At 42.0% G+C, this 69663-nt stretch overlaps 8 protein-coding genes across 8 annotated transcripts in view; 5 read left to right on the forward strand and 3 right to left on the reverse strand.

Moving 5' to 3' along the window:
* Positions 1 to 16195: 16195 nt before the first annotated feature.
* LOC139203908 (arrestin domain-containing protein 3-like) lies at positions 16196 to 20124 on the forward strand. The gene is made up of 6 exons (XM_070833816.1): positions 16196 to 16533; positions 16964 to 17021; positions 17179 to 17326; positions 17953 to 18049; positions 18446 to 18702; positions 18874 to 20124. The coding sequence occupies exons 1-6, from the start codon at positions 16278 to 16280 to the stop codon at positions 19552 to 19554; spliced, it is 1497 nt and encodes a 498-aa protein (XP_070689917.1). The 5' UTR covers positions 16196 to 16277; the 3' UTR covers positions 19555 to 20124.
* Positions 20125 to 20485: 361 nt separating this feature from the next.
* On the forward strand, positions 20486 to 23524 carry LOC139203969 (arrestin domain-containing protein 3-like). Its single transcript, XM_070833893.1, has 6 exons — positions 20486 to 20767; positions 21040 to 21100; positions 21192 to 21339; positions 21884 to 21980; positions 22210 to 22466; positions 22764 to 23524. Exons 1-6 carry the CDS (start codon positions 20512 to 20514, stop codon positions 23196 to 23198), a joined length of 1254 nt encoding a protein of 417 aa, XP_070689994.1. The 5' UTR covers positions 20486 to 20511; the 3' UTR covers positions 23199 to 23524.
* An 880-nt stretch (positions 23525 to 24404) lies between these two features.
* LOC139204148 (uncharacterized) lies at positions 24405 to 30736 on the forward strand. Its single transcript, XM_070834120.1, has 6 exons — positions 24405 to 24456; positions 25253 to 25620; positions 25799 to 25952; positions 28467 to 28577; positions 28961 to 29051; positions 29607 to 30736. Exons 1-6 carry the CDS (start codon positions 24405 to 24407, stop codon positions 29803 to 29805), a joined length of 975 nt encoding a protein of 324 aa, XP_070690221.1. The 3' UTR covers positions 29806 to 30736.
* Positions 30737 to 38598: 7862 nt separating this feature from the next.
* Positions 38599 to 44432, reverse strand: aqp3a (aquaporin 3a). Its single transcript, XM_070833670.1, has 6 exons — positions 44274 to 44432; positions 40856 to 40982; positions 40596 to 40733; positions 40365 to 40480; positions 40037 to 40254; positions 38599 to 39890 (listed from the first exon to the last, which is right to left on the reverse strand). Exons 1-6 carry the CDS (start codon positions 44379 to 44381, stop codon positions 39695 to 39697), a joined length of 903 nt encoding a protein of 300 aa, XP_070689771.1. The 5' UTR covers positions 44382 to 44432; the 3' UTR covers positions 38599 to 39694.
* A 6146-nt stretch (positions 44433 to 50578) lies between these two features.
* nol6 (nucleolar protein 6 (RNA-associated)) lies at positions 50579 to 64517 on the reverse strand. The gene is made up of 26 exons (XM_070833414.1): positions 64408 to 64517; positions 63882 to 64085; positions 63652 to 63768; positions 63375 to 63554; positions 63052 to 63220; positions 62819 to 62953; positions 62478 to 62641; positions 62215 to 62335; positions 62032 to 62090; positions 61811 to 61912; positions 61593 to 61708; positions 61275 to 61452; positions 60896 to 61018; positions 60522 to 60670; positions 57273 to 57348; positions 56783 to 56923; positions 56087 to 56204; positions 55626 to 55780; positions 55362 to 55525; positions 54975 to 55127; positions 54752 to 54849; positions 54459 to 54583; positions 52168 to 52257; positions 51833 to 52033; positions 51065 to 51166; positions 50579 to 50928 (listed from the first exon to the last, which is right to left on the reverse strand). The coding sequence occupies exons 1-26, from the start codon at positions 64444 to 64446 to the stop codon at positions 50779 to 50781; spliced, it is 3429 nt and encodes a 1142-aa protein (XP_070689515.1). The 5' UTR covers positions 64447 to 64517; the 3' UTR covers positions 50579 to 50778.
* LOC139203343 (E3 SUMO-protein ligase ZBED1-like) lies at positions 57630 to 59858 on the forward strand. The gene is made up of 2 exons (XM_070833026.1): positions 57630 to 59144; positions 59310 to 59858. Exons 1-2 carry the CDS (start codon positions 57630 to 57632, stop codon positions 59856 to 59858), a joined length of 2064 nt encoding a protein of 687 aa, XP_070689127.1.
* Positions 64518 to 65412: 895 nt separating the features above from the next.
* LOC139203617 (uncharacterized protein C2orf81 homolog) lies at positions 65413 to 67170 on the reverse strand. The gene is given in 5 exon segments (XM_070833437.1): positions 65413 to 65458; positions 65460 to 65982; positions 66319 to 66463; positions 66566 to 66769; positions 66931 to 67170. Coding segments are annotated over 5 exon segments (1158 nt in total).
* A 707-nt stretch (positions 67171 to 67877) lies between these two features.
* Positions 67878 to 69663, forward strand: part of wdr54 (WD repeat domain 54) — a 3405-nt gene continuing 1619 nt past the window's right edge. Inside the window, exons 1-5 of the mRNA XM_070834187.1 lie at positions 67878 to 67907; positions 68231 to 68508; positions 68823 to 68885; positions 69122 to 69188; position 69663. The exon at position 69663 is cut by the window's right edge and continues 56 nt beyond it. Coding sequence (XP_070690288.1) covers positions 68284 to 68508; positions 68823 to 68885; positions 69122 to 69188; position 69663 — 356 coding nt within the window. The 5' untranslated portion in view covers positions 67878 to 67907; positions 68231 to 68283. The remainder of the gene's footprint in view (positions 67908 to 68230; positions 68509 to 68822; positions 68886 to 69121; positions 69189 to 69662) is intronic.

Consider the following 69663-nt stretch of genomic DNA (forward strand, 5'->3'; position numbering starts at 1 on the left):
GGCTAATGGTATTTTAACCTGGCCAAATTATGGCTTTTGTGAAGTAGCCGCAACACAATTGGTTCAATATGTTTCACGGTTAAGAATTTAACAAAGCAACTTTCCCAGAAACTCTAAATTTCTCTACAAGGATTCATCATCAAGGATATGGAAATGAAGATATATTCTCGCTCTTCTCTTTCTTACTCTTGCCTTAAATTATCCATTTTTGACAGCTGACTAACAATCATCATTACAACTCAAAGTTACCTGTGAGAATGGCCATAAATCTTGTTAAAATAACCAAAACCGTCTCTCGTGCTTTTTTCCCCACAAGAAGCAACCTGTCTGTAAGCACACACCATCTGTACATAGTTAGAGCCTTATGCACACAGATGGCAGCCAAACACTCCCAAAGTTGCTCCGTCCGCACGTCTAACCTTACAAAGCAAACTAATTAACAGTAAAACGCAGAGAGAAGGAAGGAGCAGTTTGAAAGAGTTTGCAATGACTCTAATGAGGAGAGGGGGAGGAGGGGAGAGCGAGAAGGGTCATCTATATAGTAATGCCAGAGGGTTGGGGGGACTTCTACTGAGGCACTAGGTTTACTGCCCTCTTTAAGATCCATATTAAATGAGGGCTACTTATCGCCAAGCCTCTGTCCCAGCACACAAGCCTTTAACAGCATGGTGCGGGGCATAGGGCAAGAATTTGAAAGGAGCAAGATGAGTAGTTGTGGAGCTGGGAAGGGAGGGAGGAACCCTGATTTGCCAAATAAGACATCGCTGGGAGCTCTTCCTGTTTCACACTTAATTGTAGAAGGCAAGCCCATAACACGTTGTCCTGGGGTTCAGTGGTCGGTAATGTGAATGTTAGGTACACATTATTTTGCTACAGGCCAAAGGGTTAGTGAAATCTGTTGGCTAAGAGAATGGGTACACATTACCAGTGCTAGATCTGAATCCACCTGTTGTGAGAAAACAACAATATAACTGTGTGCCAACTGTGTAAAAACTTACTTTAAAAAATATATATATTTTTAAAAAACATTTCATTTACTTCCTTTAAATGACGAGCAACCAGTGAAGGACTTGCATATTGTTCTGGTTGTTGTCTTTTCACGAGACTGTGTACCCACACTTTCAGTGGCCTACCATACTGATGAAATTAATTTTGTGAAAAGGAGGACAACTCCTTGGAAAGTTAATTAGTAGGAAACAAGCGGAGGAAAAGGCAGGAAACGAGAAATGACCCAGCTGCCAAAAGTAATAACGTTTTCATTATTTATTTCATTATTCATTTGTGGATGTGTTCAGACAGAATTAATAATAGAAATCCCTGAGAGAAAATGTTTGCGCTGGAACCCTATTACGAGCAGGCCAAGTCCAGTGGCACAGTTAGTTAACATGCACAAATGTACTGCCCCCGACAAATAACATATCAAGTGGAGCCCTGCATTATTTTGTGCTCCCAAACCTCTCTCTTTCAATTCTCTGCTTTTCACTTAATTGTTTCAGTCAGGGTTAAGGTTGTATTCAAACTGCTACACCCTGCTACCTTCACGGAAAAATAATACAATTTAAGAAAGAGCTACAGCTATAAAACAATCTTGTGCTGCCAAATGCTCTGAGAACTGTATCGCAATAATCACCATGGCATCCACTTAAATGTCTATTGCTCTGTTTTCATAATAAAGTGAGCTGTCCATTTCTCCTTGAGAAAACTAGTAATGAAGCACAGAATCAATTAGAAGTCCCTTTGGAGGGTGGAATTTGTGCTGTTCCATTACACAGTTCTTCTTTTTAGTCCAAACATTACTCTGCATGATATTCCCTGATCTGGCCTGTGTTTGCTTTTTCTCACTGTTTACTGCAACACTTCCAGGCCAACTCACATTTGATTTTCCCCACTGAGATTCCAAACACACTCCCAATACACGCTCTGGAGAAAATGAGGCCGGAACGGAGTAGTGGCAAATCATTCAAGGCTGTCCAAAGATCTCTATTACAAAAGCAGATTTTATTTTCACTTCCAACACAGACATCTCTGATAAAACGCATGTCAAAGGCAACTGGGATGACTGTTTTTTCTCTTGGCATATTATTTTTCACTTATCAAATGTGTTTCCCTTACCAACCTCCCAACCACAACCTACCCACCCAATTCCTGGCTTTACTATTTTCAGGAAAATTGAGAACGGATGGCGAGGGACAGAGTGCCTCTTTGGATGAATCTGTATATCTCTAGAAGATGGGGCAGAGTTGGTGTGTTTTTTTTTTTTTTGGGGGGGTAAAGAAGACAAGTGAAATTAGAAAAATAAGAAGAGAGCCTTGGCCATGTGTCAGTAGAGCATTGTTACATTAGCCATACATAAAGCATTTCTTTCTTCCTCTCCTATTTGCCGCTCAAAGCACCACGGCCACAGCCATGTGTGAATAATCACACAGAGGGCCTCAGAGGTGCCCTCGCCGCCTTACAAGAGGCTGGGTGCAAGGGCAGATGGGGGAGGCGCAGGTTGAAGGAGTCGAGAGATTGGGGGGGGGGGGGGGGGGGGGGTCGTAAAACGTTAACATGTTGAGGATTTAGACATCCTCACAAGCTTGTCTCATTAACTGCTAATTGGCAATTGGCAACTTTTCCCCATCTTTTGTTCTGCATAATGTTGGTCTTGTTTTTTGGATGGAGGCAGAAGACGGTGAACTACATATTTCAAGAGCTCCATGCTTCACTGAGAAAGAGAGTTTAGCCCATATTACAGTAACATAAACACTTCTGTCCTGCGATTAACCTTAAAAAGCAACTGAGTGCAAAACTAAACACTCAACCTGCTCAACCAAATTAGCACGGAAATCAAGGGGGAGAGTGCGGTAGAAAGAAGGAGAGAATGGAACAGAGACAGCAAGAAGCAAAGACAGAGGTTATTTTTCCCCTTTCCCTCTTTTTCCACTTATTCACCTTTCCCAACTGGGAAATTGTAGAAAAACATCAACACAGCTAAACGGCACATTATTACCAAATCTCCCCTCAGTGCTGGGTCCAAAGCAGACATATTGAAGTTGTCATGCAGGCGGATAGCCAATACTTTCCTAGAATTATTCTGAGTATTGCACTCTTTGACAAACATTAGACAAGACAATAAAATGCATAGGTAAAGGTGTATTTGCCTACAGGCATAGATGGCCTGAAAGAAAGACAGGAAGAAAGAGAAAATGAGAAAATAGGTCTCCATATTAACAACCGTTTCCTGACAGTCCAAGCGAATTATACATTTACAGAAGTAGCCACTTGAGTCTGCATGAGCCCTATCCTCAAGGCAGAACCTGGCTATGACCGGCGATTTGAAAGACAGAGTCATGTGTGCACCTTTTTTTTTCTGCCATTGTGACTTTCTGTCTGTGTCTCCATCTGTCTCTCTATGTCTGTATCTCTCTCTCACTTTTTCTATCCCTTTGATTCTACAGAGATGTAATTGTGCCCTGAATGCCAATAAGGATCAGGTAGACGGCAGGTCAATTGTCCATTCCTGTTACTTTAGAGAATTTTATTTTTTTCTAAAACGGTATCGGATTTCAGGAGCAAGTAATTCAGAGCAGAGTATGCCTGCTGTAATCCATTTTAATAGACATCACTAAACTGAATAGACAAAGCTATCTCTCGCTCAATGTTTGCAAAGGGATTTTTATGAGTGGACGAATAGAGGATGTATCAATACTTGCTTTTACTGATGAGTGCTATAATATTGTGCTCTTTTAAAATTCCAGACTGTTTTCTTTATTACTAACAGGTGCATGATGTCATTTCACTCCTACAATTTATTTTTTAAAATTTTTTTGGTCTGAGCAAGGAACTATGTGCTCACAGCTGAAGAATGAAGGGAGCATCTGAGGAATGCTTAACTCATAAATGGTACAATGCTTACCAACAGCATGCAGAGGTAGACACTGGAGAACAGTAACATGATGGTTACAATTACGGTGAGAGTGAGGGCTCTGTTTAATGTTAAGAGAGATGTCAGAGAGGAAGAGAGGGTTAGGAAGCTGGGTCATAGTCTTCATATGCTGTTTAACACCTGACACCAAGGCCTAACCAAGGTTCACAGCTCATATGGAAAGAGGTGAAGAGAAAACAAGGAGGGGGGGATAAAAAAAAAAAAATTAAAAAAAAGATTTAACCCCCCTGCTCTGTCCTTTTTCGGGATAGCATACTAACTTTCAGTCAAGTATTTCCCATCACAAGTCCTGTCAAAACAATCTAAGAAATAAAAGCTTTAAGAAATTGTTCTATCATTTAGTCTTTACACACAGCATTCAAAGACCCACATCAAAGTAACCATTTCTGACCAACTACATCTGACTTCTAACACAGTCCATTGGACTCACAAGTACAAGGCCTCCTGTAGAATATCAGGGTAGGTCACAAACAGCCAGCACATGAGTACTTGGCTTCAGCCAACATCCAGCAGATCAAGGGCCTCGAACTAAAGCAGTACTGACATTGACCTCACTGAGACCCAGCAACTGAAACAGCCCTAACAAGGTATTAGCAGCCACCTCTGCATACCCTCCAACTCTCAGCCCGGGTCTAAAGAAACACAGCTGCACGGGGTGTTTTCCAGGGCGGAGGGCAAACTTGCAAGCAACGTGGTGCCCCTGTCTAAGCTCAAGGGTGCAGCTGGAAGTTCAAGAATTCAAAGCAATGGGGGGGGGCAAAGTTTACTGAGATTAATTGATTCAGTGGCATTTTTCTCTCTCCAACACGGCACTTAATTTCTGGATAACAATTTTTTGGTGATAATCATGCCTGTTTATTTCTTCTCTTTCATGACACCTATTTAATGTCTATACTATGTATGAATTTCCTCTTGTAACAGGTATGAGTTTAGTTTGCCCTCTAAGAATGTGGTATAGCTGCAAGTGTGTTTTTGTGTGTGTATGCATGCACAAGCACGTATGGCGGTCGTCTCTGTGTGACTGTGGGCGTCTGGAGGAGAGAGAAGCCTCATCTGTTACCAGCCCAGCCCGACCGGCCCGCTGCGTGAAGTAGAACGACAGGGTGTCACCGCCGACGACAGTGATGGATGCCCTAAATTCTGTAGGCAACTTGGGCAATTGGACACATTAACAACAGGCACCTGCTTTCCCCCATACAAATCTATTAAAAGATAACAGCAATGGCGGCTCCCACACTATTAGTAAATTATAGCTCTGTCTGAGTGTGAGGTAAGTGTGGGCCTCCCTTCTCCCATCTACCCCCACCCACCTTCTTCTACTACACTTGCTTATTGGCAGTCTCATAGTGCCACCCAGTGGTAGAAATTCATAATGCCTTTCTAAAATGTGGAGCAATATTTGCACATGGACAAAAAAGTGAACAGGGGTGACTAAGTGTACTCAAAGGTAATCACTCCACCCTTATCTGAGGACATGATCTGTGTACTACAAAACAAACAACAATTACTGGCAGTTATCTATAACTGCATGAAAATTTATATTTATGAAAATAAGTTCCATAATCATATTTTCATCATAAAAAAGCGTCAAATGATACTAACAATTAGCACAAGCATGTTGTATGTGTGATAGTGTGTCTGTGTGTCGGTGGGTTACACAAATATAGTTGTTTGTGCACCTTATGGATTTCTCTGACAAGCTGTTTTTCCATAAACAAGCCTTTCCTTGGGCTGGTTATGCCAAATGGCCACAGATCTGAGACCATGTGACTGACATGAAACCATTATGACATACTCAAGACCTCCTCTATTAAAACATTAAGAGGAGACCAGTGCTCTCAACATGACACCATTATGACATATTTCGGGGGAGAGCTCAGGTACGCCACATAAACACGTGTCACATAAATTTGATATGGGTAAATATTTCTGTGTCTGTGAGGGTGGTACGTATTTGCGAGCTGGTCAAGAATAAAGGGAGGACAAGACCAGTAAATACTTTTACAGCAGGCAATTTGTCAGGATGTGTAAATGTCTCCAATTCCCAACAGCACTGGAGTAAAATTTACAGTCACTCTGGAAGTGACAATGCACAAAAAAGGACCACTTTTTACTCTCTCTCATCTCCCTCAGACCACTAAAACCTTCCCATAAATCTCCACCAGTCCCCCCAGATGTCTGCTGTTGTCAGATATCATGCCTTGACAATGCCTTCCACCATCATTGTCTTGACAGAAATATGATATGTGAAACTGCGATGTCACATCACTTAACATGATTTAGCCTAAGCTAGCCTGCACCATTTTAATCAATCAAAAATGTCACCTTTTCCCTGTAATGATAGTAGAGCTATAGGATCCTTGTGTTGGGGTGATCTATAAGACTTATCTAGGCTACTGATTTATGACTACGGCTAGCTAATGTACTAAAGGAGCCTCCTCCCTTCCTGTCATCAGGGTTTCTATCAAATTGGCAAATAAGTAGGCCAGTATTACCTCATGGGCAAGGAGGGTGACACTTTGTGTCATGTGTAAACCCTACATATGTAAGATTATGTGTGTGAGAATATCCCTTTACTGCACCACCAGATAATCTGTTTTCTGGGTCCTGTTTTGACAACAAATGTCAAACAGGTGTGGTTGGTGGTTGCTAATAAAGAAGGCTTTGTCGCTTACACATCTTTGATCAAATGTCTTCCCAAGTCTGTAAATATTCTAAAGCCTCATTGAGCAACTGTGGCTTTCAGCAAATCAACATCAGAGCATTAACAGTGCATCAGTTTGGTTATTGTGGCTCGTCACAAAAACTTCCAAATACTGCCAGACATTATCATTTAATTACCAGAACAATCAACTCAGCGTTTGGAGGTACACTATTGATTTAAATGATAAACATAGAAAAAATCTAATGCACGAGTCAATCTGCTCTTATATTGGAGGAATTTCAAAATTCATGCATTTTCCTCATTTAGCTTGCAGCAAACCATAGCATATGCACAAAAAGAAATCATTGTTAGTACCCAAATTAAAAATCAAATGCATTTACTCATACAAACATAGTGAATGGCATTTTTCTATCTAGAGTGTGCAATAAAAGACAATAGAGAACTGGGACGTGTACCTGTAATCACAATGGTGTGACTGGATCCACATGCCAGCCGCTTCACCCTGCCTAGGTTCACCACTGTGAACTTTCTCAGACGGGCCTCCTCTGGACCAGCGTCCCCCTTCCTGCCATGCCCACTCTGGCCAAACGTCCCACTATCCCAGCAAAGCAGACTCATATCTTGCTCACACAGTTTGCCCTGGGAACACAGACAGAGAAGAGGGTTGATTTAGCGACATAGGAAAAGTAAGCAAACATTGCGTGGTACTTTTTCCAACTTCATTTTATTCATAATAGAGAACTGTATACATGCATGAAAACAATTTTTCTCTAAGGTTAGAAGTTAGCAACTGGAGTTCATGGTCTGAACTAGTCACCTACATTTTACACGGCACACACAAATAAATGTGATGTTCCCTCACTATTTGTACACAAAAGACAAGGTCCCACATACAATGTGCGGAAAAATACGTGAAAATGTTTTATTTTGAAATAGCAATTCACAAATACTGGTCTTCTAGTCAGCAGTAGGCTTGCATAAAACCTATCTGCAGTTCCCAGCCTTATTTGTAATGAATTGTGGATCTGATGCAGATCACCAATATTCTTCTCAAGATGTTTATTTACAATCTGCCCTCTGTGCTAATTAGAGTGTGACCCCGCAAACACAGGGAAGCTGGGTGTATGTGCATGCATACCCAGACATGCACACACCCCACAGCAATATTACCAGCACAATTCCATCCGACTGATATTGGAATTTTCCGAAAGAGCAAACCAATAGATAACCTATTACAAAACTATAAGAGATCAATAGCTAATTTCTTTGCATTGATTACCACTTGGACATTTAACATGCACCCTGTGGCCACAATGTGTGTTCCACAAGCTTAGATCCCCAGTGGCCCTCATGAGTATTAAAATTATCGATTCAGACAGAGGACTAAAAATGTCAAGCTGTTCATTAATCTTAATAAAGACTGGACTTGACCAAGGCACCCTTTTTCCCCAATGCAGGGATACAACCTATCCAACTAGGAGCACATACACGGCATAGATTAATGAGCTTCTACTGAGCGATGTGATTTAAGTCTTTGCCATTAATAGATCAATTACAAAAGAACAAGTCTTTTATAATACTGCTTACCTAGTGCGCAGCTCAACACAGCATTTTAAAATGCATATCAACTGCTCAATAATTTGTTGATAAATTTCAAAGAAACTTCACAAAACAAGCAGCGCTGCACTAATGAGGTCTTTGTGTGATACGAGGCTGCATCTGCTGTTATGTTGCAGATGGCCCTCTGCAGTCCATAATGGACAAATGTTATCAGGCACTGCCTAACAGCGCAGCTTCATCTCTGTTTTATGTAGATGAGTTCCAAAGCATGCAGGGCTGTCCTTAGCTTAATGAGGGCCCTAAGCAGGATTTGATTTGCTCACTTTTCTTACTTTTAATTACTTTCATATTTCCTCCACACTTACTCATATGTTTCCAGCTCACAACTGATTGGCACTTGAGCTGCTGGCATAATTTGATACCTGCATGCCCACTAGTCAGGGAGACGGGTACCAGATCATTCAGAAAATGCTTCTTTCACATGAATACATTCTTCAAAAAAAAAAAACATTATTCAAGACAGGTCAAGACAGCAACCCCTACACCAAATACTGTACATCAAGAAAAAGGTCAAAGCTTTACAATGTATGCCACCCCTGGCAGAGTTAAGGAATTGTATATTCTCTTCAGGATTCTATTACTGTATATATATCCAGAAAACTTCATAGCCTCATCTGGAGTAAGCAAACACACCACAGATCTAGTCGTGCCACTCCGAGATGCTGTTTCTTGTTGCCCATCTGCTGAAACAAAGGATCTTCCTGATTTTACAAAAGCATTTTGTACACATTTTTCTCTATGACATCTCTGTGTGTGTTAACGCTGTTTTGTTTACTGCAGAACTTTCTTAGCTTGAGGTTTGGTTTCTGTAATGTTATTCCAGGTAGATGAATGGCCTTGGGCATATATGTATATATGTTTTGAATAAACAGTTGGCTTAAGTTCATTGCATATTGTGTCCTTTCAATCGGGCCTTACCAACACAAAACATGACACATAAAAATGAAAAGTTGGTAACAACATCTCAGGGAAATTTATAACACAAAGACATCTAGATATATTCAACTAACAGAGAGCACTCTTGGACTTGAAGCAACTTGTGTATAAAAGGCTTTCTATCTGAAGCTGCACTTATAATAGCAATGAGAAATCCACGCCGGACAAACATCTCTGATCTCTTTGGGTAAGAATACTTTCATAACTTTTAGCGCCATAACACATTTTATGGCCCAAACTTATTTGTTTGCCTACTAAGGAATAAGGCAAGGGGTGGTAAAGATTACTTGCCGCAGTTATACAAAAGTAAAACCGCCAAATAAAAGCCTGAATGCAGATCAGATGGTAAAACCAATTCAGGTTTGTAACTCTATGTGTCAAGCATACAACAAAGAAAAGGCAACACACTTAGCAGCACACAGCTACCAGCGACTAACCTGCACCAATGTCCAAGGACAAGGCCTTTTCTTTCACTCTCCTCTTATATCTCACAAACTTTTCTCCCTTCAGACTTCTGTCGTTGGTCCCTTTGTTTTCTCACATTGGTCGCAACTGGTCGTCTTGTGGCCTTGGCTTCATTTCCCCCTCCTCCCCTCATTGCACACGCTACGTTGGCAAGGTGACAGTCTCCATAGCACCTTCTGTTGACAGCACACCAGCTGATAGAGATTTGTTTATCGTTATCAAAACTGGGGCAAACTTTAAAAGGCAACAAGAAGCTTTTTAGAGAGGCACTAAGACACACAACAACAATTTGATGGTAATTTAAAGATCACTGAACCACAGACAGTGAACAGAGACCGAGTTTGTGGATTCCTTCTAAGAGTCTGCATACTAACTTTCCACTGTCCAACAAAGTGATGAAGTCAATGTAGCAGATTAAAATTGTGTCCCAAATACAAAATAATTCTACACGGTAAGTAATCATCCTAGTACACTGTTTTAGGAGCCTGTATACAAAAATAAAATCAAAATAATATAAACATAAAATACCTGTGCCACATTCTTGTCATTTTAAAGTTATTGTGAGTTTCCAACTTCTAAATACCATTAATTTCCACTTCCAAGTCAAATTAATGACGACTACTGACCAGCCAAATACCACTGGTCAATGTAGTTAAACCCAAATTTCAGGGATATAGTTTTATAGTTGATGCACAGTACTCTAATCCCCACACTCAAGTCGTTATCATGGGAACCTTTAGCATCCCATTCCCGTCCAGCCCCATATGATGTGAAGACAAATTTAAGCATACTTTCCCAGAAAGAGATTCACAAGACAGAGTTCACCTTTGACCAAATGAATGTGCTGGTCAATAAAAACAGCGATGTGCCATGTGTGGAAATGGAGAAGATGTTATTCTGGCATGTTCCATTACTATATTTAGTAAATTATCACAGTACAAGACTACAAATTATAGTGCCACACTCATACATCACAGGCTGTGATCACTCTGATCAGTGCTTAGTTACTGCATTTAGTTGTCTCAATACTCAAAGGATTTTTATTGTCAATTTTCCTGTAAGTACAAGGACAAACAGAAGAATCAAAATACCATTTCTCTCTCACCTTAACAAATGTATAGATAAAAAATAAAAACAGCTGAAGCAGAGTCCTTGTGTGTAATGGGTGTGTTACAGTCCAGGGGCAGAGGGGGGATGTAGTGGACAGAGTTCAGCATCCTGACTGCCTGGTGGACAAAGCTGTTCAACAGCCTGGTGGAGTGGGCCAGAGGCTCCGGTTCCTTGTCTCCCCAAGGAGCTGATGCTCAACTTCTACCGCAGCACCATCGAGAGCATCCTCACAAACTGCATCACCGTGTGGTTTGTGAGCTGCACAGCTGCGGAGAGGGCGGTCCTGCATAGAGTGGTGAAGGCAGCTCAGAGGATCTGGGCTGGAGCTCCCTCACCTCGACACACTCTATGCCAGCAGACTGAGGAAGAAGGCCAGGAGCATCACACTGGACACCACACACCCCTCCCCCGTTTCCAAGTACTCCAAACCAGGACTACCTCAGCAGCCTCTAAGCACAGAGGCTAGTGCACTATCTTTGCACAACACTATTCACTTTTTCATGCTGCATTGCACTGCTCTGTACATATTGTATATACTGTCACTGTTATTTTTGATAAGTGTGTATATATACATACATACAAATATAAAACATCTCTATTTATTGTCTTGTTTAAGTAAATGTCATATGGGAGAGGTCAGATGGAATTTCATTGTACTTTGCGGTATAATGACAATAAACCTGATTCTGATTCTCCCTGAAAGCAGGAGACTGACTTTGACTCTGTGACCTGATGGTGGAAAGACGTCCATAGAAACTGTAACGGGGCAGGCACGTGAACAAATTACTTTGCAGGTGATTGGATGAACTTCAATAAATCAGTCAATTAGCCATATAACAGTTAAATCTCTTGACGAGGCCAGTTGGGAGGAGTGCCGGTCTCTGCTCTTCTTCCAGTGAAGAAACACCCTTTCGATCCGATACGACTAATAATTCTGCAGCATCTCTTTTAAGCCTCTTTAAGAGCCGCCCTTGTTGGAGGTTTAGCACACCTAAACCCCACCAGTGGGTTACGCTGACTGATCCGATCAACTATGGTTAGGCAACAAACGCTTAACTTAGGGCCCGACGTGATGGATTTTTGTGTGATGGTGATCTCGCAAATCCTGCTGCCTCACAAGGGTACTCTGTGAAACGAGCCTAATGAACTTAAATGAGGATTAGTCGAATCTAATGTAACCAATTTATTATCCACATTAGAAACTTGACATTACGTCCCATTTCTGGGCCAAGTGGGGGTAAATTTAGTTAAATGGAAATGTAGAAAAAAAAAAAAGACAAGGCCTACACAATATATGAAACCTCAGACACCCATCAAATGGAGACAAGTTAAAGTTCACAACTACATGGAGTACATGTATGCACAAATAAAAAGAAACATGTCTTGATTACTTCATTTAGTTTCACTTCCACCACATCCATCTACATTTTCTTTGTACATCACACTGTGGGAGAAAAGTATCCATCAACAGCACGCTCACAAATTGACATTTGCTGTCTATCTAGTCTTTGTATGGTTCATTTTGTCCCTTCTCCAGAGTGGACACCATTTGCACTAGGAAACTAGAGTTAGTGTGGAGTACACACATTGAACAAAAATATAAACGCAACACTTTTGTTTTTGCTCCCATTTTTCATGAGCTGAACTCAAAGATCTAAAACATTTTCTATATACAAAAAAAAAAAACATTTCTCTCAAATATTGCTCACAAATCTGTCTAAATCTGTGTTAGTGAGCACTTCTCCTTTGCCGAGATAATCCATCCCACCTCACAGGTGTGGCATATCAAGATGCTGATTAGACAGCATGATTATTGCACAGGTGTGCCTTAGGCTGGCCACACTAAAAGGCCTCTCTGAAATGTGCAGGTTTATCACACAGCACAATGCCACAGATGTTTTTGAGGGAGCGTGCAATTGGCATGCTGACTGCAGGAATGTCCACCAGAGCTGTTGCCCGTGAATTGAATGTTCATTTCTCTACCATAAGCCTTCTCCAAAGGCATTTCAGACAATTTGGCAGTACATCCAACCGGCCTCACAACCGCAGACCACGTGTAACCACACCAGCCCGGGACCTCCACATCCAGCATGTTCACCTCCAAGATGGTCTGAGACCAGCCACCCGGACAGCTGCTGCAACAATCAGTTTGCATAACCAAAGAATTTCTGCACAAACGGTCAGAAACCATCTCAGGGAAGCTCATCTGCATGCTCGTCGTCCTCATCGGGGTCTCGACCTGACTGCAGTTCGTCGTTGTAACCGACTTGAGTGGGCAAATGCTCACATTTGATAGCGTCTGGCACGTTGGAGAGGTATTCTCTTCATGGATGAATCCCGGTTTTCACTGTTCAGGGCAGATGGGAGACAGCGTGTGAGGCGTGGTGTGGGTGAGCAGTGCGGTTTGCCGATGTCAACGTTGTGGATCGAGTGGCCCATGGTAGCGGTGGGATTATGTTATGGACAACGAACACAGGTGCATTTTATTGATGGCATTTTGAATGCACAGAGATACTGTGACGAGATCCTGAGGCCCATTATTTCATCCACGACCATCACCTCATGTTGCAGCATGACGATGCACGGCCCCATGTTGCAAGGATCTGTACACAATTCCTGGAAGCTGAAAACATCCCAGTTCTTGCATGGCCAGCATACTCACCGGACATGTCACCCATTGAGCATGTTTGGGAAGCTCTGGATCGGCGTATACGACAGCGTGGTCCAGTTCCTGCCAATATCCAGCAACTTGGCACAGCCATTGAAGAGGAGTGGACCAACGTTCCACAGGCCACAATCAACAACCTGATCAACTCTATGCGAAGGAGATGTGTTGCACTGTGTGAGGCAAATGGTGGTCAACCCAGATACTGACTGGTTTTCTGACCCCCCCCCCCCCAAAATAAAGCAAAACTGCACATTATAGAGTGGCCTTTTAGTGTGGCCAGCCTAAGGCACACCTGTGCAATAATCATGCTGTCTAATCAGCATCTTGATATGCCACACCTGTGAGGTGGGATGGATTATCTCGGCAAAGGAGAAGTGCTCACTAACACAGATTTAGACAGATTTGTGAGCAATATTTGAGAAAAATGGTTGGTTTTTTTTGTATATAGAAAATGTCTTAGATCTTTGAGTTCAGCTCATGAAAAATGGGAGCAAAAACAAAAGTGTTGCGTTTATATTTTTGTTCAGTGTATTAAGGACAGGCCGTAAATGTTTGGAAAGGTCTCAAACACACACCTGCAAGTCCAGAACTACTACTGTCAGACATGTTAAGGAGAGATTCACAGACACCTTGAGAAACGTTATACTAACACATATCGAAGATTTGGCACCAATTTTTGTGTTCATTAAAAATTAAAATCACAAACTCAGGTGTAAAGACAAGTGTTTGTGGTGGAAAACTTAACTTAGTTGGCTAACGCTAGCTAGGCTGCCGACCAAGCGGGAAAATGGAATCCATTTTTGTAGCAGCTAAGAGGTAGATACGTTAGATAATATTATTAATAAGACTTACAAAAGCGTGTGTGGTGACCAGGGGTTACGCCCGTCCTCATTCAACAGGATGAGCCGCGAAATTAAGCCTCCATTTTGACCTCTGACATGCGCATTAGGTGCTGTCCGGTCACCTCATCAGTTGACATGTAAATTATTTAAAAGTCATCACGGTCGTTTCTGCCTTCCTGTCCGTACTTGTGTTCTTGTGGAATTGTGAAACGTCACCATTCGCAGCTCAAGTACTGTTCTAATTCCAAGTCCGCATCATGCCAAGTACGGTCCAAATGCCCGGATGTCTTCTTGCTCCGCCCATTTTATCGAGGACGCATCAGGTGGTGACTTGTGCGGACTTCTGACCAGTGTTGCCAGGTGGGAAATGTAGAATTATCGTACCACAGACTCGAAATTATCATATTTTGGGGTAAATTATCGCTCACCCGTCATAACCAAAATAACAAGCTTACTGTTGCGCGATAGTCAAATATAGTCGTTCAATATGTGTTTAAAAGCGTCCTCATCCACTGCTGTGTGCTCCAACTTAGTTGTGCTACACTAATGTGTCCCCCATAAACAAATGACAGATGGGAACTAATGAGCTAAATCACGAGGCCACCCACCACTCACAAAAACTGTAGGCCTACGGAAGATTTGAGCAAGGCTGATTGGAACCACACGTTCACGAAAGCTGTCAAATTATCGTACTTTTGGCCTTTTTTTGGATTATTGATCGTACATCGTACAGAGGGCAAAATTATCGTACAAATACGATAATTATCGTACACCTGGCAACACTGCTTCTGACAGCTACGTATCCCAGAATGCTTTTCGTACCAACCAGCGGCAAAGATGTGTATGTATATGGCCCCACAACTACGAAAGGTGAGAATGAGTGTATGTCCCCACAACTACAAAAGGCAAGAATGTGTGTATGTCCCCACAACCACAAAAGGCAAGTGTGTGTGTGTGTGTGTGTGTGTGTGTGTGTGTGTGTGTGTGTGTGTGTGTGTGTGTGTGTGTGTGTGTGTGTGTGTGTGTGTGTGTGTGTGTGTGTGTGTGTGTGTGTGTGTAAAGTTATATGAAACAGTGATTCTCATGCTGAGTCATTTCTTTACATTGAATCCATTTACACTTTTGCGGATGGGTGCTTTTATTTTGAAGGGTTAAAACCCGAAAGTTACACAAAAAACGGTAAAACGGGGAAAGGTGTGCAGCTCTCGTGTACCAGTTAAGATGGAGGTGGTGTTCGGTATTATTTAACACCTGGCTGATGAGGGCACAAAGTTTGTCGGTGTTTTATTTTGTGTATTTTGGTTGCTCTATTCTAACTGATGCACAAAGCAGGTGTTTAATACACACAACAACTGAACGTTGTGATGTTAATGTAAACAAAATAAACGACTCTCTGCTCATGTTTAACTTTAAAAGAATATAAGGTTTGATTAGAAGAAGAAGAAGAAGAAGACACTGATTGCATTTCTTTAACAGTACTTCCGGAATCGGCGTCATGCTTTCAGAATAAAGAAGTTGTCATTCTTTTTTTGTGTGTGAATATTATAGTCCCTGCCATGATTCAGTATTATCGTTCATTGCTGTTAAACACATAAAAACATATGACTGTGACACAAACGCACAAAAGCTTTAAGGAAACCAAATCCAACCCAAATCTTTTTTTTTTTTAATTATTATTATTTGTTTTCACCACAGCTCAGGGCGCAGTGTTTTGGTTTAGCCTCGTGTGCGCCTATGATTGTCCTCCAGGGGGCTCCATACCATTATTTTTGACTGATTGCAATGCGCTTTTGTGGCCACTGGTTGGTCTTGTTTCCGGTGAGGGTCCAGTTTCTCATGTGCACATTGGATGGCAGCAGAGGTCTTTGAGTTCGCTATATGCTGGGTGTGTCCTGATCGTATAGTCCTCCCCACCCCGGTCTATGCGCCATGAGTGCTCTTTCAACAAAATAGTAGGCTGTGAAAACGTGAGGAAAGCTGCAGGTGGCTCGATCGTATGTTTTCTTTATCCGTATCTTAACTTACAGACGCCACTCCACGACAATGCCCACAGTTCAAAGCTTAACGCTGACTTACGACGCGCCGAACGAGCACGGGACGTTTTCGGAGGGGGACACAATTACTGGAAAAGTAACATTGGCCTTGTCAAAGGAGACCACAGTTCAAAGCCTGTTTGTTAAAGCTAAAGGGGACGCTGACGTGCACTGGTCTAAAAAGAGAGGGGATCGCACATATACATACTCTGCACACAAGAGATATTTCAAACTGAAGCAGTTTCTGATCCCAGAGGACCCCAAGGGTAGGCGGAAGACTTGTTGTTAGTTCTGCATGCCTTAACGCATTCAGTTAAAACTCACATGTTGTCTGACATGTAAACAAGTTATAGCCCACATTCAAAACTTAAGCAAAAGTAGGCTACAGTAATAGAATCTCAACTAAAACTTAACTTGTGCATCTGTAGAATTAGGCTAATCCCAATTCTGTTACTGAGGGATTAATCTGTAAACATCATTTATTCCATAACAGTGCTAAATGACCAATGACTAAATGGCAGCTATAACATTAATGTACAATGCTGAAATGAAAATGAAGTGCTGTGGAGTATAAATATTAAATGGCAATGTGTATATGTAGTCCTTCCAAGTACTTTTAAATTGTATTTAAAGTAATTGCTAGTAAATGACAGGAGATCACTGTAAGCATTTACACCAAAACACTCTCCCTTCCAGACACTGTAGTTGCCCAAGGGACCCATGTGTATAAATTCAACTTCAACATACCACCAGGGTAAGTACAGTAAGGCAATTTACCAACACGTTTGCACTCTCACGGCGTAGCTGATTTTAACAGACAGAACCAAATGGCCCGCTCCTGTGCGTTATTTAAACTGGTGTCAGTTCACCCACAGATTACAGAACATTTATCTGCTGATTCTCCATTACAGAAGCATTCCTTCATCTTTCAAGGGGAGTCATGGAAAGATCGTCTTCAAGCTGGAAGCCAAGCTGTCCAGGAGCTGGAGGATGGACCGCACAGTAGAGAAGAATTTCAATTTCGTCTCCAAGTCCTTTCCAAACATTGCGTCTCTGATGGTATCTGAAATGTTCAAACACGTACACACATCTCTAGAATACTACTGTCAGTATAGCATGAGGAGATGACATTTCGTCATGTGAAATTACAGAGGGTGCCGTCCTTTTCATGCAAGAAGCACTCTTCATGAGGGACTTTAGAAAATGAAAAGTGCATGTATCGCACAGTTCATCCAAACTACACTCCAAAATATCCCAATTTGTATCTAGTCACACAGATCACTTTAGATTTGAGATATCCGCTGTTGTGTGTGCTCGCTCACTGGTTTGACTCTCTGGAATACTTAAACAGAACTGAGTCATCTGTAACGGCAGTAGCTCGACTGTGCTTTTGGATTTGAATTTATGCTGCTGAAATGTTTGGGAAATTACCTTTAAAAAAAACTCAACAGTAATGTGTCACACCATCCCAGTTGCTTTGGATGGTTTCTTCTGTAGAAAGTAGTCCTGTGAAAAGTGCTCACAATGATATAAGGTACAGTAGGCATTACAGTTCAAAGGCTGGTGGAGTGACCTTGGTATCTTGCCCTGTTCTCTAACTATAATACTGAAATCATGTGTTATATTGTCTTAATTGTGGAAGTGGATCAAAACGGTTGTTGTTTTCCCTGTTTATTGCATTCCAGTTGCAGCAAGCTGGTTCAATAAACAAGGAGATGGGGCTTTTCTCAAAAAGAAATGTGCACATGGATGTCATCCTTGACCGGAGGACTTATGCTCCAGGTAATACATTTCCTCTTCAAACATGGTAGGTTCAAGTCATGGAAGGAGATCTTCTGCTGGAAGCAGATACTGAAAAACTGGAAAAAAAAGTTTTTGTCATGTGATGGTTGTCACTGACAACGGTTTGCAAAACTATTAAGTAAATTATTTTAATGAAACATGCAGTAATATTACTGCATTATTGTAATAATAGTGCATATATGGTTTTATCCAGCCTGTTACTTTTTTCCAACAAGAAAAGAAATTGAATGCGCTGTACAGTTTATTTTCATGACAGAAGTTCATACAACTTTCTTTGTCATTGTCTTTACACATTCTGAAGCACACTGCATTGACCTATTTGGTATTTTTAAATGTATGAAAATTAACCAAAAATATTCTGTTTTTTTCTGATAGGTGAAGCAATGGTGATTGTTGCAAAAATCAACAATTCCTCATCTAATGAGATGACACCCAAATTTAGTTTAATGCAGGAGGTGGTGTACCGTGCCAACGGTAATACCAAACATAAGGCCATCACTATCCACAAACTGGTTGACAGCTGTATTAAACCCCAAACACAGAAGGAGGTTAAGTGCACAATGTTGATTCCCCGTGATCAGATTTACACGATCCAGAATTGTGACATTATCACGGTGACATACCATTTAAAGGTAATGCAGCATTATCTTCGTGGTAAAGCAAGTCCATTGACAGAACTATTTTTGAAACAATTGAATAACATTTACCCATAAATATAACTAAAGATTTTTCAAATTCTGTGTGACTTTCAGATTTTCTGTTGCTACTTTAAAAGTAAAACATGTGTCATTTTTTTTTCTCAGGTGTACTTGGACATCAGCTTTGCTTTCGATCCAGAAGTTATACTCCCTGTGGTCATTGTTCCTCCTGACCTGCTCCTTGGCCCTCAGCCTGGTGTGGCTATGGGTCCCTATGGGGCTATTGGGGGCCCAAGTAACAGCGACTTCCCTCCCCCTGTAATGCCTATGGGTCCCTATCCAGCAGGGGCTATTGGTGCCCCAAGTATCAGCTACCATCCTCCCCCTGCGATGTCTATGGGTCCCTATCCAGCATCCCCACATTCAGGCGCTCATGGATACCCAGGAACCCAGAGTTATTCAGCACCGCCACCTGCATACCCAGGCAACCTACCGGTGTTTGCTGGTCCACCAGCTCAGCCAGCACACATGAGTGGGGGCTACAACAACCCAGGGCCACAGCTGGCTTCTCCGTATGGATCTCCATTTTCATCATCACCATCATCTCCTTTGCTTCACCCTCCACCTACCGCCCCAACATTTCACCCACCCCCATGTGTCCCAGAGATCCCACCATCCCCTTCTTCTCAACCGTTAAACACACCCACAACCGCTCTTCCATCCAGCCCGCTGCCTTCTGCACCAATGATGACCGTCGACTTCCTGTCTCAGACGGATGAGGCTCCTCCATCATATACACTCATTTTCCCGTCTTCTGGTGGCGAAACATCTGACGCAAAAAAGTAGGATGTCTGCTCAAGCCAAATCCTAACCGTTAAAACAGGAAATCAATTCACCTAAACTGTGTCTTTAACACCTTGTTAGTGTTACATTTTGAAGTGTGAGTTTAGACTGAATTGCTATTGTGTGCAATATCTACTGGTTTGCATGTAAACAAATATTTATAAAAATAAGACTTTAGTATTGTATGTGTTAGATGTTCTCTGGCCAGTTTAGGTTGGCTTTGTCCAGCTGATAACATAATCACTCAGACCTCAGTTATCAGGATTCACTGTGCATTTACGTGCCTCGTACATCGTAAGTGTCACAGACTGATGTTTTTGTTTTTTTTCCAGTGTTTTAGTTTACACTTATTCTCTCTACCTCACCCTTGGGCCCGGGTGATAAAGGCAAACTGTACTGTATTAATACAAAAATCTATTTCTATGTGTTTTTTTTAATGGCAGCAATCCACTAAGAGGCCAAATATATATTTTCCCTATGTATAAGTGTCTACTTTATCCCACCATACTTTACAAACCTGACTTATTGTACTCACAAATCGCCAGCGTTTTCTCTGACTTGTAGAGCTGAATAAAAAATGTCAGGTAAAGTTTCTCTGTGAGTCTTTCTTTCATTTTCCTTTATAGATAAACAGATTTTAAGAAAGTTAAATAGCCTAATTGTACTGTTCATTGTACATATAGCATCATTCATACACTTTATATGATCCCATAAACTCTCATGTACCAAATGTGTCGCACTTCCTTCCGGGTATTACGCCATCATGATAAGAACATTGCTTAAACGTGTGTTGTGATAAATGTTATTGCTACATTGTATGAGGAAACATTGGAGGTTTTTATGGCCTCAACTCTCGGGCGGAGCCGCATATAATCTGGACCGTAAACAGGACTCGTGCTTCCTGCTGCTCATCCAGAAGTGGGACGGATACGCACGGCGCGTTTGGCTCATGCGTCTGCAATGTCTCCGATAAAGGACTTGAGTCTCACTTACGAAGCTCTTAACGAGGAGAACACTGTCTCTCAAGGAGACACTATCACGGGCGCGGTCTCTTTCACTTTGACCAAACAAACCAAGGTGAAGCTCCTCCTGGTGAAAGCCAAGGGGGACGCGCGTGTGGACTGGTCGGAGGGAACCGGAGATGACAGGAGGTCGTACTCTGCGCACAGGAGATACTTCAAAGTCAAAGAATATGTATTTGCAGAAAATGCTAAAGGTAGGCCGAAGATTTGTGTCCGATCTGCTCCCTCGTCTAAACCCGAGAGCTGCTTTTGTGTTTTATACAATTAGGGGCGTTGCCTTGTGCGCCAGGTGCTTTTATTGTGAAGTACACCATTGTGTTAGATGTTCTATTTTGAAAAAAAAAGTAACTTAAACATGTTTTCATGTGTTTACAACAATCAACAGTAATGCACAAAAACGCACGTGGAGTTAACGTTATATACTTTACTTTGTGGTCCATTACTTTTATCTTTCTCCCCTCTTCAGTTGGCACTGTGCTTCCACAAGGCACCCACTGCTTCAGGTTCAGGCTTCAGATCCCACAGGGGTGAGTGGGGATGTCTAGCGTTACAGTACTACTTCCTTGTTTGCTTTCACAAACTGTCTAACTGCTCTGCTGGGCTGCTTCTGTCTTACAGGGACATGCCGGCCTCCTTCAAGGGGCTTCATGGAAAGATTGTCTACGTTCTCGAAGCAAAGTTGTCCAGGAGCTGGCGGTTGCCTTCTGTTTTACAAACAGAGCTCAATTTTGTGTCAAAGTCCTTTTCACGCTATGGCCAAGCACTTGTAAGTGGTATATCACAGTGAGACGTGTGATCAATTGGATGCACTGTTTCCACTTTCCAAATGAACAGGTGTAGCACTTAAAATGGCTTATAGCTGCTAAGAGTTAAATATTTAAGATAAAGAGACCTTTGAAATTAAAAGAATGGAACATAAGGGTTGAGAAAAAGACAACAATCAAGACTTACGTGTGAAACATTTATAAAGAATGTGTCTGATCAACATTTCATCGCATCGAGGAGTTAGCGGTGAAGAAAGTCTTAAGGGTTGTGAAATGTGCTTATTTGATTGTTTGGCTCATTAGAGAATCAAATGAGAGCGTAGAGTATTCATTCTGAGATGTTAAAGAGTTCATTTTTTATAGTGTACAATCCTCAACAGGGATCCAAAGGTTAATATCTAGATGATAGTGTTTCTTCCTGGACTTGAGGTTGATATTAAGTTGTTTCAAGTGTTTATTATTGTGAAGCATCATAATCAAAGCATCATTTCCACGCTTCACTTCCAAAGAGTTGATGTTAAATCGTGTTTGCATGATTTCCTCTAGTGTCCCCTCTCTGGCTTGGTGGATAAAAAGGTTGGGGTTCTCTCCAAAGGACAGGTCAAGATGTCTGCCACTGTTGACAGAGAGGTTTACTGTCCAGGTAAAGTCGCTTCTGCTTACTGGGAACAAACCAAGTGCCGACGTTAAAACAGCATATTGTCAGGTGGTATCAGATGTTTATAGCTTATACGTTGCTTCAGGCTTATCTTGACCATACAAGCTTTCTATGTACATATTGATAAAGGTGATGTGTGATATGTGTAGCGACAAAATTTCAGGAAAAAAAACAACAAAGTGCATATTCAGATATTATGGTTTGTTCTTGACAGGTGACACTGTATCTGTTGTTGCCCAAATCTGCAACTCCTCTTCCAAAACGATGAAGCCCAAGTTCAGCCTGCAGCAGAACGTAGAGTTCCGCGCTAGCGGCTCCTCCAATCTCTGTAGCAAAAACCTGTGCAAAATCGTTGGGGACATTATCCCACCAAACTCAGAGGAAACCATCTCCTGCCAAGTGAAGATTCCGTTCGATGTCACCCCCACCCTCCATGATTGTGAAATCATCTCAGTTGACTGTTACCTCAAGGTACGCAATAATGTAATTTTGATGGTACATCAACTCAGAAATGAAGTAACTGCTTTTGTTACCAATATTGGCAGCTATAGTTGTACCACAGATAATTCTTGTGTTAATCATACACTGCAACACTGATTAGAATTAGAAAATAACACTAAACAACAACTTATGTGCAAGTACAGAATGCTATAACAATTAATTTCTAGTATAATAACAAATAATCATGTTTTTCCATAAATGTCAGCTTGATTCAGATCTTTCTGGTGTGCTGTAGATTTTACTTCTTGCCACGTTTCTGTTTCCCAGGTGTATTTGGACATCAGTTTTGCCGTCGACCCGGAGGTGGCGTTCCGACTGATCATCGTGCCTTCTAGCCACGCTGCCCTTCTGCCTGGTGATGCCGTGGGGCCTTTCCCTGCTGGGGCTGTTGGGGGCCCAAGTTACAGCGACTTCCCTCCTCCTGCTTTCCCTATTGCACCTTATCCTGTACCCACTGGCCCAGGTCCCTATGGATACCCGGCACCAGATCCCAATTCACATGCGAACATGACAAGTGGCTATAATACTCAGTGGCCGCAACAGGCCCCTCCATATGGTTTTCCACCTGCAGCTGTCTGGTCATCCTCAGTGCAGCCTCAAGCCCCCACTGCTCCACCTCTGTTTCAACAGGAAACAGAACCTCCAACCTATACGTCCCTTTTCCCTCCTTCTCGTGGGACTGGGTCAAATCAGAAAAGCTGAGATTGAAAAAGAACACAAACTTGAAATGATGACGGATGCTGAGGGTTTTTCAGCTATTTATAATGCAGTAAGGTATTTTCTGCTTGTCAAACTGTATTCTGTATTTGGTCTACTGTTTTTGCAGTTATGTTATTTAATATGTACAGTGTGTGTGTGTGTATTTAGTGTAGTACCATCTGTGCACTGTGGGGGAGGGGGAACTTGCCAACTTGCTTTTACTTTCCTTACTTTGTAATACAGATGTTTATTCATTACTGAAAAACCTTTTTACTCAACTGGTTTTCTTCCATATGCAAGATTAAACTTGACCCAAGTGGAAACCAAAAGATCTGATTTTCAGAGGTAAACAAAGCCTCAAATGTTTTACAGAGAACAGAACAGGCTACTGTAGGATTTGCAGACAAAAGGGGACTTTTTTTTTTTTTGGCTTTTCTATTGACATAAAAATGATTTTGAAGGAGAATGTGGTTTGATTAGTTCTTAGTCCTCTGAGTACATTTATCTGGATCAAGGTCTTCTACATACTTGCATCATGATAGAGAGAAAAACATCATGTGACCATGCAGGCCCCCAAAGCTGTCCCATCCCTCACAGTAACGAGTGGGCAATCCTATTCAGCCGGTAACACTGTTTTGTCCTTATAACAGATTTATGCTCTTTAATTCTTATTGGTAGTCCATGCAGTTGTAGCACATTGGTTGTAAACACATTTTCTAGCCTGCTGTACTGGTAAACAAGGAGCAAAAAAAAAAAAAATCCAGAGTGTTAAAAGACAGTTACAGAATATGCAAGACAGTAACCAAATGGCATAAACTGGTACACCACAGGGATCTTCTTCATACCCAAAGGCCAAATGAACACCTAGTTGCAGGTGGAGTGCAGAAAAACAGCACTGAGCCACCTTTCAAAAACAACCAGGCCTCCTTATGATCGTTACATCGCGATCTGATGCATCCCTGGACGACAACAGGGCATTTCAATGGAAATCCACAGTTTGGGAAGCACGCATGTCTTATTCGGAGGAATGCTCCTCTGTTCATCCATCCAAATGATGGATGCGTGGAGGAGGGAGCCTTCATCAAGTCGAGCTCCCGCCCACTTGCACTTGCTGCTGCAGAGTAGTCAGACCAGGGTCGGCTCAGTTTGACAGAGTGTCTGGTTAGACCCCAGCTGGGTTGTCACCGGACATATCACACCGCCACCACCATGGGACGGAGGCTGCCGTGTGTCTGTGTGCTTGTCTTCGTCATTTTCAAAGGTAAGACACATGGTGAAAGTTGCTCCGTTCCGGTGAGTCATTCCGCAGATTAACAGGGCGAAACTTTGCCGCACAGCGACTCTTAAGTTGTCTGTAGAAATAGCTGCATGCTGTCCAAATAGTAAGTTAGCCGAAAGACTCTTTCCAAGTCTAATGTTCAGCTAACGCATCGATGAAGTTACTCCAGAGACTGTGCTGGTTTGTTCAAGCTTAGTACATAACAAACTTAACCTGTTTAGCCTAATGTCTGTCTTATGCAGAATAATTTAGCTGCCGCTAGCTATTAGCTTAAAGCGAGGTTAAAGACTGCCACTTAAATCCAAAAGTTCAATAAAACGTATTGAGACAAAGATGCATCGCTGCTTGCTGCTTCACTTGTATGCCGATTAGTCAAGTATCATAAGAAACAAGTTATTTCAAATCTTTGATGTAATATGTGATGACACGTGTTTACCAAGACACCAAAAAGGAATAAATAGTCATCTCTTTAATGGAATTTGGCTTGGCATTATCTCATATTGACAACTACCTATAGACAACTAGCATGTCATGCACACTGTAAAGTTACCAGTCTCTTACCAGGCCTTACTGATGTAATATCACATAAATGTTGCTATATCATATTAGAAATGAAGATATGACCTCCTAAATTTGAGTAAGACATTTTACATTTATTTATTTTGCAATTTTAATTAACCTAATACCCAGCTCTCTCCCCATATAGCAACAATGGCCTTTATAATAATGAGTTAAAATTTAAGTTTCGCCAATGACTGTCTTTATGTCCCCTCCACAGAGGCGTCTGGCTTAAAGATTCAGAACAAGCTGCTGGGTAAATGTCTAGAGGTGCAGAAAGGACCTGTGGGAGGTAGAGTCTCTCTGGGTGATTGCAGCCCATATTCAGCCTTACAGGAATGGCGTTGGCTCCCAGAGAGCCAGGCTCTCACCAACCTCCACTCCGGGGAGTGTCTGGCTGCGCCGAGAGAGCAGTATGAAGGTGTACACCTGCAGCCCTGCATCGTTCGAGCTGAAAGTGACAGAGAGGCAAGCAGTCAGGCATGGTCCTGTTCCAAGAGAGGCCACCTCACTTTGAAAGGGAAGGGGTTGCACCTTAGTGCCACACAAGAATCCACTTTGGTCTTCCTTTCCAGGGAAAATCGGCAGGTACGAATATTTGGAAAAGGAACAGAGGCTCCTTCTCTATGTGACACAGTGTCTGATAGTAATCAGATCTCTCAAAATGTAAGGAGGCAGTGGATTTAAAAATGGAAAAATAGCAATAAGTCTGTTAAATGCCTGACGCTACCTGGATGTTCTTTTGTGTCATCTTCTTTACAAGCAGGGCAGCAGGTGGCGGACTCTTGATAACCAGACGCTGTGCAATGGTAGCGACAGCAAGCATAACCAACACCAACCTCACCACCATCTGGGGAAATCTTTGGAAGCTGCGGTTTTTCCGAGTGCCATCTCTGATATGCAGAGACGGGCTGAACCATGTAAGGACCTAAAAGTATCTCAGTAGCAGGTAGTTAACGGGATGTTGTCTTCAAAAATACATACAACATACGTTCACTTAAAGTGCCGGCCGGTGACTTTACTAGTTTACCCCCCCCCCTACAAATTTTATCAACAAATCTTCAATATAAATACTTAACATTATTTTAAACATTTGAATCATATCATAAGTTTTTCGATTGATTTTTCTACTTTCCAGCCAGTCAGTGTTATCAGGTCATACCAGTGCAGTATGAATGTTTATTTGCTGATAATTGTGACTATCTACAGAAGAAATCCTTTGATAATATTAATAATAATAATAATAATAATAATAATACTTTTTATTTGTAGGCGCCTTTCAAGGCACTCAAGGTCGCCTTACAGTAAAAGACAATGAAATACATAAAAATGGCAGAAAATACATTAAAACAGACAATGGACGGTGTAGATATGATCGGAAAGTGCAGTGAGTCATAGGGAATATGCAGGTTTGAACAGGTGGGTTTTGAAAAGTGAAAGTGAATCAGAGAATTCCAGAGGCATTCTCCGCATGGTGGTGAGGCGGGCGGAGGGGACGGTGGGATGGATGGAGGAGGAGGAGGATCTGAGTGTGCGAGCAGGTGTGGTGATGTGGAGGAGGTCAGAGAGGTAGGGAGGGGCGAGGCAGTGGATGGCTTTGTAGGTGAGTAACGTTTTAGACTGAATACGGTGTGATGTGATGAATAGATGGTGTCCTTGTGATGACCCAAGCTGCTGAATTCTGAGCCAGTTGTAGTTTATGGAGGGTTTTGTGAGGAAGACCAAACAGAAGGGAGTTACAGTAGTCAAGGCGGGAAGTGATGAGGCTGTGTGCTAGTATGGCGGTGGTGTGAGGTGTGAGGGAGGGGCGGAGACAGTTAATGTTACGGAGATGGAAGTAAGCTGACCGGGTTATGTTGTTAACGTGTGAAGTGAAAGAGAGTGTGCTGTCGAGGATGACACCCAGAATCTCGACCTCAGGGGAGGGAGAAATGGAAGAATTGTCTATGGATAAAGAAAAACTGTCAGATTTTTGCATACAATGATGTGTTGCGCTATTTCTTAATTATTATTTGATTTTTAGATCACTATTTTTAAAACCTTGGCGGTGCATGCATGGATCTGCTGGCAACGCAAAGATGTTGATGAAGCACGGTGTACTCCTCAGCTTTTAGATATATTTTGTGTTTGACCATGTGTTTCTCTGTGCAGCTTTGCATTTTGCATTCCAAATATTGCATTAAGCTTTGTCTGCTTCCAGTTTTGAAAAGTTTCAGTTCAATTTTGCCCTGACTGTGCTGAATTTGAACACCAGGGGTGATCTAGTCTTTCTCTCTCTCTGTCATAGTAGTCGCCTACTCTCTTATCCAGATGCGCTCTCAAGTACTGAAATTTGGTATTAATTGATTTAGCATGAATCAGTAGTCCAGTCTCGGCACCCTGAGAAGTACAGTTTGGTACCCGACCCTAACAAAGAGCCTTTACAGGATATCCTCATTCTTATTCCATTCATTCTCTATCACATCACAATGATGTTGAAGTTGGGAGACATTTTTCTCTGTTTGTTTCAAAAGTCCATGTGATACATCTGATATCAGTTGCATGATGTATCCTTCTGTGGCCACCGATTAGATTACAACATGCCTGCTTTTAGCCTCAGGATCTAATTTAATTGAGTGCGCTTTTGACCGATCAATATTTTCCTCGTCCTGGAAGACGGCCAACCACTTCACAGCAGCATCTTCGACCGTCAAGTTATGGCAATGCTGATTCATGTTGTCTCAACACGGGCCTTGATTTGTGCAAAATCCTGCCAGAACAGGATCCGGGAACTCCCATATTGGGCGCGGCACTTATTTGATTGGATCGGACAGCTCCTTTGTCACTATCAAAAGTGTTTAATATTTAATGTTACCTTTTCAGTCAAACTATTATTTCCCTTTGATGTTACTTGAAAAATGCTTGTTTGTCTATTTTGGATGCTTTTAAAATCAGATTTAAAAGAAAAATCATGGTACTGAAATGTGGAGTGGAGCCTATTATAGCAACCCACTGACAAGGGAAACAACCAGGAAGTGAGGGGACAGTCAGCGAGAGAGAGAGAGAGAGAGAGAGAGAGAGAGAGACAGAGAGAGAGAGACAGAGAGAGAGAGAGAGAGAGCTGCAAGCACAAGCAGCTGAGCCTCCCCCTGCTGATTTCGAGTGATTATTGTGAATATACTGTGACTTTACTGTCCCCCAACTGGCCAGAATAGCACCCTCTCTGTACTCCAGGACTTTACATCAGGCGGGTCCTGTATGACCTGATTTCCTTCTCACCACTGAAGATGGACAGACACAACTATTGCTTCTTCCATTGAAAAATAAAAATTGCAGAGGTTAGACATTGTGATTTTCAGGGCCTTCCAGTCAGGGCAAAGAAATCAAACCTCAATTTTGATCATCACTTCCAGTTGATTTTATTTTGACTTGTTTCTTTTTTCCTCCACTTCCAGTCGAAGGTATAATGGCCGTTGAGGTCACTGAAACATATCCTGTAATGGATGAGCCTCTTTCAACCAAATCCCCGGCAGATCCCACTATGATTTTCTTCACTATGGACTATGGTGAGTTTGGTAACCTGTAAACAATAAAAGTTTGATTGTATGGTCCAATTTAATCTGTGGAAATGTTTGACAATACTGTAGGTAGTCTGACAAAGAAGTCTCAACAATTTTCCTTGTTCAGAATAAATGTAGTTACTTTCCCACCACTAGATGGAGATGGATGAACGAGAAACTGACAGCAAAGTTTATGATGGGTGCATTGTTAATGTTTGCAAAGGAGTTCCAACAGGCTTTTATTTGCAGGTTCAGAGTTGATGGAAATTAAACAAATGAGCAAGAATCATATCTTAGAAAGAGGTAAATATGAGTTGAAAAGTGGATTGTGTGAAATGAATAATGCGGCGCTCGGTCTGTGTGTGCGTGTGTACATGTCGTGTGTACAGGGATGGGCTGGAAGATAACCATGCTGGTACTGAGCTCTTTGGCTCTGGTCCTGGGGACTGTGATTCTAATCCTCAATGTTTACTCCAACAGGTGAGTGCCTAAACACACACACACAGAACCCACATCAAAGCAGATATTTGTATTTATATAGATATAAATATATATTGAAAAGAGTTAGATCATAATGCCTTACCAACACGACTAACGTAACGTACGTGTTTTTGTTTGCTTATTAGTTAATCATTCATATGGTAAAATAGCCAAAGCTTGACCGGTGATGGCCTCACTAAGGCAAGGGTTTTTCACAGTTATGTCATTGTCAATTGGATGTATTTGAGTTTTTTTGAGTCTTGGTCTGAAAGTAAATTAAATTTTGAACACGTCAGAGTAATTAATTCATTGAAACACAAGAACATGAAACAAAACAGAGGACAGACAAGGGCATATTGAAAAGACAGTTATCTTCTGTGTGCACTTGAATTGCATACGGGTGACCTACATCCAACAACAACAGCCAATGGAAGAAAAAAAATGATTAACCCTACATCAAAAAAATATCGGGCCAGACATTTCAGAGAGCTTTGGTACTAAACTAAACGTTGCACGTCCACTCACTTTCTGTCTTTTTCTATGTTGTTGTGCCAGGAGGAAGAAAGTGGTGTGTGTTTTGAAGTCCTACACTCCGAGGCTGGAGGGGAGTGTTCCTGGGTCTCCGGTGCCCAGTGAAAGAGCCCCGCTGACAGAGCATGCCATGCGCCTCCCACACTCCTCCCCCATGTTACAACGAGGAGAAATCCTGATCGAGTGGAAAGATGGCACTGTCACTCCTCTGTACGAGGCCTGAAAGTTGTACCGTTTATGTAGTTCTGGACGTGGGTATATTGATGCTAGCGTGCATGGTTTCCTATGCAAGGTTATGCATGTAATCTTCTGAATGTGTCTGTTGTGAAGAGAAGAGAAGGTTTTCTGTCGTTTCTGCCTGTTTTCATGAACTCAACTACTGTCGATGGTTAACTCCACACTGTTTCATGAATTGCAAAGTTCATGGGGCAGTACAACACCTTTCAACAAGGTGTAGCTGCCACAGCAAGATAAAAGCTGTCGTGGAGCTGCTAGAGTGTCTCTTGACACCCGGTGTTAGAGATTTGAGTGATTGCTTGTTGGATCAAAGGACTGTAAAATTAATGTTTAAGCATTTTGACATTGTTTGTAGATAAGTGCTGTATCATTTCAGGGCTCAACAAAGCAACCAAGAGCTTAGGCCTTTAGCTGGACAAACGCTCAGCACTCTTCACTTTGTTTGCCAAGACCTACAGTGAAACTTGAGGTCGGATGCTGTTGTGCAGTGGAGTCAGGTCAGGTGCCCCTTTTTCCATGTGTGCTTGATTTTGGAGAATTTAAAAGCTCTGCGGGCAACGTTTGACACATTGTTCATGTGTCATTTAACAATGTGCCAAACAACACACCAAGACACACCTATACTCGTGGGACTCACTCCCTTAACATTAGGACTGATAGGCTATTTTAGGAAAATATAATCAAGTTCAATTTAGTTATGTTGTGTTGAAAGAAACACTCATTGATGAAAGTTGTTTTTCTAACACAATTCAGTATTATTTAGATTGTACTTCATATCATAACTGTGTGAAGTGATAAAGATGTCTTGATAAGTAAACTAGTATACATGGGGAATGCTCATAGTGTGACACTGTAATCTTGTACTATTCATTTTGTAATGCACTTTGCTTTGACAAAGCATTAAAACTGCTAATAGTGTGCTTCCACACAGTCTTCATCAGCAGATGATGTTTGCTCAATTATCAAAACAACAGATGTTTAAACTTTTCATCCTTACAAGTTAAATGGCAACCTGTGGTAGATCACCACTTTGTGGTACATGGTTAGGTTTTTAACTACAAAAAAATTTTTTTAACCTTTGAACTAGCTAATAAAATAAAATGAGATCTACATAATTGACGTGCTGTTTTTATGACTACGTAGTGACATGATGTAATATGTAAATGTCCTTCAGTGGTTTTTGTACATCAACAATGCCTCTCCTATCGTTAGTGTCATCCTGACTGAGGGGGGAAAGGGAATGAGCTGCAAAGCATCATTTATAATAAATGCACTAACAGTCTGTAGGGATCATGGATATGTCAAGTTGATGATAATGGTGGCGAGGGTTCCAGGGAACATGTCATTTCCCTGTGGCACGGAAACTTCCCAGCAGGAGGAGTCTGTTTACAACAGAAAACCAAAGGCTGATTTCCTGTTTTTTTTTTTAGAGAAGCTTGGGTGTTGTTGGACAAGTTAATCTGATCTCTCCTTCATTTTAACAGTAATTAGCAGATCTGCTTGGAAAAAACACTGCCAGAAAAAAAGAATGTAGCAGCGTCTTACATTTACAAGGTTTGCTTTGTCAAAAGTGCACTTGCAACCAGAACTTCTGCCTATGTACTGGGACTGCAAGGATTCATTGATTAGTCATCAACTGATCAACTAATGGTAAAAAAAAAGGTCAAAATTCTGGGTGTCTATGACAGTAGACTGACATTTGAGGAAGTCATATTGGGCTTTTGGCAACACTGATTGTTTTCTGACATTCCATAGACCAAACTAATTGATTAATCAAGGAAATAACAGTGACGATAATTGTTAGTTGCTGCCCTACTCTTTTCTAGGTGCTTTTAATGTATAATTTTATATTGTTTTCTAGAGAAAGTAACATCAAACCTAGAGCTGTCTCCCCTGCTGGTAGTGTTTATACTAATGAGAGGGCACAAAGTTAAATGAACAGCACACAGCACCCTGAAAATGACATGGCATCCCACACCCTTCCAAACCACATCCACATGCCAGATGAGAAAAAAAAACAGGTTATTTTCTTTCTTTTTTTGGTAAAGGAATCATTTAACTTCCATGCTAGTTGTTAACTAATTGTATTTGGCCTTGTGTAAAGAATATCATTAGAACACTCGTGTTATCACACGTTTTTGTTGTAGAAGTGCCACACAGATAACAATGCAGTTCATATGTAGGAAGCCATGCAGTTGTTTATGTTGTGGCTCTGTACTCCAGCACATTGGGTTTGAGATAAAACAATGTCTATGAGGGGCAAAATGCTGACTTTTAGCTTTACCTTAATTTACACATTGCGTCCATCCTACATGGTTTGTGAAAACGCTCCAACACCCTTGAGGCTAAAAATCAGCACTATGACCGCATTGTAGTTGTTTCATTTAATGATAATACTTGTAATAATAATACTTCCTTTATTAATCCTTCACAGGAAATTGCTTCGTTATGGCAGCAATACAGACAGACACCCCACAAGACAACAAACAGCCACCACAAGACAACCAACACTTCAGGCACAAAAACAATAGTAAGAAAGGAAAAAATATATGAAAAATACAAAGTATGTACAATCTAAAATAGAATAATATAACATAAGACTAGTATACTATATAAAAAATAAGTACGATGTGCAAAAACTGTCTGGGGGAGAAAAGAGGAGGGAAAAAGAGGAAGAGAAATAAACATATATACAATAGATATATTCTACAGTGTTGAGCGTCCAAATACTGACAGGCTGCACTGTATGTGCACAAACGTGTCTTCTTGCAGGTGAGGCAGAAGAGGTCGGGAGTGACACCTGTATGAATAAGAGGTGTGTGTGGGAGGACTGACTAATCACTGTCAATACCTGGCAGACGATTTATCCAGTTTCACTGCAGTCCCCACAATGGATTTGTCAGGGCAGTCCCCTTGTAAGCCATTATGATATGCAGTTTTTTATAATGATGTTTCTGCTCGTTTGATTAAGGGATTTATCATATAAACTTATACAATAGAATACAAATACAGTGCCCAAAGGAGCACATGTAGAAACAGAACACAGCCAGTCCAGTTTTAAGACTTGAAAATGCTGATTGCACTTGGAGGAAATTTTTTTTATTTCAGTTTCTTGATACTAAGCACATAGCTGCTGTAGACGAGGTGTTCTTCCCAAAAAAACATCTGTGCCGTGTGCTTTGTCTTGAGAGAAGTGCACAATGGGCAGCGTATAGTTTGGATTCTCAGAGCTTGAACACTGTAAAAGTAACCACAAGCTTGACACCAGATGAGTCCATGAAGCCACCTTGACCTTCATATGACCTTTCAGAAGAGTAGATTGTGTTCTCTTTATAAATAGCAATCAGCCAGTGAGAAACCGTCTCGGACTGTCTGAGACTTGGATGAAAAGGAAAAGACAAGAGGAAGGAACAGAAGCAACAATAAACAGATGTGTTCTAAGGACCCTAGATTTATAAGCATCCCTTATTTCCTTCTCAGCAAAGCACGACTTTTCAATCTAACTCCAAATTCCAGAAAGAAACACGTAAACGTCTTGTCAACATGTGTTTGTTGTTTTTGTTAAATCTGGCTTCATCACAGTCATTGATAGACAATCAAGGGTAAAGGACATTATATACGTGTTAAAATCACCACTGTTTTCATTGTGGGTATCACCACTGTTGCAACATTTCAGTCCAAGATGTGTTTTTGCTTGACTCAGACTTAGTTGCCACTAGAGTGAGCCTGCAGTAATGTACATTTGCATATTAGCAATTTTAGCAAATACTCACACTTAAAGATGTAGTCACTGATTCTGGAAAAAAGATTGTGGATATTTGAGCTCAACAGCAAAACAAGAACACTTTCATGTCAGCGCTGGTTTTAATGGCTTTACCTTCACCTTTAACACAGTAGCCACTGTTACACTTTGGCTGAGAGTTTGTTGTAGCTGCGAACAAGTTTTTTTTCTTAGAAGTTTGGAGTGCAGTGAGTAAAACATTTTTAGACACCCAATTACAACTTTGTTTTTTGCTGGATTTCTTGAGGTTGCTGTATGCCTTGCCAATAGAGGGATAATTGTTGGTCCAAACTATCCAGAAGAATGTGTTTGATTCTGTGCTGCACGGTTCAGGAGTTACGAGCAAAAAATCCCATGTATTTTGTAATGGTTGATGTTATTCATGCTGAAACGTTTTTTTAGGCCTGTGCCTAATTTTACCCAAATTTCATTCTGGCAACAGACAAACACACAGATAGAGGAGCTTGAGCAAAAACTCTAAGTGATTCATAAACTATCCTACAACATTGAGATAGTGAAAATTTTAATTCTTTACTTTTGGCATGCTTTATTGGCAATGAAGCAAAAAAAGAAAAAAGATAAAGAAAAACAATTGAAACATTTTGAATAATGAATTGCTGTGGCCCGTTTGCACTTGTGTCTCTGTGTCAACTTTCCAGGATCTGAACTGTTTGTCTACTGTATTCACCACATGATTTCCATTTCAGATACAACGTGGATCAGTTTGTTTTGTTGTGTGTGTGGAACGGTTTTCAAAGCAAAACACTGAACAGCAAATATTGCTCAACATGTTAATTCATGTCAATCATTAAAATAAGTTGCAATTTTTAAGCTGTTCCTGGACCAGATATCAGACTTTTTACCAGTAGAGACATGAACCTTAGAGAAACACAACAATTCTGGTCAATAATGGACGGACAATTTCTGGCCCTGAGCCTCTATGAATATAGGTACACCCATTATGTTTTTGGGAGTTACAACTCTGTTGCTGTTTTTTTTTTTTGCCTGGGTGTGTGTATTCATGCCAGTGTGCATGTATGCATACAAGTGCTCAAAACAAGTACAGTGTGGTGGTCAGTTAGCCTATACTGTAGGTTTAATCAAAGTATATATACTTTAGCAAACACCTGAGATATTTATGACACTTTGGTTGTAATTTATTAAAAGAGCACTATTTTGAAAATACCGTGAACACGTCAATAGTATAATAGTTTCATTATATTAAAGCACGTCTTGAATACAACACACAAAGTACAACTGGAGTGGTTTCACTTTAACAAAGCTCCTGTGTACCTTCTGGTTATATAAGAGGTATACAAAGGTGTATAAAGTGCGGACTCACACGTGGTGGCTTAACTCACGTAAATTTGGTTGTTAGTTCTGTTGAATTAGTGGATAGGAGTCATCAAGTTCCTCAAAGCTGATGTAGTGAACTTGTTGATGCAGCTGTTGCTTATTCGGATTCACTGTAGTCTCACATAAAATACTGTTGTTATCACACATGGCCTGCACATGGTGCCAACTCTTCCCTCAGGTGTTTCATGTATGTAAGTATGACAAGCCAGACCATTAGTGTGGCAGTCTGAACCAGACAGTCCATACAGCTGTGTGAGATACATTTTATTGCCCTGTAAAACATACCAGGGCTATTCACCTTTTACAAAGAGTCTTTCTTTCTTTCTTTCTACACCAGACATTGTAATGTTGCTGTTTACTACATAATCCTTTTGGTTGCTTGTTTTTCCTGTGAAAGTGTGTTATACAATGCTAAAATCTTGCCAAGTGCAAACACTTTGATGAGACTCTGGCATGAGCAACCAGGCCTAGGGGATGAAATGGAGATTTTACAGGTACAGTCAGGACCAGATCCTGTCAAGATGAATAAACTTGGTATGTGAGACTCTATATTGAGGGTATGATACAGTTTTAGCATGAAAGCATTCTGTGTTGGGAAGAAGGTGTCTTTTTTTATGCCAGGCTTTTATGAGATCTAGGTTTGCTTTCTCCTACAAGAAGTAATGTTAGAAGCTTATGTGCCTTGCCTCTGCCATTAATATAAACTTTCCCATGATTGTTTTCCTTGTGAAGCTGAGGACCTGCTGAAACAAGCTGTTCAGTTTGTTTTCTTTCCTGGCTAGTCACCACTGGTTGCTTTATCTTTTGCAATTGTTCTTGGTAACATTGGTAAATATCTCTATGTGCACATGATGATCATTGATCAATTCTTTCCAAGATCCCTTTTTGCAGTTCAATGAGTTTGCATAAAGACGAAGACTAGCTTCTACATTTGGAATCGAGTGAATCCTGCTGACTTCAAAATCTTGATTCAACAATATAAAGGTTAAACATGCGCTGAAACAATATCTTACCGAGCCTTAATTCACCAAACCTGATCTAATGGTAGAATTCTATTGAGGCCTCAGGCAGCACACTGTACCTAGCGCAAGATAGAAAACACATGTCCACGACCATAAGGTTAGTGAGAACTACTTGGATCGGCTCTTTAAAGGACTGTATTGGCAGTTTTGCACGTTTTAGTCCATTAAGTGCAGATTGTGTATACCTTACATTACTGCAGACAAGCACCCAAAGCAAATCTAGATTTTATGTTTTTCTTAATGATGGTTTTCACTTTCACTGCTGTCACTTTACACAACTTGAAAGTTTTACCTCATTGCCTGTTGTGAGGAACTGTTTTGAACAGTTGAATTGTGAAATGTGTTTCAATATGCTTCTAATACTCCTCTTTTACACCAGCACGAACATGCATTGCTTGTCTGATGCTGGTATTCATATGTTAAATTTACCCTCGTCTCCAGTCTGTACGTTAAGCTAATCGCCTCCTGACTCCAGCTCCATTCAAGAGTTAAGACACAAGAGTGTCTCTCATCTCATCTGACTCGTCTGAAAGCACAAATGCACCATAAAGTTTTAGCAACAGACCCTTGCTAGCAGCTTGTTGCAGTGACCCAAACAAAAATAGTTTTGATTTAAACAAATAATTAAATAAAAGTGACAAATTACTTAACTGTGGCCAACTATTTATAGAATATACCTCTAATCTAAATGTGCCTCAAGTTTTCAGTCAAATTAGCATCTGTATCTGTAGTATCTGTATTAGCTCAGTGCTAATTGTTGGTTGTAAACTTGGTTGGTAAACTTTGTGTCATAGCTGCTGGCCCTAAATAAACCTGTTTACTCTCTTTTTTTCATTACAGGAAGTGATTGGAGAAGAGGTGCTTTTCATAATGCTTATGTTTCATTGTGAATGTGCAGTTTAAGTCATCTAGTGAACAACTTCATCTGTGGAGTTCCAGCTATACCTACACAACATACTGTCTGCCCCATCACATGTGAGTGACAGTGCAGGATTATCTCCCTTTTAACAATGCAAAACTATTAACAACACATTTTAAAAAGCAAGTTGACTGTACTGTGCAGTTGGACAAAAGAGTGTATCTTAATCCTACAAAAAACGATTTTTTTGGCCACTTAGGGTCAGTGGAAACAAGATGTAAACACAACGCCGACATAGTACCGCTTTTTAAGTTGATATTTGGCAAATTTGTCAGCAAACAGTAGTTACAGAGCATCGTTAGCACTCATTTCGAGTCATGTTTTAGCCTCCTGGCATATCTAAGTCCAACGCTGACTCTCCTTCTTGCTCTGTTTTTGGTCTCCATCAAATCCGAAGGGAAATATTTGGCTCTTTAGCTGTTAAATGTTCCACCACTGTATGCTCATCATCTAGTTGCTAACTTTGTCTGCTGCTTGGTGCTGGGCAGGAGGTGCAAATTTGGTCAGTTTTCAGTGAAGTTGCCAGTTGCCTGCTCTGGCCAAAAATAGCCCTGATGATAGGAGTGAGAAATACCAACACAGTTAGTTGAAAGGTGCTATAAAGCTCCCTAGAGTTGGGTGATTATTCTTTGTGGGATTTGTCACTACAAGCAACCACATTCACATGGAAGTATATATATATATATATATATATATATATTCATTAGTATTTTGCTTATTATGATAACAACAGTTGCCCCTGTTTAGGGCCTGGTTGTGCACTGTTCGGAGTGGAGAAGGGAAAAGGCAAAGCAAGAGAAGGCAAAAGAGAAAAACTCTTGATGACGGCACAGAAATACTCATTTTGACTAAGATTTCTTGGAAGTCTCCATTTGTCATCAAGATGCCAGCAAAGTACTGTATAAACCTGTCTGTCTGTTTAGATAGCAATACCATGTGAGTGGTTTGCATGGGTTCCAACCACTAATCTCTTCCACACATTCAAAGTGACCTGCTAAGACCTGTTGGAGGTGATTGTTCAAAACTAGTGATTCATATTGGCTTGAATCACTAGAATCCAAATTCCCTCCTGAATTTCTGTGTTGAAATATGAACCATTGAGTGGCTAAGGTGGATCAAGAGCAAGCCTGGTTAAAAGTCTCCATATTTTGTTGACAAATGGCAAGTAGGCAAAAGTTTCTATCAAAATGAACCCTTGGCAAGGAGGACCAGGGCTGATTTGATTTGATTTATGTACTGAAGGACGGTGGCCCAGTTCTGGTCTGTGGATACTGAGGTATGCTTGGAAATAAAGCGTAGCCTTGAAATAGCAGTGTAAAATACTGCTGTGCACTGCATAATGATGGAGCAGGTCTACTTTTAGGAACATAAATCATTATTTAAGAGCACAGCTGAGTGAATGGAGAGATCACTATATGTAGTCTTGTATACTACTCAGCTCTTAACCTTGGTCACTGTTGGTAGTCATGAATCATAAAAACATATACAGATACTTGGGTACTTTTAAAAGCTGCTGTTACATATGACTTTAATCTGATATGGAATGTATTTGCATGTTATAATATGTTGTGTAGCTAGTTTTTTTTTAAAGTTATGATATTTGAAAGCTGCACACCCTCCACACACCCTACCCCAGAAATGAAAAGCGTTTGTCACAAACAAGAATGAGCAGTAAAAAGAGTGAAACACAATCCGCATTCATACAGTTGATAAAAAAAAACAGAACTTTATTGTATCAGTACAAAAGCATTTCCCCTCAACCTACATACAAAACACCAAGGTGCTCACAGTCCAGTTTAGCGCCAAACCATTGACTCACATCACAAGCACACCGACAGATATGAATGAACATAACAATTTTAAGACAGTTTAATAGGTTAATATGGTGCTGTACATAGACACACACCTGATGTTTTCAAGAATGAAATTAGAAGGCTATCTTCTTCTATGATAACTTTCTAAGTTCCTACAAAGAGTAAATGGTCATGGTTGCTCCCTGGTGACATACCACAACGATTGGCATCCTCTTTAAGATTTGCTGGTTAGGACTTTTACTGGGCAAAAACTGTGCTTAATACACAAAAAGACGGCAGCTTTAATATAGCTGCTCTAAGATGGCAGTGGTAAACTGAAGAATGTTGTGGGAGGGATGTAGCTTCACCACCATCTGTCTGCTCTGAACAACAGAGACGACACTGAAGTGGTCTGCATAGATAGTATCATTTCGCTTACTGTACCTAAAATGTACAATATTCTTCCGGTAGATCAGACGCATATTTGAACTTTTTGGTTAAAGGTTGAAATTTTAGGTCCTTGATTTCTTGACAATTTCCCTGAATTAAAATGTTAACAGTGAAAAGTTCTGGACTGACAAAATACAAAACAATTGGTAACATACACTTGTCTAAATACATCTAGTGTATATAAGTCTGTAGAACTATATATATATATATATATATATATAAAACAACTACATTGTTATAAATCATACAATACTGCTCAAACTGGACTGTTATAGACACTAAGATCCAAATGTTCATCTCTTAAAAGAATTAATGTAATTCTGTGTGTCTGAAGTTGTGTTTCTCCCCTCTACACTTATACACAATCGTTCCTCTACAATATAATACAATTACATGATAATGATAAGAGGGCAGCCTATCTTGGGAGATGTCCCAACAGCTGTAAAGATAGTTTGGAAAACCCAGTTGTGGCTGGAAGGAAAAAATGCTGGTGTGTGTCAGTATTTACAGAATGTGCATGTGCTAGAGTGCGTTGCTGAACGTCTCTAACGCACTCAGTGCATTTCTTTGGTGCCCTCTTTGTCGTTGGCACTGACATTGGTGAGTCGCACATTCTCCTCCTCTGCGCTCTTCTGATCACGTACTTCTCCCTCTACATGGAAGCCGACCATCAGCTGGTAGATCATCACACCGATGATAGTGCCAAGGAATGGGGCAAAAACGGGCACCAGGAACCAGCCGCTCCTCGCCCTGAGGAGTGACGAAAAAACGTAATAATGCAACATGTGGTTTTACTCTGTCCCCAGGCAATGAATGTTAACAGATAGCTAGCACTGTGGGATAAACAAACCTACAGATAAACAAATGAGGAAAATGTTTAAAAGCTGGACACTTACGTGAAAACATCGCTGCCCCACCCGGCCATGGCAGTGAAAATACGTGGTCCGAGGTCTCTGGCGGGATTGACGGCATAGCCAGAGTTAAAGCCCATAGACAATCCAATGACCAGAACCACAAACCCCACAGTGAAGGCTTCCAGCCCTTGAGGGATGGGGTTGTTGTATGGATCCACAATAGCCAGAATACAAACGATCAGCGCCGCTGTGCCAATTATCTATATTGAAGAGAGGTAGATGTAAGGAAAAATCACGAGTTGAACACATGACTTGTATCTTCTATGTTTGTTAAACTGGATTTAGTGTATGAGAGCTGTTTCCACAGTACCTGATCGAAGAAGCCATTCAGGAGAGTGAGATGTTTCCCTGGGTAGGTAGCAAAGATGCCAGCTGTGGCTTTAGGTCCAGTCACATTGAAGTTTCCAGGATGGTCCCACAGGGCGTCTACAGGGATACAAGCAGCAAGATGTAGCATGAAACAATTTTTGTTCAGACTGGTCGTTGGTTGTGACAAGATACATCTCTTAAATTTGCCTCTACATCTGGAGTCATCTCTCACCGTAGTACATGCCAAAAATGATGGCAGCCCCAAAAAAAGCACCAATTGTCTGAAAGAGGAAGTACATGGGGAACTTTCTCCAGCGCTCTCTTCCGAGAAGACACAGGGCAAAGGTCACTGCAGGGTTCAGATGGCCACCTGCAAATGTACATGGTGAAAGTATGTCAGTGCATATTATCGACCCTGAACATAAAGTGCCTGAATATAGACAAAATGCTCAATGTAATGTAATGTAATTTCTAATAAAATGCTGAATTTACCTGATACCTGGCCACAGACCAGGATGCCTAAGGTGGCAGCGAAGCCGAAGGCAAAGTTGACAGTGAGGAACATGCCATGGGAACCACCACTCAGTACCAGCTGGGCCACAGCACCACAGCCAAACATCTGGAGGCAGAAAAGAAAAGCAAGTTTAAACTTGGTCCCAATAACCTGTTGTGCACATTCGGTACACAGTAAGTAGTTAATTCTGTAGAGACAACATGTTGTTGGTGATATTCATGTATGATAAAATGCTGCTTTTTCATCACCTATCAGGCCTTTAAAATGTCTCGGACTAAGTTTTGCACACCACACACCAACTGAATTCAGTATCTCTAGTGTGGAATATGAAAAAGCAAACATGAATCAATCAGTAAATCAAGGTCAAGCCAAAGGGTGAATGAGTCCATGTGATCATTATCAGTGAAACCAGTAGCACAAAGAGAGCTCTAAAGGAGCTCCACTCAGTATTAAATGAGCTCTATTGTGTTCATAAAGGCACAGGGGTACAGTATACTGTATGTACCCAAAGGTCACTGTGTTGACCTTGACTGGAGGAGAACTATCGCTGCTGCTGCCCAGCTGATTTATTCAGTTCAGTTTCCACTTTGAATGAGGGAAAAAGGGAAAAACACATGTTTTTGTCCTGTCAAAAGAAGGATTTACAGACTGTGTTGTTTCTATATGTCTGAGCAGTTCTGTTAAGCAGGTGCCATACTGTGTATTCTGCATGCTGTGTGATTTTGTGTTTCTGTGTGTGTGTGTGTGTGTGTGTACCCCTGTGTTCTCTTTGTATGTGCCTGGTAAAAGAAATATGTGTGGTCCATGCTTAGGCTGCTGCTCTTTAAGCCCTCTGATGAGGACGCCTTTCAGTCAGACTACAGGACTCAGATGTTGTGGTTAGCTTTGGGGAACCACACTCAGAGGGACTGGCGCCTGAGGGGAGTTCATCATCAGTGGGCTCAGTCTAAACTCTTTTCCACCCTCAGCGAGGCCAGCCATTACTGGAAAAATACTACATAAATCAGCCCCGTGTTAGAATTGTGTTTAGCTGTTATGCCGTGATGAACTCCTGTGATGTGACAATAGAAAAAAAAAAAAAATCAAAAACACAGGACTTTTCACTTCACAAAGTTTTTCTTAATGTCAGAGTCATCAGATTGCAAATGATGGGCCATTAGCTTGCGAGTGCCAGCTTCCTTACTCAGATCACATTCCTCCAGAAAGGTCTCATTTAAATCTAACACTGTATGTGGGAGCAATGAGTGTTACTCCTAACTCTGAAGTGCTGATATTCATCAGTGACTGTGTGCTGCTTTAGAACAACTTTCTATGGGGCCGTCATAATGTTGTAGTTATTTAACTGCACCCAACCACTTCTTTAACCAACATTTAATTGGCTGATTCAGCTGATCATGCATCCGTGCAGCTACTCCCAGCTTTTAGCACAGTTGGGGAGCGTATAAAAAAAAAAACCCCACGGCAGTCAGCCTACCGAAACACACATTTGGAAATTGTTTAGGAGCTGAAGGCAAAGAATCTGCTGGCCTGGAACCAGTCTGTAAATCACTACCTGTGTGATCTTTTCAAATGGATGGAGGATGAAGGAACCTCAGAAGCCCCCCTGTGGCTACTCTCCAAGTCTTTTGAAGTGGAAAAACTGAACTTTTTCAATGTGCAGCGAGGGGTTAACAAAACAGCTACAGTAGAATGACCAAAGACTATTATCTCCCTGTAGGTGACCCTCAAGGACATCTTTTCCAAGCCCCTTTAGACTCCACGACTGACCAGATACTATACATTCCACTTTAGGAGTGTGAACAAAAGAAAAGAGTACTGAGACAACCAAACACACTATATTGACATCAGCCAAAAAGTTAATTAATATAAGACCATTTTATAGATGTCCTCAGTATGAGGTTTAATGATCCTTACAAGCTGCAGGGGGGAATTAGTGACACTGTGTCAAGAATGTCAGAATCAATATATACAAAGACATACACACACACACACACACACACACACCTTAACTGTCTCTCCAAGTCATCCTACAGTAGCAACTGATTCCTAACTCGCAATTGTGATTGGTTTACTTTGCAGAAAAATGTTTGGGTAGTATCTTGAGAGAGCAGAGGGTAAACAAACACAGTGACCAAATGACAGATGATCTCTGACAGAGGAAGTCAAATAATAGCCCCTATGTCTGTGATGCGATACCTATTGTTCTGTCACTAACCCTCCCGGTGCTGCCATCGGCATGTGTCACCTATTGAAGTGCTGCACCACACCTTTCTGTCCCATCAGCAGTCATACTGCATGTTAAATTGTCAGATTAAAAGTCTTGGCACTAATGTTTAAGTTATTTTCCACGGTGTATGTGTTGTATGTATTTTTCTTTACATTAAAATAAAATGTTCTCTTCAATTAAAGGTAGCGTGTTAATCACTGAGGGTTTCATAACATGAGTCACTAGAATTGTGAATGTTAAGCCATTGCAGGAGCATTTATGTTGCTCACTAAGCTGGGTGTTATACTAGTAATTAAGGTATTAACTGCAAAAGTCATTTCACTTTATGTGCCAATTTTCTGCCAACACAGGGGTACATGTTTATCAGCGCAGAAAGCCCAGAGTCTGGATCTGTTTTACTCAATGAACAAAAGAAGTCTCTCCGGCTGAATAAGGCTTTGACTTGAACAAAGTTGCAATTCAGATTTCCTCTCTGTCTGTGGAAGACATCAGTCTGTGGTAAAGATGGCTAACATAAGTAGTTTCTGATGTTTGGAGAGTTATTAAATGGCTGCGATGTGGAATTATTAAACGCTCTAAAGCTCATACACACCTAACTCCCTCTAAAGCGATAATAGGATGTCATGAGGTTTTGTCTCCGGGATCCTGGCTATCCAGCTCCAAGCAAATACTGTAGTGTAATTGTAAACATGGTTTTGTCCACAGCACGTGCAGCCCTGAACAACCTGTTACTCACCTGTATGTTCTGAACTCAGCCTACCAATGAGTAACTTTAAATTTACACACTTAGAAAGCAGTCGCTGCCATTTTTCCCGCTTTTGAAGTGAGTTTGAAGTGGCTTATAAATTACATGCAATTTCTGTTGCGATCATTCATCACTCTTCAAACGTGGCAGTACAAAAAAAAAAAAAAAAGATAGAAATGCTGTCATGTGGAGAGTAACTGATCATACTGCAACATCAAAAGAGAAAAGAAAACACTGACAGGGGACAAGGTTCAACTTTTCTAAATATAGAATGCATCTAAAGTAAAGTAACGTTGAAGCCTTTTCATTAACAGCTTGGCATCTTTTGTTTTTAAAATTCTATTTCAGCATGAGATGATATAATGCAGCCTAAGTTTCATGCATCCACACACTTGTGCGCACACACACACACACACACACTTACCACAAGGATGAGGGTGCCAAGACACTCAGCGAGGGCCTGACGAAGCAGCAGGTGACGGATCTGAAAGAACCGAGACAGTTTGTCCAAATAGATCTTCTGTCTGCCCATGTTTTCCTGCTAGAGGCTGATGAGAGGAGACAGGCACGGTAGATTGGTAGGTTTTCCTCAGTGGCTGTGAAGCTGGGAGGACCGGGACTCCTCTTATAGAGCCAAGATGGGCTTGGACTGGTCTGGTGCCAAGCCTGAGCTCGACCCCACCCTCTGCACCACGCCTCCCTGCTTGTCACGGTGTGATTCACTTCTCTCTTACCCGCATGCACTCACACACACACACACACACACACACATATATACACATCACATTGCTATACCTGTGAACTCCTTTATCGACCTCATTCATTACATACCTGTAAGCTGATACTTCTGCCTCCTCGACACATACTTCTCCATACCCTTTGCTTCCCTGAACATCCCCTGCTTATCACATTTGTTTAAAAGCTCATATTTTTATTATGTATCTGAAAGCTTGAATTTAGAAATAATGATGGTTATAGGAGCTCCTTACTTGTCCGAACGTGCCTTGAGACCAGGCAACTACAGTAACAGAAAAGAAAGCTTACAAATGATTCTCCCTTGGAAATGAATTTACAGAAGGGACACTTAAAAAAGAGATAAGAGTGATAACAGTGTCTCTCTGCATTTTAAGCTTTGTATACATCTTGTCCTTTTGATATTGATTAGATGCGATTAATATTAAATGTACTGGTACTGTTATTTTGCACACCGACTATGATAAGATTTACAGTGTAAGCAAAATTCAGGTTGTTACCTGACTTGATGTTTGCTACTCAACATGAGATACTCCACAATATCTCCTTTTCCATATTATCTCTCTCCCTTAATTAGATTACAGGAATGACTCACACATGGGAAAAACTTTTCTCATAGATAGAAAAGGGAAACACCTGCGCTGCAACATCCTATATAAACTTAATGTATCTAATATCCTTAATGTGCATAATGCCTCTGTCCAACTTAAACCCTAAACCCAAACATCAAATCTTAAAATACATTCTCACCTTCGATGCTCCACACTTCGGTTCTCATAAGAGTAGAAATAAAATACACACACTTTACTGTAATGCATACCTGTTTGCAGCCCTTATTGGTTCATTCTCACCCATTCACACACATCTTTCCCTTTTCCCTTTCTGTCCCTCACCTCGTTTTCTCTGACCTGCTCTTTTGTCCCCCGTCTGTAACTTCATCACCACATATTATACCTTCTTTGTCTGGTTTCAAAAGACGTGTGAGAACATTTCCAGTCTTAAAAGCCCACAGACATGCCTCTATCAGCTGGAATCAGTGTGCTATTTCTTTACCCTGTTTGGAGTTCTTTTGTTCTGTTTGGGCTATGCCTATTTTGTTGTGACAGTGGAGTACATTATGAACTTGGATCACCTGAACATTAAACTTGTCCACATATCTGTATATGTTACTTGCTGCAGAGAACTTGAACAGGCTTTGCACGTTTTAAATTGTCAATTTAAATTATGTCACTGTTGTTAACAAATCAGAACAAACATTCCCTTTTGTGAGAATATTCCACCTCACTCCATGCACAATGCATCTTGTGAAAACATGGGAGAAACAGTAATTCAGCAAATGATAGTTATACGACATGTTTCGTCATTTTTGGATCCTGAGGCAGTCTGAGTCATGTCAATCACAGCGGCAGCGTCAACTGCATGCGTCAGGAATCTTGTGCAACTTTATGCCTCACGATTTTTCAATGCAGCTCTGGAGAAGGGAGGGACAAGGAAGCATGTTCAACATTTTACAGAAAATGAATTCAATGGGAAACAACCAAAATCTTGGTTTTGAAAAAAAAAACAAAAAAAACATAACTTTTGGATTTGCATTAATACATTTTCAAGCACAAATGTATTTTTCTTGGGACACCCAGGTAGCTCACAAGGTAGGCCCTTACAGCAGCGGCCCGCGTTTGAATTCGGCTCAGGCCCTTTGCTGCATGTCACCCCCCCACTCTCTCTGCCCCACTCTATCTTCACTGTCAGAAAATGCCAAAAAATCTTGCAATAAAACGTTTTATATTACATTGTGGAAGGTTTTGCTCTCAAACTTATCCTGTTTATTGCGTTAATAAAGACACAAAAGTCACCGCATACAACGCACTCAATAATCAATATAAATAAAGGGATCATTATGATGATTAAATCAGCGGTTTCAGATATTGAAAGTCATTGTTGATGAATGTGGTTTTAATATGCTATGCATTCCATTAATGGGTGTGTGTTTAGATCTTCTTAGACAGCCAAGCCGCCGGTCTAGTCTGAGGCAGTTCATAATTTGTTTGCAGAGTACAAACAAATTCAGGTAAGAAAATATTGATGAATCCCAGATTTGATCGTAAAATGTTCATACATTAGGCAGATTTGTGCGTATGCACTGTTTGTGAATGAGGCCCATTGAACTAGTCTTGGCCTTGTCTGACCTCCTCTCTAGGTTGTTTCTCTGTTTTCTACCCACTGGGTGTCAGGAAAGGCTTCAGCACCCATGGGCAGTTATACACAGGTATGGAAAATGTATTCATTTGGCATTTTAGTCCTGTTATATTGGCCTGTTATCTCTTATTATACCTTGTGGCACTTATTCATTCTCAAGGCCAGAAGTCTGGTAGCTGCCATCTTCTACAAAGATAGATTCAGATTGTGTTTTTACTTAGTTTTTGTCCTTTTGATTCACTTTACCTCTCCAGGCTTCCAGGAGGAATCCCATCCAGAGGACCAGAGGAGCTGCATTTTTGGGCCACATGGTTTTGAACAACTTTTCCTGGAATAGTTTGGCCCAGAAACAAAACAGTAAATGGGAAAGAGAACAGTATGGTGGTACCCACAAACATTAATGGAAAGCTTTAAAACCAACATGAATTTCTGTCCATTTTCTACAACAACAAGTCCTAACAATTAAGCTTTTTGTTTTTATGTGTGTGTGGTTTTTTTTTTCTCACAAGCCTGAGGTCCTTAGGAATGGCACTGATTTTTAAATGTTTCTGATTGATGGCCATATGTACCATGTGTCTACCAGATGTATGTGTCTCCAGCAGAAGTGCCAGTGCGGCAGTTGTTTTCCATCAGGTGCTGGAAAAGGGAACAGACGCAGACAGGTGAAGAAAGACTGACATCTCGTCAGACAGACAGGACAGGTTGGCCACAACTACAGGAAAATCTCCAGTTCATCGTTTCCGATCTCTCCTTTTCTGATCTCTGAAAACAGCCTAGCTGTTTTAAAAGTGGCATGGTAGTGGTGTTTCAGTCCACTGTGAGACTGTTTTAATGGTGCAATAAGCTGCATATGATAACTGCATATGTGATCTGGGAAAACATCTCTCTAATGCAAACCACCATTAGATAGCACTGTCATGTATTTTGCAGTACAATGGCATCTCCTTGTCAGGGTCTTGGTAAATTCTTTGGTAACTGGTTGGTGAGTCACTCCAGACGGGTTTAGCCAAGGTCATAGAGGCACATTGTTTGAATCCAGACAATAGACAGTGACAGATGAAAGTGTAATATACGCCACAAGGATACTATTGATCCCCACTTTGGATGATACAATTTGTATCACTCTTTATGCGTTAGGCTGAGGCTTGTGCATAAAGTCCCTGGTTTGTCCCTAGTACATTTCCACTTTCTCTATAATTATGCTGGATTGTAATCAAAATAACATGCTTTCTCTGTCAACATCTGCAGAGGCACAAACACATACACATGCTATGACACAGCTGGATGTGTCAGCTTGGCAGTTAAAAATGTTTATGTGCAGCGCTGCTCTCCACGTTGAGCAACTCATCATCAACCAGCACACTTGGTTATTCTAACAGTGACGATGTGACAAACATACAGCAGACTAGCGAATGGATCATCATGGATTGATGGACATAACTTATTCAGACTCAAGACTCAATATAGTCTGTAACAAGTGGCCTTTTAAAAAGACTAATTATTTTCAAAGAAATCCCTCACTACTTTAAATTGTATAAATCATGTATTAAAAATATACACTAGAGCTTTGTCTTCTTGCATTTTGATTTATCCAAACCTTTTTGCACCTCTAGATTCCAATAACACGTTACAGCGATCACTCTTCAACTCCATTTTATACCTGCGTTAATCACAACCCACACCTGCATCTCAGATTTTATTGTCCTTTCAGTAACAGGCAGATGCTGTTCAACTGAAATCTTAGACGAACCTTACTGAGAGCGAGAGAGCGAGATTGTCACGCAACAAGCGGTCTCAAACACTGTACACCTTTAACCACCACAAAAAAAAAGGAAGATTTCCTCCTGCACCTTAGTCATTATGCATTATAACACACAGGTCATCTGTATTTCCAAACGACAGATGAATAAAAGCAGTTTTACTGTATATAAATCTTTCTCTCTATATTTTTTTTTATCCTTAAAACTCTGCATTCACACATTGGCGAAAACCAGGAAAAGTTTTGTTGTTGCCTCACTTGCCTCCCACTGAGGTTGTGAAACTTCCAACACAAAGGTTTTTCTATTTTACAGAGTAGAAATGACAAGTAGAGACATAACTGGAGATTGTGATATCAGACCTCAAGCCTCCCAAATACAAAATAAAAGCTCCAGTTCCTAGTAAATCAGAGGTGTGTGGTAATTCCCAAAGCTGCTTGTGGGACTCTCTTGGGGGGACTTGATGAGAGTTAATTAAGTGGTATTATGACTCAATGGGACATAACTATCTTGTTGGAATATATAACTCACCATTCAGAGAACAGAGATGGAGCCCCTGAAATATTTGTCACATTCCTGGTGCTAGCATGATCTGTAAATTTTGATTTTTACGTCTGAATAAGTTTTTACAAAAGAAAGTACAGGTCCTGTTCTACAAATATGACTTGCAGGCTTAAGGCACAGTAGGTCTTAGTACACATTAAACGCATCTGACTGAGTCATGACTTTGCGCATTGAAAGGTTTTTGTATGGACCTGTTCAGCACCTCTTTGTGATGATTAGGGACGTGATGGAAAGGCTACTGTTTGAACGCTCTTCCTTAGGCGGACATATAATTGATCAGATACATAGATGGCAAGTGTGAACCAGTGTGGCACATCAATGCTTACGTGGTGGTTCTCTGCATTCATTTCAAGGGGCTGTAAGAGGAAGTTACGGCCTCCCGTCTAGCGTCTTCGTGATTTTTATTTCGTTTGTGGTACCAATGAATTAAAAGCCTGCCATGCCCAGTCACCTGGCATGTCTCTGCTTGATGGTCACCTCCCTGTACTTTGTGCACAACTCAACCAAGTCCTGCGTTTTGGAAAACGGGTTACACGGAACCTTGCACAAGCTGCACTGCAGCTCTGCATCAATAGCAAGGATAAAGAACAGTCAACCATAGTGTCCTGCTTTGTTAGTTTTTAGTGTTCAAACACCAGTGTCAAGATAAATGTCTATAAATGGTTAAAGACTCCAAACAAAAGCCCAAACCGAAAAGATTCAGGTTTGGTTTACTACCATAGACATAGAAATGCAAATCTTTATATTCAAGAAGCTGGAGCCGCTAAATGTTTATGAATGAAAAATGACCTTTCTATTGATAATCATTTCAACTCTACTGTAACAAAACTGAATTCAGAATTGTCAACTGAACTGGTAAATGCACATTATCAATCCCCTTTTGGCCAGTCATAATTGTGATTACCGAAGAAAATCTACATATTTTCACTTACAAATTGAAAAGGAGCACCTGAGGCTCAGATTCAGCAAGACCAAAGAGCTGGTGATGGATGATCAGAGAACCAGGGGGCCTTCTGTCCCAGTTATCATCCAGAAAGACGTGGACTCATACAAGTACCTTGGGAGTCCATCTTCAGGAAGGGAAAGAGCAGAATGTTCTTCCAGAGGAAACTCAGATCCTTCAGTGTGTGAACCGGGCTTCGGCTGATGGCATCAAGGCTGGTGAGCAGAGCAGGGAAGGCCAGCTCTGTGGTTTGAATGGAACTTTACAGTCTGGAGGCAGCGGCAGAGGGAAGGATGACGAAAGAGTTTGAGTTTTTTGCGGAAAACTCAAACTCAGTCAAAGTATCATCCCAACCAGAAAATGGAGCCCTTCTGGTGCTCATTGTTGCCTGCTGCCATCAGCCTGAAGAACACAGACTACGACATTGCGTCTTATCTTCAAACGATAAGCAGTCAGGAGAAAAACGAAACGTAAATTAAAAGAGTAGATGTGCATTTATTAGACATGATGCAGCTTCACCAAAGCAAACGCGACTGGTCTTTAACAGCGAAACTAACACATAATATTGTTCACATGACATCCAAAATTAATTCATGTTTCCATTGTTCTGTTGTGATAAGTCGGGCACAAAGAAACAAACGGTATCGATGTCTCTTCTCTGGTGAAAATGTCAAATGCTAAAATGTAATGCGCCTGGTGAAGCTGGTCCATGTTGTCTAAAATGACCATTTTTCAGTCCTGGCCTCCACTGATTTGACCAAACCCTTTCCCATGATCTGGAAGTCCTCCAGTATTGCTTCGACATTGGGAACGGTAGCTGCTTCCTCCCCAGTCACCTGCACGCTCCGAGCAGACACCTGCGACGTCTGTCAAGTAAAAAAGGAAAGCGTCAGGTCAGAGTTGTGGATGTTGACATGCGAGTCAAGGAAGTTGGATGGTGGAAGAGCTTTTCTCCTTATAGCAGTGTTTTTGGATAGAGGGCATAAGTGACTTAAGTCTTACCTTAAAGGGTGTTGGGATGAAGGCCTTTGGCTTCCATAATACTGTGATGACTGTTCCACCGTAGGGATCACAGAAGAAGAGGGCGAGGTCTCCGAAAGATTCCTGGGAATAAATTCAGGTTAGGTGAGGACACAAGGTGACAAAATCCATTTTGTTGAACTGCGGCATCAGGAAAAAAAATCAGTTAATTATTTACATTCACTTCCTCCTCTGTTTGATAAGCTTAGACTAACAATCAGCTCCTGAGTTGACTTGACAAGGGGTAGACAAGTACAAAAAAAAAACAAAAAAAAAAAACATACGTGTTTTGGCAGCATATTGTAACCCATGCCCAGAGGGAAAGAATAGGGAAAGTAAAAAAGAGAAAGACAATGACAGAGTTCCAATATTGCAAAGATTGCTTATGTCCAGACCCTGGCTGAGAAACATACTTAAACATATGAGTTATGTGCATGAGAGTGTGTGGAGAATGTGAAGAACGTGGACAATATAAAGCTAAATGCTGAAGCACAAAAGTTCAGAGGAAGGTCAACATTGTTTTAGGAAATCTACATTCATAGAGATCAGGCCTGGATGTTGTTGCTTTGTGAGCAATGTTAGTGCAGCGTAGCTTCACAGGACATTTATCTTCTGCATGATCTGTTTTTATTGCCAGGAAGCTGCTGGACGTAGAATATACTTCTAGCCTGAAGAGCCCGGCTGCAACTTGCATCCTGCTACTCAGCTTTTCTCACATCTTGTGTCAACAGGCCCCTTGAAGAGACTCACTCTCAGCTCTGCCAGGTAGAGGGACACGGGGTTGTAGTCGATGACGGGCAGGGCCCCTCCAGACTTGCCCACGGCGTTGGCCATGGTGCCCCTGCTGAAGGTGACAGGGGGAGGGTCTACTGCCTGGCTGAGCAGGGGAACCTGCTTGGGGTTCAGGTGAATCAACACATCGTAGGCATCCAGAGGAGGGCGCATGACCACCTACACAAACACAGATTACGGGGCTCAAATATTAAATCATAATTCAAGATAGTGGAGCATTTGCGAAGACAATGGAATGGTGAGTGAACGAGAGCTTTCAAGCGCAATTTTTATTTATTTTTTTTTTAACCAACCCTGACATCCTGTATGCAGTTGCCGTCCATCAGCTGATCTTCCAGTACCTTAAGACTCTCTGCAGCCAGCATCACCATACGCTGCAACATCTGAGGATAAAACCAAAACATACAAAAATATTCAGACATGTCGTATAATATATAGACCGCCATGAATTAGCTCTGGGATATAACCAACTTCCCAGAGCATATTAAATGCGATCAACAACTGCAGACATGAAAAAGCTATTAAAACATGATTTACAGCTGTTGTTCAGAGTGCATTAACAAGGAACTGCCCACTGAATTTGTTTCAACTCGTCTGATGAGAGCACACCCTTATGTTTTTCTAATTAGTGCAAAGGGTCACTTAGATATACAGACAGGTCAAACATGAAGTATGAAGTAATGCGTTATTATGACTATTATGACTTAGAATCTGGGCTAAACTGAACACACGCTGGAAATTAATCTGTGTGTCATTTTTGGGATCTTCTCCTCTATGGCATTCAATCACTATAACTATAAAGCATACATTATACATTATACAGTATCATAGTAGAGGAATCCTGTTTCTTTGTCATTCTGAGAATGTAAAATCATTAGTTGAAATTGTCCCATCAATGTTCTTCATCATATTGTACCACAATACAGTCCCTGTTGTACTATTATGTGTCTTTTGTCCTCTTTTTTTGTTTAAGGTACCGAGGTAGTTTAAGTTACTGAAAGGCTCTCCTCAAACATATTTATTTCAGCATTTGGATGTAATGACAACTTTTCTTTCCTCTATGTAAAATAGTTTTTTTTGCCCACTATGAGCCAGGTGAACCTTCTTATAATCCATGTCCATTCGGGAAAATGTACAATGTCATTCAAACTAATTTGAAATGTCTTTCTAGTTCAGTTACAAATCAGCAAATTAACATTTCTGAGGCACTGTGGTCATTAATGTATTTTGTTGAAAGTGTCCTGCTGATGTTCAGTCTGTATTCAGACAACTCTTTCTAACTCTGCTAACCGTCACACTCCATCACAATCTGCTCCCTAGTGGTCATTCAGAGGCACTGAAATGGCTACAACTGATCTGGGATCATTCACTCTCACTCAACTTTTGGTTTAGAAAACACCTTTTCAGTGTTGGACGTCTGTGAAGGTGAGCATGCAAATTCTACAAGAGACAGACCCCACGCGACCCGTGCAACCAGATAAGTCGAGTTGAAAATCAGCCTGAATGTTGTGATTAGGCAAAGTGAACGAAGCCCGTGATGACGTCTCTGTCAGGACGTCACAGAGCACAAAGTTCCTGCTCTCAGCCACCGTTATAAAGGAGGATGCTGGGAGAGGCTCAGCATTAATGTCGAGCTTGTAGGGGGGTTAACACAGGAAGCTTATCTGGGTCAGCTACGCACCATGGCAAGCCGGTGCGTCTATGTTTTTAGTGCACTACTGTGTGCCACTGGACGCTTTTACAGCGACGGTCACATCCAAACAGGGGAATACAAAGCAAAATATTTACCTTACTTAACTACGACAGAGGATGGCGATGAAAAGCAACTGGTGAGCTGCACCTAATAGTCTCCAAAAACATTAGCAGTGCTTTTTAGGACGTTTTGAAGGTTGGTGATGTACTTGTTGGTGTAAACATTCTTCTCAGGTTGAAATTCTTCAGAATGCTGTTTATTATTTGATCTTCTGGTGGTATTTTTTATGTTTAGAATAATAATAATGCATAACATTTCTGCATTTCCAGATCAGTGATTTACACCAAGTTTTGGAAAGACTTCAGAACAATCAATTTCCAGCTCTAAGAAAAAAGCACGGCTATCTGCCTGTGGTATGTAACGCACCACGTTAGCCTGTCTGGAACTCTATCACTCTTTAAAATTTGTCTGTTTAGAGCAATATGTTTGTCATCTTTCCAGACACGATCACTGTTCACTTATGAACAGTAAATCATTGGTCAACATCTTATTTTCATTTGGTTTCATATCTTTTCAGTGTGATCCAGGAGACCAGTGTGCACTGAGGAAAGGCTCCAGGATTGGGAAACTATGCGACTGCTCTCTGCCGAGAACATGCAACTCTTTTCTGCACCGGTGTTTGTGATTCTCTCTGTATGTTACGAGAAAAATAACGTATAAACTATAAGTTATTTTGATGGCAAAGTTCTCAAATATTCAGTTTTGTCCCGTTGCCCTGTTTACTGCCCTGACTGTAATATTTAATCATTTTTAAAGTCACTGTTGAGTGTTGATCCATTAAATGTGTAAATGTTGTGTGCATTGTGTACTTGTATTTGTGTGTCCACTGACCTGTACAGCAGGTACTCGCTTGGTCCACATTGATAGTTTTTTGTCTTTAGGCGTAGCTATAAACATGACAGGCAAAGACTCCCTGGAGGCCATGAAGTCATTCTTGATCTCTGTATATTCGGCGGCTACACGTGACAGAGAGGTGAACAACAATTAAATTAGCCTTTGAAACAGTTATACATGTGAGCAGGATGTCGAAGTATGTCGGGTGCGTAAATAGAAAGAGGTCAGGGGGATTTGTTTGTGTGACACAGAGAGAAAAGGGGTGTGCGTGTGTGTCCGTGTGTCCTTGCCTGTGAGCTGGTTGTTGAGGTTAACAACCAGCGGGGTGTTCCTCCAGTCAAAGGAGGAGAGCAGATGAAGGAAGCGGAGGAAGCCGACCTGAGGTGAACTGAGGAAGACAGTGAAAATCATTCATTCACATGACCTACTGAACGAACAAAGGGCAGTGGGACAAAAAAAAAAAGATGTCCTGATGAGGTGGGCAGATTACTGAAAAGTGGAAGCAGTAATTACCCAGGAGGAGTAAAGGGTGCAGGCTGGAGGAAAAGCGAGGCCACCAGCAGGTCTGCTGTGTCCTCCGTCATGTCCTCACTGAGCAGCTGAGACCCCAGCCAGCGTTTGGCCAGGCGACACACCGCCCCGAAACAAGAGTGCTGCTGCTGCAGCCTTCCAACAAGAGAAAGATGGACCAAAAAAATTAAGGTGTGTGAAAGGCAGAGAAAGGGAGGAGACTAAAAATAAGGATTATTGGATAAAAGTAGTAGAAAGTAAAAACATATGACCAATTGTCTCTAAGGATTATTAAAGCAGCTTATAGAGAACTTATTGGAAAGCCTGAGGGAACCAAAAGGAACTCTACAACCACACATATACTACTGTGTGTTACTGTTTTAATTTTACCCATGCAATGTGCTGGTGAGTAGAGGCTTGTGAATGGTGGCCATCTCCAGAGCCTGAGCCTCCTCGTTGTCCCTTACAATCAGCAGCCCCTCGGCATTTACACTCTCCCTTAGCACCTGAGGCTCACGATGGTACGCCACCTGGATGCGGAACAGCAAGCCATCCTGGATACGCAAAGAGAAATAAAACCCCATAAATAACTACAACAACAACAAAAAAAAAGAAATGCACCAACAACGTCCCATCCTGTAAAACACCACATACCTTCCAGACATCCAGGTGTGTGGGGCAGGGCTTGCACGTGTAATTATGGCGCTTCTTGAGTAACTCTCCCAGTTGGATGTGGAAGGCAGCTCGGATGTGGCGGATGGCGAGGCGATCGTGAGGCCACTTTCCACTTCCCTCCATGTGACAGATCACTGCAGGGGCAGGGTTACAAATACACTGGTGTACAGGTTCGTGTGGCTGAATGTCTGTGGTTAAGTTGTTGTAATTTTCCTGCTTTGAAGGCATGGGTTGTAACTCTGTTGTCATTGCAGATTGTTAAAAAAAAACAACAACAAAAAAAAAGGGAACACAGACCTAAGCCAACCAAGGAGAAGAGAAATAAAGTGAAGTTATGTTTCAGTGAGAGTAAAATGTCAGACAAACTTTATTTTAGATGTAGTTTAACAGATTAAACAGGAGTTTAAATGTTCTTAATTACTGGTGGATGAAACACCAACCTGTGATGGGGGTGATATATGCAGGGCAGGGCTTGTCTTCCTTTGGCACTAATGATCTGGAGGTCTTTTCTCTATCAAAGAAGGAATAATCCAGCTTCAGAGGCAGAGGAGGAAAGACCTGCAAGACACAGCAAACATGTGAGAACTTCAAATCAGCACTATCAAAAGTTTAACAAAAGCTCACTAAACTGGAGTTGCGTGGTGGTCGTATTTAAAATGATGCATTTGCAGTTTCCCCACTAGTACTGATCACTGCATCAGTAGTCCCTTTGATGCTGCCTTTTTAAAAAGTGGGAGTGTCGTGCTGTTTTTCCTCCACTCCGTCTGTGTAAAACGTACAAAGACGGATTGGGAGGGTTATTGTTGCTCCGCATTTAAGCCGGCAGCAGAGGTAGTAGCAGAGTCTAATCATCGTCTGTAAAAAAAAAAAAAAAAAAGGTGAACCTGCAGTACAGGATTACACTAGACGCTGATGCTGTTTCATTACACGTCACGCCTCTTTCGCTTCTGGAACATCGGCATGCCGTTTAAAACCACATAGCAGGGCAGCATTATACTGGTGTTGTCTGGTTCAGTGTAAAAAAAAAAAAAAAAAAAAAAAGGCACGTCGTCTTAAAGTCGAGTCTTTGTTGTGGAGATATAGCAGGATCTCTGTGCAATGAGGGCTAATGAGAGCAGCTCCCTGAGAGGCTTTACCTGAGTGTATCGGAGTGCGGGGTGGGCTCCTTGCACTGCTGTGATGGAGAGCGGCAGACCCTCCAGCCCCCACAGCTTTCTACTCAGGTCATCATAGGACTGAACCACCCGTAAACTCTCCTCGTCTCCTGTACTCGGCACCTGAAGGGCACAATACATGTCAAGCACATGCTGCACATGCACATTAAATGACACCCACGTCTGATGGTCCACACCATTTTCTGAATTATCATCATTTTCTTTTATTAAACAATTTTATAGAACTTACAGCAAGTCTGGGGATCAATATTACAAATCCATTGAGCCATTAACTAAAAAAGGATCTATATCAACAGGAACATCAATTCAACAAAGAAAGTGCAGGGTTTGCATGCAGGAATAATCACCGCGCAACAGACAAAACTACATTCAGTGCACGCCATCGACTCTACTTTGAATTTGACGTCTATCAAAATTAAACCACATTTCAGCCGCAACAACTTAACGTTACCTCACTTCCCGTTTTGATGACGTCATCCACCATCGCCCCCACGTATCGCACACAGGACTCGGGGATGTCTGCATGCCTGATGGATGATAAATGCATTGACGTTACTTTCTTTTTTTAAAATACGAGGACTCAAAAGCGCGCGCGCGCGCACACACACACACCCCCCCCCACCCACCCCCCTCGCTGTGGTTCTCTGTGGGGGCACGTGCTGAGGTCAAACAGAGCACAAACCGGTCTGCTGTTACCCCCAAAACCCGTTTTTGCGATGACTGTCGGTGCTAGCATTAGCTAGCTCGCTAACATTTAAAAAAAAAAAAAACAGAACATCGGATCCGACGCTGGCCAGCTGCACGGACCATGAAGCGTACGGGGAGGAGACGGAGCTCCGTGTGGGACTGCTTTGAACAAGTGGGCAACTTTGTCCGCTGCATGAAATGTGACGCCAGACTGAAGTACTGCGGCGGAGCCACCAGCTCCATGATGAACCACATGAGCAGGCACCATCCGTGCACCGCGCCGCTGGACGAGGACGAGAAGCCGGTCATTTGCACCGTCCAGTGCATCGAGGAGGAGAGCAGCAGCGCCGCCTCCAACTCGGACATCATGCAGGTGGCGATCATGTCGCCCCACGCAAACATGACCGGCGTCACCAACCCCCCCGAGCGCGACTACGGGGAGCGGAAGCGCCTGAAGCGGAGCTCGGTTTGGGACATTTTCATCAAAGTGGACGACGAGGTTCACTGCACGATGTGCGACACGAAGCTGAAGTACAGGAGCAGCACCACCAGCATGATGTACCACATCAAAAACAAGCACCCAGACACCATGCCTAATGACGGGGTGTCACTGGCCACACATGCAGAGGTGACCGAGCTGATCTCCAGAATGATAGAGAAGGACATGCTGCCCATCAGCATGGTTAGTGGCGATGGCTTTCGGGAGCTGCTCGCGCACACTGTGCATAATTATAAAATACCATCTGTGGGCGACGTCATACGCCTTATTGAAGGCCATTTCCACGAGAAGGTGGAGGAGCTTGTAGTGCAGCTGGGCAGGGTGGAGAAAGTGGCTCTCACTGCTGACTTCTGGACAGCCCTCCCATTTCAGAGATACATTACGGTCTTCTGCTCATTCATAACAGAGGACTGGCAGGGGAAGTCTGCTGTGCTGCAGACACACAAGCTGCCATCGGACAGCCACGTTACTACAGACAGGGTCACGGAGAGGCTCCTTGCCACGGTGCAGAGCTGGGGCATTACTGGGAAAGTGACCGCGTGTGTTCATAACAACACACAGGGCACCCTGTCTGCCCTCACGTGCGCCCGTGTCACCTGGGAGTACGCCACTTGCTTCGCCACGACACTGCAGCTCGCGGTCAGCGATGGGTTGAGTGACGATCTGGTCCGCATCATTGTTGCTGCAGGGAAACTAGTCAAGCACTTCAATCACAACTTGTTGGCAAGCGAGGCCCTGGAGCAGAAGCAAGTTCAGATGTGCCTCCCACAGCACAAGCTCATCAGGTCGAGCAAAGCCAGATGGGACACGATCTGCGATATGTTCGAACGGCTGCTCGAGCAACGGTGGGCAATTAAAGCTGTGCTCTCCGATCGCACAATCACCAACAGGCAGGAGGCCCAGACCCTCGAGATTGAAGATGACTGCTGGCAAATAATTGAGAATTTCACGCCTGTGCTGGCGACGCTGAAATGGGCGACAACAGTCATATCTGCTGAAACAGAGGTATCCATTTCCAACATCTACCCAATCACGTTCAGCCTCATTCAGACCCACCTCGTGCCAAAGGACAATGATGTGGAACAGGTCTCTGAGTTCAAGCTGAAAGTTCAGAGGTCGCTGAGAGATCACATGGAGGTAGGCATAAACTAATGTGACCATTCATTTGTGCTTTGACTGAAATATATTTGGCAGTGGTTTCAGTAGAATAAATGCTGACAACACCGATGCTGATACAGACAAACAATCTGCATCCTCTTAACGTAAATCTTAATGTTATTTCGCTTCACTTTACCTCTGCAGGTTGACTCCAATGACCTCGCCTCCAAACCTGCTCTGATTGCCTCAATGCTGGACCCTCGCCACAAACACCTCAGCTTCCTGACGCCAACGGGGAGACTGGCAGCCAAGGTTAAACTGCACGAACTGGTTTCAAAACTAGATGTGATAACTACCACTGTGGGCGCAAAGGACGAACAGCAGGAGACCCTGATCACGCCTGATATCAGCCAGGTGGCTATGCCCTCACAAATGAAAAGTGACACCAAAAACACCATGATGTTGCTCCTGGGAGACAACTACAGCTCCTCCTATGCCACTGACACTGAGGCGCAGGTGGATTACTACTTGAGGGACATTGCTCCCTCGTTGGACATAAACCCTCTAGACTGGTGGAGGGTAAATGGACCAAGATTCCCCAAACTGGCCACTCTGGCGAGACACTACTTGTGTGTACCGGGGGTATCGCTGCCATCTTTGTTGTCAGAAGCTGGACAAACATTTGCCACAATGCGTACAAGACTGAGCCCAGAGCATGTTGATATGATGATCTTTGTAAACAGAAATGCATGACCCTTCATGATGGAGACGTACACTGACCAACGCCAGTAATACAATAAGGTTACTGTAGGCCCGGGGGGGCGGCAAGAGGCTCTCCCACTGTTGATATGTATTACATGCTGGTTCTAACAATGCTACAAACTTTTTCTCACTCAACAACAAGTTTAACATTTCCCCTCATCACCTGCGATGCTTAACTGTATCTAAATGTAGCTCCCACATAAGAACCCAGTGATTTGTCTCATTATCTCACAGCCAGTGGTAACGTTTTGTTGGCATTATCTGAGCAAACGTGGTGACTTCAAATCCTTGACATTCAACATCATTCACCTGGCATATACATGAGCGTAGCGAAGGCTGCCAACTTCAACAAGCTGCAGTCTTTCATACACTTGATTAATCTCAACACAGGTATTAAGGTTTGTCCATTGTGGTTACAAAAACAGTATTCAATAATTCAATATTCTGAATAGATCTATTTACAATAGCAAATAAAAGATACAAACCGTGACGGAAAAATAAAACCATACCATTACCATGATAGCATACCGAATATTTGTATTATCGATGCAGCTAAAAACTCACTGATCAAACCAGTCTGTATAATTACCAGTATTAATGTGATGTCATGTCTGCTGTGTCTCTCGGTATGCTTTGCCAAGATAAAATACATACAGCTGTAGCAGGTGTGTGATGATCTGCCTCGGCACCAGTTGTTTTTGGCACACGCTCTGTCCGTCCCACAGCACAGCCTCGGTGATGGCGCTGTCCTGGAAGCGACGCAGCTCGGAGCGAGAGCCCCACAGCTGACGAAACTCCGCTGCCTGGCAGAAGAGCACCGCTGCTGTCAATAATAAATCATTGTGCAAGCGCAGCAGCACAAGTCTACAAAACATACCAAGCAACTGTTTGGCAAGTACAAACTCTTTTGTAGCGCTTTTGGTTTTGCAGCAATATGATCTTGTATCTTCAAGGCAATGGAAAAAATGAGAAACAAGCAAAATAAAATAAAACCCACACGCGCACAGACAAGAGAAACAGGTGGTTACCTTGGGGCTGTCTGCAGGAGGGCCTCTTTCCAGGACGGAGGCTGCCAGCTCCGGGTTTAAGAGCAAACCGAACGAGAGAGGAGGTTGGGCTTTGTGTTTTGGGGCTTCGCTCTCCACAGACCACTGTGATGAAACAAAAATAGTGTCAACAAATTCAGTGATTTAAAAATTCTAAACATGATCTACAAGAGTCTATATTTTTGACTCACTCTTTTTGCAAGCCACTTTCAAACTGTTTTGAGTCCAAAACAATCCTTTTGTACTAATATTAGTGCTGATTCAAACTGGACTTTAACTGCAGCTTGCACTATTTATGACATTAAGCTGTGAGAAACTGGTGTGCACGCTCTGCAACCCCTTCAATGTACATCTTTCCCACCTGAGGGTCAGGAGGGAGGGAGTGGGTGAGGAGGTGGATCCTTTGGCCCAGTCCCCGCTGGAGCAGTGACAGAATAAAAGGGAGCGCAGTGTGAACATAATCTCCGCTGTGGTCCATCAGCTCGCTGAGGAGATTCAGTTTCTTACAGCTGGACTGAAGCTTCACCAGCTCACATAATCTGAGTGGGAGGAAAAAAAAAGCGACACAAAGAGGACGTGAAGTCAAACACAATGTGAAAACTAACTAACTCAACACTTGTAGTGCATAAACGAGACTGGAGGTAATTAGTTTTGCATTAGCTGAAAAATAGATCCATACTGGAATACGTGGTCGCTTGTCCTTATCATGGGCTTGGGGGTCATGAGGAGGCTGTGGAACCCATCCACTGTGGGGTTGTCCCAGAATTGCATGGACACAGACGCCTCATGCTGGAGCTGTAGGCCAACGTGAAAATGGTCAGAGCCTGGTGCTTAATCACATCAGCTCAAAAAGGATCTTGTCTGAACACACTCTTGTGGTACATGTGCAGTATTTACCTGTTTGTAGGTACAAGCCGTCATGTCGGCGCACATGTTGAGATGTCCTGAAGGGTCGACAAACACGACCTGGAAAGCATCGTGGAAATCTGCGAGAGAGGGCTGCGGAGAAAAGAGAAAAAAAAAAAAAAGGAGGGGAAGTTAATGACTCATTTAGCAGGTGAATGAAAGTATGAATAAACTACATACACAGGTGTTTAAATATGAGCTGGACCACTCACGGCTGTAGAGTCTGGATCTTTGGCCAGGCTGAGTCCATTCACTGTCAGGTCTGTAGATGCTGAGGGTTACGATGACAGGGGGGGGAGGAGTTGTAAGATATTACAACTACCGTATACCATGTTGTGCATTGTGTGAGCCCTTATTGAATAAACTGGTTTAGTGGATTTTTGAAATTTTCTTACCCAGGAAGTTCAGGCTGTTGCGAAGCAGTTGATAGGCTGTCATGGTGTTACTGATTCTGTGAGTGGTCAGCAGGTAACTCAACAGCATTGCAGTCAGGAAACCATTAAAACAACCAGTGCCCTATAAGACGGTGAGAGAGCAAAACAGAAGTGAGGTGAGATAAAAAAGTGTCAGAAGACTAATGAATAAATACAATGTAAAAAAAAAAGAAGGAAATAAGCAAGTAAAGCAACAAGTAAAAGAACCATTGCAAAGCTCCTACCTGGTCGAGCTCTCTTTGACGAAGCCACACTTTGAGCAAAGCCACCCCGTCAGCAAAAGCTGGGCACTGAGAGCTGACAGCAGAAAGAAACTGGAGGTGCGACCTGGGCAGTAAATCCCCCAGAACGGAGCTATTGTAATGTGGAGTGGGACTTTCGCTGCTTTCTGTAACGAACAAATAAGAAATTGGTTCATGATGTAAGAGCCTTCAATTGAACTGTTGTCCAGGATTTACGCAAGATCATTATCTGTCCAGGATTTACGCAAGATCATTATCTGAGATAAAGATAATTGTGATGGATAATATTTGAAGAAGTAGCTGTATTAAATTAACAATCTTACCTGACAGGGAGGTCTGCAATCCGGTGTACCACTCTGTCCGGACGTTATTCCTCTGAGGGTGGAAGCGGCTAGGCTTGAAGAATCCAGGAGGTGGACAGGCATGAACGCGTACGGTGAAGCTGGAAGAGTCTTTACCTGAACCGCGGGACACCACAACACATCTCGTCTTGTAACCATAACCCAAAAGGGTGCTAGTGTTTAGAACAGTATGCAGGAAAATAAATGTTAAAAACCTGGAGGCGTCAGCAGCAGAACGGGTCGGAGTCGATTCCCATGGAGACAGGAATAACTCATGGGTCCAATGTCCGAGGAGGATGCGAGATACTGGGCCAGGCCCGCCAGGTAGAGGGCCCTTTTCCTCGGATACCTCTGGTTCACGACGTCCTTTGGGTGGAGGACGTCCTAGTTGGAGGAAGATGAGCAAACAGAAGACATCAGTGTCTATAATCATCTAATGTCCGTATTCTGATGTTACATTCGGTACATGGCAAGAGCACATTGCTCTCAAGGCTTCAGGTGATGCACTGAAATAAAAACAAGGGGACGCGTGACTTACAGCCGGGATTGTGACAGCCAGGTCCACCATGATGCGTGGTTTGGTGCAGGTGCCCAGAGGGTAGCTGCCGATCAGATCAACAGAGGCAGGGGCTGCCATGTGGAACTTGCCCTTTGTGGTTTTGGGCACCAGGAGGAAAGGGACTTTAACTGTACTAGACAGCCATGACAGGTCACTTACCTGAGTCATAGAGGGATAGAGCACAAGATCAAGGTTACACGTTTCAATCACAAGGCTTTTTTTTTTTTTTTTTTTTAAGAGTTTAAGTCCTACATACCACAACTTCTGGTGAATCTGGCACCGTCTTGAGCAGGTCGGTGAGCGTCTGAATGAAGGAATCTATTTGCTTCTTCCTACGCTCACTCAGGACAACCTCTTTCAGCAGCTCTTCCATCTGTCGGAGGTGACAGACAATACATGAAAGCCTGTGTATTTACAGACAACACTTGACTTAAGACATAAGCACCACCATCCCCTGTCCTCTCCTTCACGTCGCCAAGTTCTCACCTGCATTTTGAGCAGGCTGCAGTGAAACAGGCTCTCCGCCTCCTTCAGCTGGTTCAGCTCCTCTGCTGTGGGAGGTCTGTACAGGTCACTCCGGGACAGCTTCACCGGGTGATACACTACCTCCTCCCCTCCGGCCTCCTCGGGTTTGCTCCTTTTGGCTTTAAGGGGAGCCTCCTCCCCATGAGGAGAGTCTGAGGGAATCATCTGTAAAACAGCAACAACGCGTAATATGGCAGCAGCTCGGCTCGAGTCCACTTTTAACACACAGGGAGGGAATCAGGGAACCATATAAAACTGGACTGACTGGTGTGTTTAGCGAGCGTTACTTCTGGTGTTTGTCTGACGTCTGTATCAGAGGGATTACTGGTTAAGTCTGTTGTAATTCAGATTATATTAGTGTAACTTCATTGGAAAATAGCAGGCAAAGCATGCAAGCAGCACCCGTGTACCAGTGAGTGAAACCAGTGTGTTCAGCGGTAATTTAACAACGTGCAGCTAAAGTCATGATAAATGTCACCAGTCTTACCTCCGCTGGGTCCTCGGCAGCTGTCCGCTTATTTTTCATCTCTGAACCGCTTTAAAAGTGACAATAATTTCGATATATTGAGCGTTTTGGTCTACACCTCTCCTACTCCATTGCGCTCTCACATGTGCACAAGGGTTAGTCAAACGTGCTACCAAGCAAAATATTCGTCTGATTGGTGTAGAAGAAGCGGTGGTGGATTGTGATTGGCTCGCAGCCCATCGAGCACTTCCGTCAGCCTCAGCAAGATAGGTTGCATGAGCAGTCTCCTGTAGGCTGCGTGCGATTGGTAACAGTCACTGATGTGTCTTCACATTGGTAACCATGTAAATAAATAAATAGATAAATGAAAATTAAACCAAAACAAACAAAAAAGTACATAAAAAAATTCATTAATTAAAATAGAAATAGATTTAGCCAGGTGTACCTTATAAACTGGCAGTCAGTATATATGAAGGCACAAAAATGTCTTAATATGTTCTAACTACAAACACGCATGTACTTGTACAACTGTTTTCTGTTAAAGACTGATGACAACATAATTTTGTTTCATTGTAAGTGCTGATTTTTGCATATAGAAATGATGGAAACTGGAAATAGCCTTGAAAATAAAAACCATCACGAGAGGCTCTTGTCTTAATATTTCACAGTGTTTGTAGTATTTGCTGCGTCTATCTCTATCTTTGTTATATTTTGTGTGAGATATTGATATATACTGTAATTACAAATGAATATAAAAGACATGACATATGAAAATGCATATTTTGTGTTTATTAGGTACTGTTTTTTTAATAAATATATCCCATTACTTTAATGCGAATGCAAAGTAGTGAACAAGTACACTGACCAAAATACGTTCAGTCACATATAAACATGTATTTTGGCCATCAGATCACACATCATCATCATTTGTTCTTGTATTAGAGGGATCTTTTTATTTGCTTTTTATATTACCTTAAAGCTGCTCTTAATGCAGCCACATACATGTATTATCACACCATTTGATTATCAGCTGTCACATTTCTTGGACTGAAACAATGTGGTGACCTGAGGTAACCTCATCAAGTGAAAACAGTGGCAGAGCTGCGTCACTTCGTATTGGCCTCAGCTTGGCAGATTGGGCAGGAGGGTTAAGTTTGAAAGAGTTAATGTCAACTGCCTGAGGATTCAGGAGAGAAACACCCCTGGCCAAATCCACTGTGTCCAGCCTCAGACGCCCAGAGGACACCATCTCTTCTTCTCCGTGTCGAGAAGGAGGCAGTTTGTTCAGCCAGACATCTGCCTCATTTCTCTGCCTGGCTGGTTGATTCTTGGAGCTGGTTGGTGGTTTCAGGGACGTTATCGTCCAATTGTTTTGCTGCTTATTATGAATTGGTTCTAGTTTGGATAGTTCCCATGGTTTCTTGGAGTTGGGTTTTGTGTAGTCGTTTTCCAAAATCTCGTATTGAGGAAAGATGCTGTGTCGAGGCAGACAGGAGTGGTCAAGTCTTGGTATATGTTGGTAGACCTTATGCTGGTCTGATGATCCAGACGTATGTGTCCTGTTTTTACCCTTTACCTCCACATCTTTTGTTTCTGCTGAACAGGACAAGGGCGGCATTAATTTGTGTGGAACAGGCTTGGGTGGTAAATTAACCTGCTGAGTTATCTTTTTAATAACTTTTGGTGGAGAGCGACAACCAAGCACTTTACTAAGCGAGGGCATGTCACTTTGTATGTGTTGGTAGTCCTTATGCTGGTCTGATGATCCAGACGTATGTGTCCTATTTTTACCCTTTACCTCCACATCCTTTTTTTCTGCTGAACAGGACAGGGGCGGCAGTAATTTTCCCAGAACAGGACTGGATGGTGAATTAACTTGCTGCTTTTTCTTTTGAAGAACTTTTGGTGGAGAGTAACGACTAAAAATTTGACTAGGCGAGGGCTTGTCACTGACAGGCCTCCTGGCAATTGTTTCCTTTTTAAATTGCTGTGAAGAGCTCTTTGTTTGTGCTGTAACATCACATTGCTGGTTGACTCTTTGGTTTGACTGTAGTGTGACCTGGCCACTGTTAGCCCCCTGTTAGAAACAAATATAAAAGAATATACATATGCTGTTGACATAGATACACATAACCTCTTGGTTGAAGAGAGATTTGCAAAACAGACAGGTCAAGAGTACCTGTTGTGAGGCAAGGTGAGGTGGAGGGGTTGTTACAACAGGCACACATCCTTGAGCCCAGGCATCTAAGGGTGCTGACGTAGGCTCTGAATCCTCAGTTTCAGATGCTTCCTTTAAGTCTTCTCCTTCATCTATACACAGACTTTGTCGCTCTAAAATCTGTGTGAGGTAGCTCTTGGCCCAGGATGCCGAGTAAGGTGCTAGCTGAAGGGTGAAGACAAGCAACATTATGGATGCCGTATGTACGTGTATTGTGTGTGGTTGAAATGACAAATAACTGCATTGGCATCTCAATAAGTGTCGACCAATGTGTTCATATTGAAGTGAAAAGAAAATAATAAACATGCATGCCTTTTCAGTTTTACCTGTTTTTCAATGTACACCTTCAAACAGCCCTCCATGACCTTGCTCAATAGTTCCTCCATGATCTCCGCCACCGTCTCATCTCCATCTTCCTGGATCAACACGTCCGTCCATTGGGTGTGAGTCAAGCGACCAGGGATGATATATCCCTCTTCCACATCCTCAGTTGGTGGTGGGCTTACTTGGACAGATGACGTAAGCCGAGGTTTGTCAGCTTGGGACTTGGCTGCAGAGTGGGGCATCTTGGCTCAGAGGCTGCTGTGATTAAACAACACAAAAAACAATTGAATTGAACAATTGAATCAGCTGAGTTAGATATATTCAGTGGAGAAAAAATAAAGTTTTTGAACATAAGTCCCAGTCAGTTGGCATGTTGCTGTGAAAATGACATATGATAAACATTAGCACACTCTGGTGGATGTAAAACACGCCACTTTCATTTCTCCACGGGGGAACTTGGATATGGAGCTAAAGCGCCTTGAATCTCTACAAGACTTTCATTTGCATAGACACACAATTATCTTTCTCTTACAGTGATTCATTGCAGAGTTTAACAGCAAATAGCGTTATAGAGTTTATGTGTTAGCCTGCCACGTAACCTGAGGTTACGGTACCAAACCTTCAAATGCAAACACACACATCGCTAGCTGCTACATGCTAATTTTGAGACGAAAAAACGGCTTCGCACGCAATAAGTATTAGTAAAAGTCTTTTGTATTACTAACTTATTTGTCCAGTGCAAAAAATAATTGAATGCGAATGTGAAGTCAAGCGTGAATGATTTAATTTTTGATATTTATACACGGTCAAAAGGCTACATATATATACTGTTATGACATTAAGATCTCATGTCTATCTACGGCCTTACCTCACACTATCCTCTGCTCCATACAGTCAACGGTTGCTCAGCAACCGAGCACGCAGGAATGACGTAGCACGTAGGGGTGGCGTTGTCTCTATGGCTGCGGAGGACGCGGAGGTAATCCTGTTGCTAACAAGAGCTGGAAAAGTGCTTCGTTCACGTTACCTTTATATGTAATTATCAAACACGACAGCGCCAATGGATGCTGAGACAGCTGCTGTGTAATCCAGTGTGTGCTATTTGTCACATAAACGTCCTCCATTGTTCACGGTGCGTTAGTGCAGTTGGTTTCTCGCTAGCACACCTAGCTTGCCGCTAATGCCAAGTGCTTAATGTTGCCATTAGCTGCCAAATAACGGTAGGTCATGTGTTTTTAATGTGTTAAGCTCACTTTACTAAACCAGGCTCGAACAGTCATGACTTTTATTCTCCTCTCTTAGACTGACACCGAATCACCCGCTGCCATTTCAGCAAACTGCGTAGTGAAGAGAAGATGTACCACAAAGAGAAGAGCATCCAGCTGAAAAACAGCGCGTCCGGGCTGTACAACAACCTCAGCGTGCTGCGCATCGCCCCGCGGCGCCTCACCTACTTCACGGTGGTCCATGCTAACGTGGTTAGCATGATCAGCGCCTCATGGGACGGCCTCAGCCAATCCCAACGTCAGCTGCAGTCCAAGGAGCCCAATGTTGCCACAAGCACGTCGCTCATCATGCAGGTCAGGCCGCAGGGCAACCTCTTCTTATCGTACCTCACGGGCCATTGTACACAGTGGGAGCAGGTGGGACCGCATGTCAGTGTGAAAAAAAAACAAAAAGACATCTCATACTCTTTTCTACATGTTCGTGCAGACAGAGTGACTGACTGTGATGATAAATGTTAAAGAGAATTAAGAAACTTAATGAAATAAGTTGCCTGCAAATATAAAAGGGTGAATTCCCACGTTGTCTTATGTGCCTTTTGCTCTGGCATGCTTGTATATGCATTTGGCTCTATCATAGAAATATGAATTTCTGTGTTTTCTTGTAACAGGCTGCCTTCTGTGTTCTGCCCTCTCGTGATCTGCTGGTGGTCACCTCTCAGAAAGGCATCCAGGTGAGTTTTTGTGTGTGTCTGCTCTTCTGTTTGGTCATTTGCAGTTGTCACATTTGGAGGAGGAGGTACTGCTACCTCTGCTAATTCTGTTATGTACTTATACTGTATATTATGATGGTGCAGGGGTCCAGACTGAAGTGTGTTGCTGAGTATCGTTTAAAAACGTGGACCCAAAGAAACATGTTAATGTCTGTGTTTTTACAGCCTTTTGCTTTTCTATTAATCCATTGTCTTAGATGTATGAATCTGATGGCTCCATCATGGTGTACTGGCATGCACTGGACACTCCGGAAACACCTACAGGTACATTTACATAAAAACTGTGGATATGCTACACATATATGCACTCAAGGACTAACCTGTCTCAATTATTTGCCATATTTATTTATATGATACATGATGTGATACAATAAGATATAATACAGTGTGAGTATACTTTGTTGTTCCTGGAAATTTGTCAGTGCCGCTAATCCACTCTCATAACACAAACATAATTAAGAATATTAGCAGGAGGACCTGATTATTATAATGACATTTTCAGGAATCTACACCTACATTATAATATCTACACAATCCCAAATGACAGTGAGGACACACACAACGTTTACTGCTTTGTCAGGTTTGCTGTAGCTACTGCTGGCCTTGTTTGACTGCACATTCATCCACATGTCCATATGTGCATATATGTGCAATCACACATTTGTGTGTGAGAGAAAAGTGTTAATCCATAGCCTTATACCACATGCAGTGCCCTCACAGAGCCTGTTTCTGTCCCAGC

The sequence above is a fragment of the Pempheris klunzingeri genome, chromosome 7 (assembly GCF_042242105.1).
Source record: "Pempheris klunzingeri isolate RE-2024b chromosome 7, fPemKlu1.hap1, whole genome shotgun sequence".
Taxonomy (NCBI): domain Eukaryota; kingdom Metazoa; phylum Chordata; class Actinopteri; order Acropomatiformes; family Pempheridae; genus Pempheris; species Pempheris klunzingeri.

Coding starts and splice junctions, on each gene's coding strand:
- LOC139203908 (XM_070833816.1), top strand. CDS start 16,278: ATGCCCACAGTTCAAAGCTTAACGCTGACTTACGACGCGCCGAACGAG. Junction 17,327..17,952: donor CAAACATTGCGTCTCTGATG/GTATCTGAAATG, acceptor ATTGCATTCCAG/TTGCAGCAAGCTGGTTCAAT. Junction 18,050..18,445: donor CCGGAGGACTTATGCTCCAG/GTAATACATTTC, acceptor TTTTTCTGATAG/GTGAAGCAATGGTGATTGTT.
- LOC139203969 (XM_070833893.1), top strand. CDS start 20,512: ATGTCTCCGATAAAGGACTTGAGTCTCACTTACGAAGCTCTTAACGAG. Junction 21,340..21,883: donor CACGCTATGGCCAAGCACTT/GTAAGTGGTATA, acceptor GATTTCCTCTAG/TGTCCCCTCTCTGGCTTGGT. Junction 22,467..22,763: donor CAGTTGACTGTTACCTCAAG/GTACGCAATAAT, acceptor TCTGTTTCCCAG/GTGTATTTGGACATCAGTTT.
- LOC139204148 (XM_070834120.1), top strand. CDS start 24,405: ATGGGACGGAGGCTGCCGTGTGTCTGTGTGCTTGTCTTCGTCATTTTC. Junction 25,953..28,466: donor GCAGAGACGGGCTGAACCAT/GTAAGGACCTAA, acceptor CTCCACTTCCAG/TCGAAGGTATAATGGCCGTT. Junction 29,052..29,606: donor CTCAATGTTTACTCCAACAG/GTGAGTGCCTAA, acceptor TTGTTGTGCCAG/GAGGAAGAAAGTGGTGTGTG.
- aqp3a (XM_070833670.1), bottom strand. CDS start 44,381: ATGGGCAGACAGAAGATCTATTTGGACAAACTGTCTCGGTTCTTTCAG. Junction 40,983..44,273: donor TTGGCACCCTCATCCTTGTG/GTAAGTGTGTGT, acceptor TTCTGCCTCCAG/ATGTTTGGCTGTGGTGCTGT. Junction 39,891..40,036: donor TGGGGCAGCGATGTTTTCAC/GTAAGTGTCCAG, acceptor GTCACTCCTCAG/GGCGAGGAGCGGCTGGTTCC.
- LOC139203343 (XM_070833026.1), top strand. CDS start 57,630: ATGAAGCGTACGGGGAGGAGACGGAGCTCCGTGTGGGACTGCTTTGAA. Junction 59,145..59,309: donor CGCTGAGAGATCACATGGAG/GTAGGCATAAAC, acceptor TTACCTCTGCAG/GTTGACTCCAATGACCTCGC.
- nol6 (XM_070833414.1), bottom strand. CDS start 64,446: ATGAAAAATAAGCGGACAGCTGCCGAGGACCCAGCGGAG. Junction 62,091..62,214: donor CAACAGCCTGAACTTCCTGG/GTAAGAAAATTT, acceptor CGTAACCCTCAG/CATCTACAGACCTGACAGTG. Junction 52,258..54,458: donor AGCGAGTACCTGCTGTACAG/GTCAGTGGACAC, acceptor TTTTATCCTCAG/ATGTTGCAGCGTATGGTGAT.